We start from the raw sequence: 68,666 nt of genomic DNA on the forward strand, positions 1-68,666 counted from the left end.
TTTCTCCAGGGGTTTTAAACTTCATACGTATAGGGGGAATTCAGAGTTTTCCCCAATTCCCTTCCCTTGCCCAAACATCAGGATGAATGTATGTTTTGTCTGCAGTGATGAGCAGGTTTAATGAAGTGTAGAATCCTTCTGAGCCAACACATAATCCTATACCTAATTTTAATATTAAGTCACTTCCTAATAGATTAGTTCCTCCCTCTGGAATTAACAGAAATTCAACTTTAGCTGAGCAGTTTTTACATCTAATTTCTGTTTCTTCTAAAATTTTTACTGTGATTCCCTCTCCTTTTTCCCCTGAGACTACAAGTTGCTTTGAGGACCAGGTTATATTGTGGGGGAAGGTAACAAACAGAGGAGCAGGCTGCTGCTGAGTCTACTAAATAGGTCATAAGCTCAGATTTGGGTCCCACCTCTGAATTTATCAAGGGCTCTTGGTGGGATTCAAGGTAAAAGAGACAGAGCCCCTAACCCCTCATTCCTCCTCAAAGGTGATAAGTGGGACGACTATGAATAGCTCTCGAGCAGAGAGAAATAGCAGGGGTAATGGAGGAAGTGTGGACCCACTTTGGTTTGACACTACATATGGTTCCCATCTGGCCTCAGAGCCTTTACTTCTTGGCAAACTCAGGCCAATAAGCTCCCATCCCCGACCCTCAATGGCAGCTGGAAGAATGGCCTGAGAGAGAAGCGGGGATAGGTGGGCCACACTGGTATCACCCCCAGATCCCAACCATGGCCCCAGCCAACCCATGGAGGTGGGGCATGGCACGGCAGGTGCTGCACAGGAGCCCAAGCACAAGGGCACTTAGGAGAAGGAATATCAGCAGGAATCAGTCTGGACTGGGGGTGATTCTCCAGAAACTCCATTCCTTGGGGCTGAGCCACCAAGCCAGGTGATCAGGCCAGTGATGTTTCCCTTTGGGCTGGGTCAGGGAGCCAGACCTGGGAGGGAGACTCCTCTGGGGCCCAGGGGAGGCGAGTCAGAGCTGGCAGAGGCCTCTGGCTCCAGGATCCTCCAAGGAGGACACCTGAGTTGCTGGAAATTTCTAGGTCTGACCTCCTGCAAAGTCAAGGTCTGGGCTGAACACAAAGTGAGGCTGTGCCTTCTGGTGTCAGGACCAAGGAAATGCTGGGATCTGGGCAGTGCTAAAAGCAGAACCATGAGGGTGCAACAGCATGGACCCCTTTCTGCAACCCACCCATCCTTCTCTGCGGCACCTCACCTCCTCCAGGCAAGAGTCTGAACCTTAACCACAGCTCCCTCTCTCACACAGCTTCCTTGTTTGGTGAGAATCGCCTGTGGCCATGGCTCTGACTGACACAGACCTACAGCTACAGTTCTGCACGTCCCAACCTGAAACCCTCCCTTCTCCTGGCAGCAGGCCCAGCTGACCACCTCCTGCTGCAGCTCTACTCTGGATGCCTGCAGGTGAGTGATGTCCCCCTGGGATGGGGGCAAGATTCCTTCTCTAGCTTTGAACCCCAGCTGGCTGTGTGACCTTGTATAAGTCACTTTTATCTTGGGGTCTCAAGTTATTCACTGTGGAATGGGGAGCAGCCCAGAAATGGTAAATCCTTCATGAACTGGCTCTGCTCACCAGCTCCCTCCAACCATGTTTCCCACCACAAGCCCTCCCTGGCCATTTGTGCTCTGACTGCACTGAACTGCTTTCAGTTCCTGGCCATCTTATGGTCACTTGCTGCCAGGCCTTTGGTCACCACACTCCTTCTGCCAGGTGCATGCCTCACACATTCCCTGCACCTGCCCAACTCTAGCCTTTCCTTGAAGTTTCAGTGTGAGCATCTCTTCCTCCTGGGCGAGGCCCCCTCCTGAGCCCCCATGACCCCTGTGCATCCCTGTGGCACTGCACCAATTTCTCTGCAGCACTACTGTCCACGGCAGTAACAGCACCAGTACTGCCTCAGCTTCATTTTTCCATTTCATCCTTCAAGACACCACAAGCTTTATTATCAAGGAGTCTTGTGGCTCCTCCTTGAGTCTTCCCCCATACCATGAAGAGTTTAAGAACCCAGGGTCTTAGTCCAAATTTGGGGCAGGCTGGGTGCAGTGGCTCATGCCTATAATCCCACCACTTTGGCAGGCCAGGGTAGGTAGATCACTTGAGCCTAGGAGTTCCAGACTGGCTTGAGCCACACAATGAGACCCCATCTCTATTTCAGAAAGAAAAAAAAATTGGGGCAGCCATCTCCTTCCACACCCCAGTGGGAAGAGGACTAGGGCTTGGTCAGTCTGCTGCTGTCATTGCTGCTCACTGCCACAAGTTGTCACTGTTGAACACTGATGTGGTGCAGTCTGGCACTGATGGTGGTTGAGCTCTGTGGGTACAATGATGCCAAACCCCTACAGAGATGCACCATACCAGGACTCTGACATCATGGTTCTTAGTGCTGTGGTTCTGCAGTTCCCATACTCTGCCGCCACCTATTCTAGCATCTGGGAGTACCACACCAGAGCCATTTCTGGTGTCAATGTCATGGTGACAGAACTATGTCCTTGATCCCTCCCCAAGATCTCCCTCCACCACAGGTCAGGGAGCTTTTTTTTCCAGAATACAGAGCATCTGCCTGGGCTTCCTATCCCTGAACAGTTAGCCTGGCTTCCTTCAGTGACCTCAAGAAACTTTGCCAAACTTAGGGGAACTGTTCAAGGGATTCTCAGTTACCCATTTTTCCAGGGGTGAAATCTAGATTCCAAGACAACATTTCTGTCAGCTCTCACTCAAGGAAAGAGGAGGAGAATTTAAAAATACAGGTTGGATTTCTAGAAGAGCATCTTGCTATATGTCAGTTCCTTGTGGGCAACGACTACATCTGATTCACATCAGGGTCCCCAGAGCCCATCCAGGCCTGGCCCAGAGTTTCTTTTGGTGAGTGTTTGGAGGATGAATAAAGAGATGGCAGGAAGGCAAGAGGAGTGGCACCAGAGACCCTTGTCCTAGGTTTTCCACTCTGGGGCCCCAACTGTGGGGAACCCACTGTGTGTTTTATAAGAGAAATGATGATTCAAAGTACTGCCCCCCATCTCCCATTCCCCATCTCTCCTCAGGTCAGACTTGTCCTGGGCCAGGAGGAGCTGAGGCTGCAGACCCCAGCAGAAATGCTGCTGAGTGACTTCGTGCCCCACACTACGGTGCTGACTGTCTCAGAGGGCCGGTCCACATCGTCAGTCAATGTGTTTCTGAATGCCTCCTCTGCAGTCCTGGGAGCCCCCTAGAGGTCCCCTGTGGACTCTGTTGGGAGCACTGGGAGCCTTGGCCTGACCTACCTGAGGGGAACCAGCCATCCCCTGAGGAGTTGCTTCCATACAGCCACCCTCAATGGCTGCAGCCTCCTCCGGCCTCTGACCCCCAACGTGCGTGAGGGCTGTGCTGAAGAGTTTTCCGCCAGTGACAGCGTGGCCCTGGGCTTCTCTGTGTCCCACTCTCTGGCTGCCTTCCCTGTCTGGGGCACTCAGGATGAAGGAACCCTGGAGTTGACACTCACCACACAGAGCCGGCAGGCACCTTTGGCCTTCCAGGCAGAGGACCGGCATGGGGACTTCATCCATGTGGACATATTTGAGGGCCACCTGTGGGCCATGGTCGAGAAGGGCCAGGGTACTGCATTGCTCCTCAGCAGTGTGCCTGTGGCTGATGGGCAGCCCCACAAGGTCAGTGTCCACATCAACACTCACCAACTGGAAATCTCCATGGACCAGTACCCCCACGTGTACTTTGAACTGAGGAGCCCCCGGCTACCTGGAGCCACGTGGCAGTCTCCTTCTTGGGGGGCTTGTTGCAGAGGCCTCTTGTCACCTCCAGGAACACTGCCCAGGCCTGACCCGAGGGGCCACCAAGGCCTCCCTGCTGGGCTGGCTGCATGGAAGACTTCAGTGTCAATGGCCAGAGGCGGGGGCTGCAGGAAGCCTTGTTGACGCGCAGCATGGCGGCTGGCTACAGGATGGAGGAGGTGGAGGAGTATGAGGACGATGCTTATGGCCATTATGAAGCTTTCTCCACCCTGGCCCCTGAGGCTTGTCTGGCCACGGGGCTAGCTGAGCCATGTGCGCCCGGACCAGGGCTGCCTCCTGTCTTTGCCAATTTCACCCAGCTGCTATCAGCCCACTGGTGGTGGCTGAGGGTGGCACAGCCTGGCTTGAGTGGCGGCACGTGCAGCCCACACTGGCCCTGATGGAGGCTGAGGGGCACAAATCCCAGGTGCTGTTCAGCATGACCTGAGGAGCACATTACGGTAAGCTCAAGCTGGACATCCTGGGTGCCCAGGTATGAAAAATGTTTGCCCTCCTGGACGTGGTGAACCGCAAGGCCTGCTTCATCCACGATGGCCCTGAGGACACCTCTGACCAGCTGATGCTAGAGGTGTCAGTGACGGCTCGGGTGCCCATGCCCTCATGCGTACTGACCTCCTGGAGGCCACCCTTGAGGAGGCAGGCCCAAGCCTCCCAACCTTCCACTATGAGGTGGTTCAGGCTCCCAGGAACGGCAGCCTTCAATACAGGGCACGAGGCTGTCAGGCGGTCAGGGCTTCACCCAGGCTGGCCGGGTGACCTGCGGGGCCACGGCATGTGCCTCGGGGGCAGTCTAGGACACCTTCTGTTTCTGTGTCACAGCTCCACCATATTTCTCTCTGCTCTGTACCTTTTCCATCCATATTGGTGGTGACGCAGACGTGCCTGTCCTCACCAGTGTCCTCATGGTGCCTGAGGATGTCCTCTCTGCTGACCAGCTCTTTGTTAAGAGTCTCAACAGTGCCAGGTACCTCTGTGAGGTCATGGAGCGGCCCAGCCATGGGAGGTTGACTTGGCGTGGGACACAGGACAAGACCACTGTGGTGACATCCTTCACCAATGGAGACCTGTTGCATGATTGGCTGGTCTACGAGCATGATGACTCCAAGATCACAGAAGATGATATCCCATTTGTTGGTACCCGCCAGGATGAAGGCAGTGGTAACATGGCCTGGGAGGAGGTACGGGGTGTCTTCCTAGTGGCCATCTAGCCATCTAGAATGACCAAGACCCTATGCAGACCATCAGCCGCATCTTCCATATGGCCTGGGGTAGGTGGTGGCTACTCACTACAGACCATGTGGCCTTTAGCAGTGCTGATTCAGGCTTTGCTGATGCCCAGCTGGTGCTGACCCGCAAGGACCTCCTCTTTGGCAGTATCATGGCTGTGGATGAGCCCATGCAGCCCATCTACTGCTTCATCCAGGAGGGACCTCAGGAAGAGGTGAGTCCTGTTAGTGCACCCGGGCTGACCACAGCTGGATCCAGCTGCAGGTGTCTGATGGGCAGCACCAAACCATCACTCTGCTGGAAGTGCAGGCCTCGGAGCCCTACCTCTCTGTGGCCAGTGGTTCCGGCCTCATGATCCCTCAAGGAGGCCAGGGTACCATCAACATGGCCAAGCTCCACCTGGACGCCAACCTTGACATCCACAGTGGGGATGAGGTCCACTACCATGTCACAGATGGCCCTCGCTGAGGACAGTTGCTCTGGGCCACTCAGCCAGCCACAGCCCTCTCCCAGCAGGGCCTGCTGGTTGAGGCCGTTCTCAACGGCCACAATGGCAGCCTCAGGCCCCACAACACCCTGGCCTTCTCAATGATTGTGGGGCCAGTGCACATGGATGCCACCTTGCAAGTGACCGTTGCCCTAGAGGGCCCACTGGCCCCACTGAAGCTGGCCTGGTGCAAGAAGATGTACATCTTCCGGAGAGAGGCAGCTGAGATCAGAAGGGACCAGCTGGAGGTGAGGAGCTGGAGGTGGTGAGCAGGGGTGTGGACCAGGTAGAGGGCCTTCCTCCCAGCCTTCATGCCAGGTACACATGACTTGGGCTGTGGCTGTGGTGGTCCCAGGTTGCATGTGTGCACGTGCCTCAGATGTGCTCCCGTGTATGTTGTGTTCCCAAGAGTTTCTGAAAAGCCTGCTGTACACCCATCCTCCTGGGAGTTGTGTGTGCCTCTAGAGGTTGTGTCCACTCGTGTCCATGGCGTGGCTGAGCATGCAGATTCCTGCACCCCACCCAGGCCTGCAGAATCTCTGAAGTGGAGCCCGAGAATCTGCATTGCAGTCAGTTCCCTGGGAGGGCATCACGGGTCCTGAACTTTGGGGATGGCTGGCTGTGGAGACAGGCCACTGCACCTCAGACCCCCATGTATCCCGCTCTCTTCTCGGAGCCCAGACCAGGACTAGAAGGGTCTGTCAAGGGCTTCTGCCCACCCAGGAACCCCACAGAGCAGCCACGGGCCCTCCAGTGAGCTCACTGACATGCCCTGTAACCTCAGGCCAGTTCTTGCCTGCTCTCAGCCTTATTCTCCTACACTGCTCATTTCGGGGACCCTTCTGGTCTGCATGTCTGGAGCTTGGGGCCCACGGCAAGCCAGCAGATCTGGCATCAGGAAGGCCTCATGGGAGGAGGCCCTGTTTGGGCCGGGCTCTGAAGAGCACAGGCCATTGGGAGCAGAGAATGGGGAGTGGTATTCCAGGCAAAAGGAACATTCCGGGCAAAGGCACAGAACAGGAATGTGAGTTTGGGGGTGGTTTAGCCTCTTGTGGATGGCCCATCAGGTGAGGAAGCCCATGTGGCCTTTGGGGCATGAGCTCTGTAGGGCCTGTGTTGGAGGCACCTGTGCTTCTAGGAGGGGTAGGGTGGGGCGGCGCGCCCTCTGATGGTCCTGGGTGGTAATTGCAGGGAGTTGGGGAGGATGCTGCTGGTAAACCAGCCACAGGCCTGAACAGATCCTGAGCAGGGGGGCCTGTGTGTGTGCGTGTGCACACGCGCATGTGGACATGTGCGACTGCGTCAGTGTCTGATGAACTTGTGTGTCTGTGTCACTGAGTCTGGGGACATGTGATTATGCACCTCCCCGAGGGAGTGCATCTCAAGCTGTGTGACCAACCCCGTGTAACCGTGTGTGGGGTGGGTATAACATGTGTCCAGCAGCCGGGGCAACCCAGTGAAACCCCGTCTTGACACAAAAAATTTAAAAATTAGCCGGACATGGTGGCTGATGCCTGTGGTCCCAGCTACCTGGGAGGCTGAGGTGGGAGCCCTTGAGCCTAGGAGGTTGAGGCTGCAGGGAGCTGTGATCACATCACTGCACTCCAGCCTGGGTGACAGTGAGACCCTGTCTCAAAAAACAAAAAATGTGAACAGCTGCATGTCTGGCTGCTGTGTGTGTGAACCCACGTGTGTGTTTGTGTGACTAAATGAGCAGTGGTATCTGGGGAAAGAAGTGGAGCAAGATCAAGCTGTTCTGGCTGCTTAGGGCCACAGTGGGCCCCCTGAGACCCCTCTGAGACCCATCTGTGTTCCCTTGTGAGTCCTCGTGACCTCTGTTAACCAGGCAGCCCAGGAGGCAGTGCCGCCGGCAGACATGGTTTTCTCAGCGAAGAGCCCGCTGAGTGCTGGCACCTGGTGATGGTTTCGCGTGGTGTCTTGGCAGATGAGCCACCCAGCCTGGACCCCATGCAGAGCTGCTCCCAAGAGGTGGTGGACACAGACAGGATCCTGTACCTGGACTCCCGCCCTGACACCTGGAGCAATGCCTTCTTGCTGGATGTGGCCTTGGCCTGGGTGCTTCCCTCGAGGACATCGTGTGGAGCTGGAGGTGCTGCCTGCTGTCATCCGCACTGGGGGCACAAAACTTCAGCATCGCCGAGGGTAGCAGCTGTACCCTGGCCCCTCCACTGCTCCACGTCACCAGGCCCTACTTCCTCACTCTGCCGGGCCTTGGCCTGCAGGTGCTGGAGCCACCCTGGCATAGGGCCCTGCAGAAAGAGAACGGGCCTCAAGCCAGGACCCTCAGCACCTTCTGCTGGAGAGAGGTATGGCTTTGAGAGAGGCCCAGGGGCTGCAGCCCAGCTCTGGGGGCAAAGTTGAGGGAGCCCCGGGGACTCCCAGTGGGGGGTTATACACAGAGAGGAGATGGGGAATCACATTTCAGAAGCACCTATGCTTTAAATACTGCATCTCGGACTGGGCATGGTGGCTCATGCCTGTAATCCCAGCACTTTGGGAGGCCGAGGCGGGTGGATCACGAGGTTGGGAGATCAAGACCATCCTGGCTAACAGGGTGAAACCCTCTCTCTACTAAAAATACAAAAAATTAGCTGGGTGTGGTGGCAGGTACCTGTAGTTCCAGCTACTCAGGAGGCTGAGGCAGGAGAATTGCTTGAATGTGGGAGGCAGAGGTTGCAGTGAGCCGAGATCACACCACTGCACTCCAGCCTAGGCAACACAGTGAGACTCTGTCTCAAAAATAAAATAAAACAAAATAAAATAAATACTATATCTCCTTTATTCCTCACAACTCCTCTGGGAGCCAGAACTTATGATCCCCATTTTCCACCAATGGAACCTGAAGCCCTAAAAGAGTCAGTCTCCTCCTGCACCCAAAGGCAGGGCATGAAGGGTGCTGCTGGGGCTTGCTAGCCCTAGGCCTGCCCCTAGGAGGAAGAGCAGCTGATCCAGTACGTGCATGACAGGAGCGAGAGACCGGCAAATAGTTTTGTCCTGATGGCTAGTGCCTCTGAGATGGACCGCGAGAGCCATCCTGTGGCCTTCACTGTCACCATCCTGCCTGTCAATGACCAACCCTCCGACCTCACCACAAACTCAGGCCTGCAGGTGAGCGTATTGCTGGGATCATCCCCCATGTCTGCTTTGAGAAAGAGGCCAGCATCCCCTACTTCCCGGCACAGATCTCCCCCTCTCTGAGCCTCAGTTTCCTCCTCTGCAAAATGGGGCCACTACCGTGTGCCTCACGCAGTTGTTGGAGGGAGAGATGTGAGATTGTGCTGAAATAGAACACCGGTGGGAGGTTTTGTTATTGGACGTTTGCAATACGGTAGGCGGACTTCTGAGCAGCCATGGGTGGCTCTGCTGTTCCTTCTCCTGTGGCTTAGGACCAGAACACCTGATAGAATCACTTACCAGCTCTTAAGGGCAGGCATCAGGGCGGGACCGTTAAGCTTCCCACCTTCACCCCAGCAAGTGAAAGCCACAGCTTGACTCTCCAAACTCCTGCCCTTGTGCCATAGCGGAGCAGGGCCCCCATTTGACAGAGGTGGAAGTTGAGGCCCAGAGATGGGATGGAACTTCTCCATGGTTGCAGAAGTAGTTCTGGTGGAACAGAAAGGGCATGGCTTTACTAAGCCCACATGGCAGGGCCTTGAATGCCAACTTCTGGAGGGCGTCTTCCCCAGTCAGCAAGAGCCATTGAAGGTTCCACAAGAGGGCTGACTTGGGCTGTCTCTGACATGGGGCACTGGGGGGACTTGGTGGTCTAGGATGTGCCTGTAGGGGGTGGCCTCGTGGTGTGGAGGCCACAGAAGAGTGGGACACAGCGCCCTGGAACCACAGGGCGGGATGACTGTGTGGCAGCGTGGCCACCAGGTGGCATCCACCCGTGTTTGCTCTGGGAGCCCAGAGATGGGGCCCTGCTTCCCACACTATGGCCCCTCCTGCCAAGGTTTGGCCTGAGGACTCCCTGGGGCTGGGGGAGGAAGCCCAGGAATGCCAGAGGGCTGTTTTCCGGGCATGTGAGTCCCCCTGTAGCACTGCCCACAAGTAATTGACCCAGCAAGACTGGTACCAGGACCTCAGGAACAGGCGCCTGCTCTGCTTGCAAGTGGGAGGCCTGGAAAGGGGTCCCTTTTGCCCAACACGAGGAGGGCCCGTAACTGCTCTGGAAGCCCATCCCAGCACTGCTTCTGTGCTACGGGACAGCGTCAACCATCAGCCCCCAACTCTCTGCACCTCCCACCCCTCCCTCAGCTGGAAGGAGGGCCCATTTCTAAATCACCATTCCCACCTGTGCCCAGCCCCTGCCAGGCATACATGGAGGGTCTGAAAGGAGACCCCTGTCCCACGAGCGAGACTGATTAAGGAGCACCATTGGTCAGCATTCGGCTTTTCTGGGGGTGAGAACTTGGTGAGGGTAAGAACTGGGGCCTTCCTGGATAGGGGAGACACAATGGTCTTGAGGGACACTCAGGACTAGGGCAGATGGACAGCAGGGAGGCTGGGCCTGAGGGTGGCCTTCCCTGGGGTGATAGGGAAGGTGAATGTGGGGAGGGCCCTTTGTGTAGGGGAGTCAGAGCAGCACCAGCCTTGATGCCACCTGAGGACCTGAGCTGCAGCGGTGTTGGAGCTCTGGTGGCAGCCCAGGGCTGGGGAGGAAGGGGTGGGTGAGTGTGGCAGGGCAGAACCTTCACAGGCCTGTGTCCCCAGATGTGGGAGGGTGCCACTGTGCCCATCCCTACAGAGGCTCTGAGGAGCACAGACAGTTACTCTGGGCCCAAGGACATGGTCTACACCATTGAGCAGCCCAGCAACGGGCAGGTAGTCCTGTGGGCAGTGCCGGGCACAGAGCTGCACAGCTTCACGCTGGCCCAGCTGGACGGCAGGCTCATGCTGTTCTCACATAGAGGTGGGTGCCGAAGGCCAGGCCCCAGGCTCCTGCTGCCCACAGGGGTGCCCTGAGGTGAGGAGCCAGCTCAGGCCAGCTGGACCCAATGCCCGTCCCCAGGAGTCCTGGACGGAGGCATCCACTTTGGCCTCTCTGATGGCGAGCACACTTCCTCCAGACACTTCTTCTGAGTGACAGCCCAGAAGCAAGTGCTCCTCTTGCTGCAGGGCAGCCGGACACTGACTGTCTGCCCTGGTGGGTGTGCTGATTGTGGGCGTTCTTGGTTGCCAGGAGCCAGGGCAGAGCTGAGGGTGGCATGCCAGGCTCATGCTGTCTCTCTGCAGCCACAGGCCCGGGCCTGGATCTCAAAGGCTGACCCCTTTCTGGAAGGGTCTGTCCAGCCACTTAGCAGCCAGAGCCTCAGAGGCAGCTCCAGTCAGGCACCAATCCCCATCTCCTGCTCTATGGTGTGGTACTGGGCCCCCAACTGGGTGGGTTCTTCCATGCCCAGCATGACAGCACAGGGGAGGACCTGGTGAACTACGCTCAGGCAGAAGTAGGGGCCCCACTCTGCAGCCACCACTCAGATGCCCCCAGTCTCAGGTGGCCGCTGTGCTGTGGACATCATGTGGACACGGGCACCAGCTCCAGCATCGCTGGCAGCAGACACTCCCTGGCCTGCCATGATCCAGGCCCTGGTTCCTGCCCTCCAGGAACCACCAGGCTGGCAGGGCAAGTTCATGTTTCCAGAAGGAGGGAGAAGGATGCAGGAAGTCGGGGATACAGGGCCCTAGAGCAGGGCTGGGGTCTTGAGGTGTGGCTTCCACAAAGAAGCTACAGCTGGACCCGAGGGTCTGGTGAGGGGGCACCATGTGGGGGCACTAGTGACACCCCAGTAGCTGGTGAGGGGCAGTGCTTGGTGGAGGATCCAGCTGCTGGGCCTGTGGGCAGAGGTGTGAGCCTGGGGCTCAGATTAGCTGCCAGCCAGAGGCAGAGTCAATCCTAGGAGCAGATGAGCTGATGAAAGGCAGCTGAGTTGGCCAAGAGGGTGAAGCCGCTGTTCATCTGTCCTGGCGGCTTCAGAGAAGAACTAGAGCTGTCAGCCATGGGTAGCGGCAGACTCTGTGGTAACTCTGCCATCGGGGCCAGCCCAGTCATCGCTTAAATGAAAACATCTCCCCAAAGGCAGAGCAGGAGTTGTTCCATAGCAGGGCAGAGCGGGCCAGACTCTTGTGGGCCATCCTGGGCAGGCAGCACACCTGGTGCCCCCACCAGGAGGCTGCGTGGGCATCTGGAGCTAGCACGTGATCACAGTGAGTTCTGGGTAGGGAGCGGTCTTGTGGGGCGCAGAGCTGACTATCAGGAGCCACGGCATGTGGTACTGCCCCAAGTAGCTCCAGAGGGGTTCCCTGTCAGCCCTTGAAAATGGCATAGCCCACCCCTGTGCCCCTTTCCAAGTTCCCTTGTTTGGGCAAGGACCTCCTGAGCCTGGCACTCTCCCTCCTGAGAGGTGCAGATGGCATTCAGCAAGTGCAAAGCTGAGGTTTCTTGGGTCTGTCACATCAGCACCTCTCAGGCCTGGGTTCTGTATTTTCCTGGATCCGCACTTCTGCTGTGGTCCCCTCCCCACAATGAGATACTCATCAGGCTGTTGTCTACAGCTGCTGCTCTACCCTCAGTGCTGGAAGCTTTTGTCAAGAATGCCCAGGAATGAGGAAGGGACAGGGACCAGACCATCAGCAACCCTCTCACACCCTATAGTCCCATGTTACTCAGAGCTTCCCCGTGCCCCAGCAATAGGAAGGACTAGATTGAATAGGCACCAGGGGGCCAGGCTGGCAGTGCCACCCAGGAAAGCCAGGAAGAGGCTACAAGGGCTACCTGGCCCACTCAGGGAGGAGGGCAGGACTCGGTATTGTCTTGACAGAAGCCGTGTCCCACAACACTGAACTGGTCAGGGAAGGAGTCAAGTGTCCCCATTTTTCAGATAAGGAAACTGAAGCTCGTGGAGGGCAGGTAACTGTATTCAGAGCACATGGCCGGTAAGAGGCACAACTTCTGCCTGCCAGTCCAGGATTTCCTTAACCAGAGGACACTGCTTGCTCCCCAGAGCTCAGGACCCTGTGTTTTGTTTCACTCCCACCCACAGAGCTCCCGTATCCAGGCATCAGCTCCAACTCCCACTCCTGGAGGCGGAGGTGGGAGGATCACTTGAGCCCAGGAGTTCAAGACCAGCCTGGGCAGCATAGTGAGACTTTGTCTGTACACAAAACTTTTAAAAATAGCTGGGCTTGGTGTTGGCACGTGACTGTATTCCTAGCTACTTGAGAGGCTGACTTTGGAGGATCACTTAGAGCCCAGGAGGTTGAGGCTGCAGTGAGCAGTGATCACTGTACTCCAGCCTGGTGACAGTGCGAGACCCTATCACTGCCCCACTCCCCGCGCCAAAAAGCAAACAAACAAAACAGTAGATAGGTGTCCTGTTGGCATGATAGGTCCTGAGTCCCTTCTCAGATCTGTGACATTGGACAGGTGTCCTTGCTTCTGGACCTCGGTGTCACCACCTGAGTGAGAAAAGGCGGTGGGGAGGTGGATCTTTCAGTCGAAGCGGTGTAGAAGCCCGTCTGAAAAGCCATACGCCAAGGGGCTCCAAGTCCAGCGCACAGTCCCAGCAGGGCCCAGGAAGGCAGTCAGGGCGGCACAGGCATCAGGTTCCAACCTTCTTACCTGTTCGCCCACTCTCAGACCACGGAGTTCTCATCTCAGAGACACTGGCCAGTGTGCGCTCGTGTGAGGACCAGAACACACTGATGGAGGAGTTGGCAGAGCAGGCACAGCCGCGGCGCGAGGAGATGCTGCGCATGCACCACGTGCTGAAGGAGGAGCTCAGCATCATCCGCGACATCAACACAACCACCGTCAGCATGTCCAAGCGCCTGCCCGTGGACGACTCCTAGCTGCAGGTGTAGAGCATCCCGGACGAACGCAGGTACCAGGGCCAGCCCCCACGGTCCCAAAAAGTCCCCCAGCCCGGGCTGCTGGGAGGAGTGCCCGGGGGCAGTGGCGTACCCCCTCACAGGGGTGGCTCCCATCTGGAGTGAGTTGCGGAGCTTGCCAAGGAGAACTGGCTGCGGGGCAGGGTGGAGCTGGAATGTTGTCCCGCTGAGGGCGGGGCTTAAGCTCCGGGGACCGCCTCGGGGCGCGGCAGGGAGGAGCTTCCCTGCATGGGCGTGGTGGGCACCGGGCTGGGGCGGGGCCTCAGGGGGGCGGAGCCGCCCATTTCTCCTCTGCCTCGCTCCCTGTGGCCAGCAGGTCGCCTAAGTCCAGTCCCAGGATGCCCATCCCTGGCTATGTCCCCAGCCTGGCCTGGGTCGTGGGGCCTGGCTCCTGGGCTTCCTCCTACTGGGTCCGCCCTTGGGGAAGCATCCTCCGTACCCTCCAGGCCAGAGGCTTCCCCTGATCCCTTCAGCCCTACCCGCCAAGTGCTCTCGTGCCCCACCCGGGATCGCCAGGTGAGTAGGGGCTGAATGCGGATTGGGACTGGAATCCAGAGCATTGGACCTGGCCGCCAGAACTGGCCGTTTCCATCCAAGGCAGTGGGACCGTGGACGCCTGAGCCACATGTGGCGGAGGGCTGGCGGAGCCTGCCCCCCAGGGAGCGCTGAGTCCCGGAGTTGGTCGTTTTTGAGGAGGGGGCTGAGGGGCTCGTCCCACCTGCTGCCTTCTTTCCAGCACTTGCGTAGCACTTCCCTCTATTTTCACTCTGGGCAGTCGCCCACACGTTGCATTCCTCTTCCTATCTTCTCCTTGTCCTCCATCCTCCATTCCGTCCAACTCCTCTCCCAGCCCCTGGGGAGCCTACCTCAGGTCTGAGAGTCTGAACCCCGAGATGCTCTGGGTGTGTGGATTTCCTTCATCTACCCTGATGTCCCCACTTCCAAGTCCTGACTCCTTTGAGCCATCCCAGGGGGTGTCTGGCCCCTGTGCCACAGGAGCAGAGGCCAGGCTGTGACTGTGTGACCAACGAGGTGTGTGATGTGTGTATGGGTGAGCACACGAGTGTGAGAGTGTGAGAATGGCACCCAGGCCTGGGCTAGGACAGAAGCAGCTGGGGAAGGAGCCTGGGGGCCACAGGCAATCTGATATTTTCTCCACACCCTGCCCCCCACTCTGCCCTGGACCCTGTCTAAACTAATGGGGTAGTGGCAGCTGCAGGGGCAGGGATGAGAGTGACCGAATCCTAGTTCACTCCCAAAGATTTCTAAGGAAGAGCGTTCTACTGCAACCTTTGGCTTGGTCTTGTTGACCCATGACCCTCTTTCAAGGACATTCACTCTGATTTCCAGTGTGCCCTGTTTCCACTGGCCACGTTCTCTAAGGAAGAACAATAGCATCTGTTTTTGTGTCCAAATGGCTGGAGAGTGGGGCTGTGGGTCCAATGCCCATATACAAAAACAAAGTAGGGATTGAGGCTTGCCCTATGACGTGCTGATGATCAAGTTACATGGGTAAAGGCAAGCAGCAGAGTATTGGGCAAGAGCACTGGACTGGGAGTCCAGAGATGCTTCTTCACCCTGGGGCTTTAGGCAAGTCCCTTTCCCTCCCAGAGCCTCAGTATCCCTTCTGTCAAATGACGATGTTACCGTTTGGGAAAGGCTGTCCCCATGCTGTCCCCTGTCCCTCTCACCCCTCACCCCTCACCCCTCATCCCTGCGCGCCCCGTGCGCACCCATTTCGGCTGGTGCATCGAGTCCAGAGCATGCACGCGCTTCCGGCTGCCCCCTCCTCTCCTTGACCCAGCACTGCTGGACCCATGTGGTCCGTTCCTCACACTCACGGACTGGAGGCTCTGGGCAGCACAACCAGCAACTCCGGTGTGTGTTGAGGAGGGGCGGGGCACAAAACCACCAACTCGTGTGTGTGTGTGTGTGTGTGTGTGTGTGTCTGTCTGTCTGTCTGTCTGTCTGTCTCCCAAGGGAACAGCAGTGCTGAGTTCAGCTTGAGTATTAACTCATGGACTGTCAGCAAAATATAGTCACCAAAAGACTATGGGCTGTTTTGTCTTTTGCAGTGACGTCATGTTGCTCACCTTTTATGTTTTTCAGAATTCATTAGTTTCTGTTTGTTCTCAGTTAATATCCAGCTCAATAGATTGTGTAAGTAGAATACTCCCAAACTGAAAGTCACCTACATAAAATATAGTGAAAAATATGTCACCCACTTAAAGTATAGTTGAAAACATGTACTCATTAGTTTTGTGTAGCCAACACGGGGTACTGGGTAAGGGCACAGGATCCCAGGACTAGACTTCGTGGGTTCAAGTTCCGATTTAGCCACTTGCTGGCTTTGAAATGCTTGACAACTTTAAGCCTCAATTTGTTAATTTTTTTTTAACTTAATCCCAAATGTGATAGTAAGTCTCAGTTTCTTGATCTGAAAAACAGAAATTATTCAATGAGAGTCTATGTGAAAACTTTATAGTTTTTACAGCCACTATCTGGCTCAGGAAAGTCCTCAGCTTTAGGGGTTAAAGTTTTAAAGGCCACTTTAAAGTTTTTAAAGCCACTGCCTGGCTCAGGAAAGCCCTCAGCTTTAGCCATTATTAGCACATTATTGTTGTGCTGGCTACACATGCATTAATGAGGCAGGAAAATGCTTAAGGATAACAACCCAGATTATCTCATCAGACCGAGACAGATGCGTATGCATGCATGCTCATGTTTTAGCTCAGAGCCATTTGTCTAAAAGCCTCTTGAACTCAGAGGCCCAGGCAGTATCAACTTTGCTTTGCAGTGGAGCCATCAGTTTTGTTAATCAGTGAAATTGACATAACGCTCTTTTTTTCTTTTTTTCTTTTAAGCACCAACCATGTGCCTAGAGCTAACTGTGTCAAGAAGAGCATGCTTCAGGTGGCTGCAGTGAGCAGTTCAACTTGTGGAGGAATGAGAATTATAATGTTGAGACAAGAAACACAAAACCCAGGGTAAGGTAGGAATCACTGAAAGTCAGGCAAAGGAACTGGCATCCAGTGATGAGTCAGGCTTTGCCAGCCTCTGGCCCTACAGATGGCTCTTTGGAGAGGAAAAAATTAAGTCAGACCCGAGGGCACAGATCCTAAGGGAATGCCGGCAGCTCTGGGCTGTCTGTGAGAGTCCAGATTTGCTGCTTCATCCTGGGGCTTTAGGCAAGTCCCCTTTCCTCCCAGAGCTTCAGTATCCCTTCTATCAAATGATGATGTTCTGCCTTTCTCCTAGGATGGCTGTGGAGATCCAGGGAGGCAGTGGCCATAGGGATGCTATGTTAACTGCAGATGCAGCCGTAGGAGCACTTTGCTAACTGCCAACGTGAGTTCAGACTCTTCAGGCTATTTGGCACCCAGGTCTATGGTGAGGTGTGACATGTGAGATGTAAGGTTTGATGCCTGCTCCGACTCCAGTCTTGCTAACACACGCTAAACATTTGACAAATCATGACCCTGCCTTGGGGAAAAGGGCAGTCTGGGAGAGCTTCTTCAAGGCAGGCTGGCTTCAATGCAGTCCGGGGCATGACTGAGATAGGCTTATGTGGTGAGGAATTGGAGGATAACTGGGTAAAAAGCTGCCATGGGCAGAGGTGTAGTGTGGGTCGCATCGAGGATAGCCCCTGGCCAAAGCAGGGAACAGAGAATGAGGAAGAGCTCTGTGGGGAAGGTGGGGCGTAGGGTGGAGAACCTTCAAAGTCTGAAGAGTGTGACTTGTTGGGGTTCAATGCTGTAGGCAGTAGGGAGCCATGGAAGGCTCTTAGGTGGAGAAATGACAGCTGGACATTGGTGAGCAAGCCCTGTCTCCATGAGCAGCGTGGGTGGTCCTCTGAGCACACCAGGCACGAGTGTGCAGGGAGCTGGTGGAAATGCTTCTGTGTGCGGGCGAGCATCTGTGTTGTGACTCTGCCCACGCATGTGCTTCAGTGTGCCGAGTGGCTGCATGTCCCAGATCCTTGTGGCATAGGCCGGCCAATGAGGGTGCTGAGTGGGGAAGGCAGCGTATGCGTGTTTTTTGTGGGCATGTGTGTTAGTGTGTGCATGCAGGCAGTGGGGCCTCACAGCATGTGTGTGCACACTCCAGCGTGTGCGTGTGTGTCCCCCACCCTCAGGCTGCCCCACCATGCATGTGACCTGCCATGTGATTTGATGCTGTCTTTCAGAATCACTATCGGTGTTCCCTGAGGAGTGTCAGCCTTGGTAGGTACAGTGCCACTGCTCAAGGCCTCCATGGCTGAGCCTGGGGGCTCTTAGAACAGGCTCCATGCCCAAGCTGGCAGATGTGGAGCCATCAGAAGGACACAGAGCTCGTGGTTTATGGTGTAGGGGCTGGGAGCTTGGAGCGGGTTGTGTGTGGGGCTGGAATCTGAGGCGGTCAGAGGCCTAGGCACATCATCCTGGGCACGCTGTCCCTGTCATGCAGTCTGGGTCATGCTGCCAGGGCAGGTATCCAGCTCCCAGCCTGGGAGTGCTGAGAGCCAAATCCACTGCAGATTAAGGGTGATAGTTAGGGTCCCACATCCTCCAACTGTCAGCAATCCAGTGGTGATCGAGGATAAAAGCCTGAGAGTCCCATACACACGGTCATCCCACAACACACTTCACAGACCAGGCAAGGACACACAGCCCCGTTCCCTCCCTCCCAGGTACCATCATAGCTGCTCGTGTGGACTGAAGGCAGGGTCCCTGGCCCCCGCTGAAGCACTACCGCCGACCAGCAGGCTCACTCACCTTGGCCTGTTGCTCCTAGGGGTCTCCTGTGCTATTCAGCCAAGGAGACCACAGTGCCTGCTGGCCCAGCCAAATCCTGCCTAGCGAGCCCACCTGCCTGTCCTGCCACGAACTCTCCCTCTTCTGCTTTTCCCATCATAAAGGGCCCAGCCTCACCTATGCAACCTGCAGCCCCATGCCTAGCAGTTGAGGCTCCCCTTTTGGACTTATAACTGTATGGCCGGTGGCATCTGGCTACCTGCCCTCCCAGCCTTCCCCAGGGTCCTTCAGAGGACCCTGAGCTTTCTGCCCACCCAGAGGGACCTCTGGTGCTCACTCCAGCCAGCCATCCCCTTATAGCTTCACTATTTTGTTTCAAGCAGTGTTCCTTCTCTATGAGGAGTGGTGGCTGTTGGGTGGCGCTCCCCAAGCAAGAGGTGGCCCTGGGCCAGTGGGTTGGAAGACGGTGACCAGGGAAGAGGGAAGTCCTGGGGGCTGGCATTGGTCTGAACTGTGGGTGGACTGCCTGGGTGCTATGAGAGAGGTCAGCGTGTGTGGGGTGTGGAGGGCCGCCGCAGCCCCCGGGCACTTCCTATGAAGCTCTGGCTTCTCCCTCCATCTTCCTCCCCTTTCCCTTCCAGCCTCTCTTTTCCAGGAACCTTGCCATGCCCACACTTACACTCTCCCCTTCCCGGCCCTCTCGCAGCTGCTACGGTGCACCCATGCTCTGTACTTGCCTCACCAGCTCTGGCTTTTCTCTAACCTGTTTTCTCTCTGCGTTCTCTCCAATGCCAGCTGATTGGGTCAGGCAAGTCCATCCCGTCCTGAGAGCTCCAGGTCCCCCTTCGACCTCTGAACAGATCCCTCCTCTTCTCAGAGATTTCCCCTTTCCAAGGCTGCCTGGGCGGGTTTCCTGTGACTTGACAGTGGCTCCCGCAGCCCCAAAGCCAGCCCCCTTCATCTGTGACTTAGTCTGTTGTAGTGGTGAGCTGCCACATCCAGCTGTGACCGTTGCTGAAAACTTGTGCCCCCTCTGTGGTATGCCCCTGCCGTGTTCTATAAATAGTTATAAATACACACACACACACACACACACACACACACACACACACACACACACACGTGGCCGACTGCCTCACCTCTAGCACTGGGAATCAGTCCTCGTGCTGTCCTTGCGGAGACTTGTGGCCCAACAAGAGGAAGCTGTCTCCTGACATTGCCCCTCGAAAGGGCACCACCTCCAGGGAGCCTCCCTGTCATGCCCGGCCTGTGGACAGCCAGCCCCCGCCATCCTTCCCGCCTTCTGGGCAATCATGGGGGTGCTGTGTGGGCAGCTCTGTGGACTGACAGTCTTCCAGTCCTGCTGTCCCTCGGCTGAGAATCCAACCCATTTCTGGATGACAGGGAATGTGTCCTCTGCTGGCTCTGTTCTCTGTGGAGCTCAGGGGAGGGAAAAGTCCAAGCCATTTTTAGGATGCTTTTGGGAGCGGTGAAAAGGTCACACCCCTTCCAAGGGACACTTTTCCTAGAAAGTTCCTGGAGCTTAGCTGGTTCTTATCCTGTGATGCCGGCTCTGGCCACTAGGGGGCAGGGCCGTGAACTCAGCCTGGAGGGAGCCTGCGGGGCAGCCTGCACTCTGGAGGGACAGACAGGCCACCCGGTGCAGACAGGAGAGGGAGGCAGGGGGACGGAATGGAAGACACCTGGGGTGGGTGAAAGTCAGTGCCCTCGGGTGCTGGTGTTGTCTTCCCGGCCACAGCTAGATCAGTCTTCTGAACCTGTTGGACGTCAGGGCTGCACTGTGCCCATTAGGCACCATGGTAGTCCCCGTGAAATCTACCAGGTGTCACCAGGCAGCATCCAGACAACAGGCCTGGAAGATTCCCAACAGCCCCACTGGGCATGCTCAGACCCTTTGGGGCTCCTCTTTCAATGGGACAAACTGCAGGACCCACTGAGGGAAACGGGAACATACCAGGCTGAGCAGTATAGCTAAATCCATTTATTCCCAAATAAAAAGCAAAGAAAACAGGAGTCCCATCACCAAGGAGCCATGACTCCATCCCCGCCTCCTTCCTCGCTCCTATGCTAGCAATAAATAAGTTTCCCAGCTGCAAATAACTATCAGAACCTCTTCTTCATACACCAGCTGCAACCTCCGCTAGGTACGATACATACAGAATGTTAGATACAGAATGTACATGGGGGAAGGGCGGGTCACCCCTCACAGCCCGTGCCCTCGCTTGGTCTACAGTTAGCTCCACTGTCCCGCCTCAGATGCCTCTCTGAGTAAGATGATGGGAGCACCCCGAGAGAAAAGTTGCCTCAGTGAGAGTGAGGAGGCCATCGCACCTCCTTCAAACAAACCAATTCCATCAATCTCTGGCTGTTAAATAACAAACATCATCATCCAGAAATGTAAGGACTCAGCCTTGGTCCAGGTGGTAAAGGGTCTGTTTTTCTCTCTTCATTAGACAGGGGTCTGGTGTTGCTACCTAATGGTAAAAAGTGACTGGGAAGGCGTTGTAGGGACATGGTGGGGGTGGAGACTCCAGACCCACTTCCCCAGGCTTATGCTGACAGGGGCCTGCTTTTATTTATTTTTATCCCATGACTTTTTCCCATAACTTCTTCCTCATAACTTTTTAAAAAAACTTTTCAGGCAACTTTTTTTTTTACTTTTTTTGAACTTTTTGCCACAATTTTTCTACCATATTTTTTATCCCATAACTTTTCCATCCCACAACTTTTAATTCCTGTAACTTTTTTAGTTTATGTTCTTTTAATAAACACACTTACATAGTTACATTTTTGTGAGAATAAAAACCGATTATCTCATGACAAGCGTGCCCAACATTTGCATGGTCTCAATACCTTTAATACTATAGTTTTCAAGACACACAAAATTTTAAGGCAAAAACAGCACCTTGCAACAATTTCATAATTTATTACATTATAGTAGCATCACAGAAGTCAATAATGCCACTTTAGACAAAAGTCAGTATTTCCATTATACATTCTGTTTACCAGAAATCATAAGTTGGTAAAAGTCATTCTAAGAAAACTTGGCAAATAAAGCTTTGGACTGGAATTGGCATTTCTTTCTCTACTTTTCCTTCCCCTAGATTCTTGGTTTTACACTACAGTGTTCATATTTTAAAATATTTTAACTTATTTCAAGATATTATTATAGCAGTTATGTTTTTGAATAGTTATTTGAAAGTGACTGTAAGATAAAGTTTTAGAGAAAGTATTATGGATAGGGCTGATTTACATTTTCATGTTTTATAAAACTCAGCTTTGGTTTTAGAACTGATTTTTTTCATTTCAGGGAAACCTATCAGGTTTAATCAAATAGTTTAAAAATAATTATGATATATTGCAGTCTTTAAATTGATATTTTGATTCTTTACTTCCTACAGAAATTCACATTTATTCAGTTTGAACTCACATTTTAAAATTCTGTTTCTGCTGAACTCTAACCTTCTAATGTTGTGTTCTAAGCAAATTGAAAGCTGCCTTATACTGAATGAGGAAGAGAACAAATACTTGGCTGAATGAGGTATTGCAAACGACTGCATGCACTTTGAAGAAAGACTAAAGTTATTGTCATAGAATTTCCATTCTTTTTAGCTTTTTCTTAAACATATGACAAAATTCCTACACAAAGAGTGGTATTTCAGTTAATATAGCACTTTTATTTTTCAGACTGACATTCAGCTTAAATATGCCGGTATGTGATTTAATCCAGAGGTCCCTGATGAACACATTATTGTCAGATAGATTACAGATGCTAAACACTATCTGAAGGTCATTCCTAGTCATTTATATGTGTCAGGTAAAAGTGAAGTGATTTGAACTGTCGAAATACAGAGTGAACATGAGGGAAAGACCCACTCTCCTTTAACTTTCTACAAATAAATTTAAGTTAGAAACACAAATAAACATGAGTGGCTCTAACATTCAAATGAAGTAAATGAATTGTGTAGGAGATTAACCCCTAAACTTTTTTTGTTTTTAAATTTCTTGACCAGCTCTTAGATGATGGTGATGTTTATCTCCCTGATCTCAGCACGGTGAAAAGAATGGCATGCAGGGGTTGCTGCGCAAGCCTCGGTGCTCCTGGAGAGTCCTGCGTTAGAGGAAGCAGCTGCACGATCTGCTGTGCCGTGGGGTTGTGGTGGGGAGAACCCTCCCTGGCCTCTCCTGGTGCAGGCTCCACGCTGTCAGTGAGGCTCAGCCACGAAGATCTTCAGACAGAGGGAGGAGGGGATCTGAGGTCAGTGCGAGCCTCCCCTGCTCCTGCCCGTCCACCCCGCCTGAGCGCTCTACCCACCACCCTGCTTGTCAGCACGCCCAAGCTCCTGGGGGATTGGGGCTCCTAGAGCGGGCTGATCAGCAGGGCTCTGGGCAGTGGTCAGGAATTTGTCGTGCCCCTCATTGTGGTCGCCCACAAGCCACAACACCTGTCCCTGCAGCTCCAGCAGGTTCACCTGGAGGGAGGGGTGCTTAGCTGTCATGCTGGTGCTGGCGCCCAAGTTCACCCCCACCCCCACCCCCGCAGAGATGGCCCCATGCAGGGCTCGGAGGGTCTCCCTACACACAGACTCACCCCCAGTCCCTGGGGTCCTCTGAGATGAATCCACTGGGTGAGCCAGGGGCTGGCAGCACACCCTTTGCTATTCCTGGGCACTGGCTCCAGCGTCGTTGAAAAATGCCACCTGAAGGCAAGAGGTGAGTATTCTTGTAGGGACATACACAGAACAACCGGGGCAGGGAGGCGGAGCGCAGCCACTTCCCTTGGGGCTCAGAGTGTGCACCTGTTGGTCACAGTGAAATGGTGTTTGACCACTGGCTCCCGGAAGGAGTGAAAGTCCACAGAAATCAGAAGGCAGGGAAACCAAGAACATAAGGGGATCTGGGAGGGACCAGCGAGGAAGGTGACAAAGTAGGGGCAGGGAAAGTCAGGCTCACCTGACCTCCCGGCTCTCCCGGTCCTCTGGGATGCCCTGCATGGGCCGAGGTGCCTCCTCCTCCTCACTGTCCAGATGTCCTCCTCCATCTCTTCTAGGGGGTGGCCAGAGGGGTCCTCAGACAACCCAACAAGGGAAGTGGGGGTCCACCTCTGCCCCCACCCTCACTGTGTAGCCCTGAGCCAGCCCATTCCCAGAGGGGAATGAGCTGTTCTGTATTATTACTTTTAAGAACCAAGATCTTGCTATACTGCCCAGGCACAGTCCCACTACCGATTGGTGCCGGAGTCCTGACCTGGTCCCTTTCTGACCTGGGCCAGTTCTCCCGTCTTTAGGCAACCCGATGGCCTCCTGCTCCCAGGAGGTCACCATATTGATACCGAACTTAGCGCGGACACCCGGTCGGCATAATGACCAGCTGTGTTAAAGGTGTCTTCCAACTCCTCAATCCTATGCTGCTAACAGTCCCCCTTTCCTCCTGGGGCTCTCGCCTCTTCCTCCGCGTGGTCTCCCGTACCTTCCCCAGGGAGAGCCATGAGGCTCAACCTGGCTTTAGCTGCTGTTTCTGCTGGCTGGTAGCTTCCAGGTGCTCCTAAGAGGCCAGGAAAGAGGGTGAGAAAGCACAGAGGTTGCCAGGTTGTCCCTCTCGAGGCCCTGTCCTCAGCAACTCCCTCCCCGGGGTCTCCTGCAACTTTTGGCGGGCCATCTTAGCTACCACTCTGCCTTGAGCTTCCTGCTGCTGCAGCTGGTCCAGGAGCTGGGTCTGCAGCAGTAACTGCCTGTGCAGCACCTCCTCCTCAGAGGTCAGCTGCTGCTAAGCGACCACATACTGCTGCAGCTGACACAGGTACTGGTCTCCCTGCTGCTGCAGACTCTGAGCCTCTTGGCTCTTCAGCTCCACCTGCAGGAAGATCCTGGGCATGAGGTCGTTTACTAGCTGGCTTCCAGATTCCTGGCCCGTTAATAGGGTAGCAAGGGCACTGTGGTGCTCTGTGGCCTGCCCAGGCTCCTGGTCCCTTGCTCCAGGCCTCAGAGAGTGCCTCTCTTGCCTGGAACCCAATGCATCCTTCCCCAGCGTCAAATCTCACACGCTTTTCCTTATCATTTAAACTGTAGACCACAGACTAGTGGAAAACAGGGGGAGCCAACCAGCATCTGCTAAGTGTACTACATGCCTAATGTTTCCACGTATTATCTCATTTAATCCTCAGCACCTCTGCAAGGAAAACGCTAACTTCCTTTTGAAGTTAAAGAAACAGAGACTTTGCTGGGCGCGGTGGCTCAAGCCTGTAATCCCAGCACTTTGGGAGGCCGAGATGGGCGGATCACAAGGTCAGGAGATCGAGACCATCCTGGCTAATACGGTGAAACCCCGTCTCTACTGAAAAATACAAAAAACTAGCCGGGCGAGTTGGCGGGCGCCTGTAGTCCCAGCTACTCGGGAGGCTGAGGTAGGAGAATGGCGTGAACCCGGGAGGCGGAGCTTGCAGTGAGCTGAGATCCAGCCACTGCACTCCAGTCTGGGCGACAGAGTGAGACTGCATCTCAAAAAAAAAAAAAAAAGAAAAACTTAGAAATGCAGAGTAGTTGAATGATAACCAGTAGAACCAAGTCCAGAAAACAGTTTGAGTCTAAGGAGTCTTTTTGGTTTCTGCGTTTTGTTTTGTTTTGAGACAGTGTCACTCTGTGTCCCAGGCTGGAGTCCAGTGGTGCGATCTCAGCTCACTGCAACCTCTACCTCCCAGGCTCAAATGATTCTCGTATCTCAGGCTCCTGAGTAGCTGGGATGACAGGCATGTACCACCAGGCCTAGGTAATTGGTTTTTTTTTGAAATTTTAGTAGAGATGAGGTTTTGCCATGTCAACCAGGCTGGTCTCAAACTCCTGACCTCAAGTGATTCTCCTGCCTCAGCCTCCCAAAGTGGTGGGACTACAGGCGTCAGCCACCACACCCGACATAAGGAGCCTCTTATACCACTGTCTCTTCCCCTGTGACTGGGGGACTCCATGCCTCTAGCTGGGATGATGATATCCAGACCTGGGGGGAGCCCAGGGCTCCCCACCTCTAAAAGTCAGAGGGAAAGATGCAAGAAACAGCAATAGGACTGCCCTGGAGAGTGCTGGGGTCACCTGCCCCCAGGTTGCAGCTGCCTCTGGCCTGGCGCCTCCCTTCCCCAGAGGCTGGTGCCCGCCTCCCAGCCCTTCTTGGATGGGTCAGAGGTTACCGTGTCTTTCAGCTCGCCCAGCGTCTTCAGCTCCTTTACTTGAGGCTCCAACTGCAGTGCGCTCTTGTTCTCATTGTTCTGGACAGAGAGAAGCAATCATTGGCCACCCGCTATAGCTGGAGACCCCAGAACTTGGTGTCTGCCTGCCATGGCACCGGGAAGGGTGGAGGCAGGTTAGAAAAATCATCCCTTCTCTCCCACAGCCATCAGAGCAGGGCTCTGGCTCACAGGTGCCTTTAGAAGTACCATTTCATGTGAGGACTACAATGCCCCATTTTACAGGTGGGGAAACAAAGGCCTGGAGGGCTAGGGAAGAGGGCAGGCTCCCCAGGTGGGGCAACCCACCGGCTCCTCGAAGCTACTGTGTGGCTCTGCCTGCTGCTCGTAGAGGGCTTCCCACCCCAGCTCCAGCATCCTCTCCAGCTCCCGCAGTGTCTCCTGCTCCCACAGCCTCTGATCCTGCTCCCGCAGCCTCTCCTGTTCCAGCAGCTCCTCCACTTGGTCCAGCAGCTGCTCCTCCTCCAGCAGCCTCTTCTGCTCCTCCTGTTGCCTGTCCCGTTCCAAAAGCTTCTCCACCTGCTCCAGCAGCCTCTCCTGCTCCCACAGTCTCTCATCCTGCTCCCGCAACCTCTCCTGTTCCAACAGTTCCTCCACCTGGTCCAGCAGCCTCCCCTGGTCCAGCAGCCTCTCCTGTTCCTCCTGCCACCTCTCCTGTTCCAATAGCTTCTCCACCTGCTCCAACAGCCTCTCCTGCTCTGGAAGCCTCTCCTCCTCCCGCAGCCTCTCATCATGTTCCTGCAGCCTCTTCTCTTCCAGTAGCTTCTCTACCTGGTTCAGCAGCCTCTCATGCTCTAGCGGCTTCTCCTCCTCCTCCTCCCATCTCTCCTGTTCCAACAGCTTTTTCACCTCCTCCAGCAGCCTCTCCTGCTCTGGCAGCCACTCCTGCTCCCGTATCCTCTCATCCTGCTCATGTATCCTCTTCTGCTCGTGTATCCTCTCCTCCTGCTCATGTATCCTCTCCTCCTGCTCACGTATCCTCTCCTCCTGCTCACGTAGCCTCTCCTCCTGTCTCCTGTTCAGGAGACTCAACATCCGATTGTTTTCCACCTCGGCCTGGAGCTGTCTTCCCACACTCTCCAGCTCCTTCCTTAGGTGTTTGGTCTCATCTTGTAGCTGCTCCACCTCAGAGGGCCCTCCTGGGGAATCTGGGGCCCGGGGTTCAGCTGAGAAAGGAAGCAGACAATCAGGGTCTCTGGATTCTCAAAAAATAAATAAATAAATAAATAAATAAATAAATAAATAAATCCTCCCATTGGTGCAGAGCTCCTCCTCTCAGGCTTCCCAAAATTGGCCTCCCTGCTAAGGATTCCTCGCACCCAGATGGTAGCCAATCTTCCAAGCCACTTTCAATGGAGAGCACTGTGGGTGGCTGACAATGGGCACTCCTCCCTCTTTGCTGATGGGGACACCAAGGCTCAAGCAGATGACAAGGCTTGCAGTCTCCTGGCACAGACCTCTCTCCCTCTGCCTCAAAGCCCTTCCATCCACCCACCTCCCTGGGGCATTCTAAGCCACCCCCACAGCCCTCTGATGCCGGTCCTGCTCCCAGGTCACGCCAGCCCCATCTTACCCCTCTGGTGTTTGAGTTTGAACAAGCTCCTCCCAAGCTTCTGTACCCGATGTATCTCACGCTTCTTCTCCTCCTTCAATGTGTGAACCTGCCCAAAGCACAGGGCGAAAGGGCCCTGGTGATAGCGGCTGAACCTCTAGAGACAGAGTTTGAGAAAGGCCCCCCCGTTCTGCCAGCTTGTGATTTAGAAAGGTGCGTTCATTCAACAAACATGTGCTGAGCACCTACAGGCCAGGTGTGGTTCTTCACAGCGGAGATAGAAGACAGAAAAGGACAGACAGCAGCCCTTGGCCCTGAGGTTTCCATTCTAGGGGCCTTTAAATCTCGGACTCCCAGAGCGAACAGAGACCTTTGACACTCTCTACCTCATCCAGAAACACGAGCCCAAGGAGGAGAGAAGGCTTGTCCAGACTCAAAAAGCAAATTAGGGACTGAGTCAGGGCAGAAATACAAGCCCCTGACAAACAGCCAAGCTAGTGCTTCCCTGAGAGGCAGCAACCCCAGGGCATGTGTGGCAAGGAGTCGAGCAGGGGTGTCTGGAGAAGAGAGAGTCAGCAGAGAGAGCAGTGCAGAAGAGCCATGCTGCACGGTCTGTGCTCTGGGGTCCATCCAGGTGAGGCCTGGGTGCGCCAGCTCCCCATTTACCCTTGGCACCAGAGGCCCCTAGACCCTTTCTTCAGGGCCTCAAGGGGAAACGAGTCCAGGTTTGGCAGCGTGGAATCAGAGGATGCCACTGGACTCTTTCCAGTGAATGGATGTTTTCACTGGGTTGACTGATTATTGCGGAGCTTTGAGTCCGGGGCTCCTGCTAGTTCTTGGTACTGGCTCTGAGGTGCATGAAGGGAGGAGGAGTTGGAGGATTGCGGGGAGGGGTAGAGAGAATATTCATTAGGGCTGGGGAGGGGGATTGTGTTGGCTGTCTCAGCTGGGAGAGGGGCAACCAGCCCCTGCTGTGGGAGGAGGTTGGAGGGCTGGCCTGCAGGGTCACTGAACCTCGGCCCAGGGCCTCTTACCTGCAGATCTTTCAGGTTAGTAGATGACACAGGGCCCTCCCCGTAGACACCTGTTGCTGACTGCAAGAGATGAGAGTGCACATGGAGATGTTCTGTCCCCCTCAGTGCCTAAGCCCTCTGACTTCCTTTCTTCCCATCAACTGACAAAAGTTTCTTTTCTGCCTATCTTGGACCAGTTGTCCCATAACTCCTTTGTGCCAACTTCTCTCATGGTTTTTATCACCCCACCATCCCACCCTGGGGCGCTTTCAGTGACTCCTAAAGGGACAGCCTGATGGCAAGTGACTCTTCTCATTGGCCTGGCTTCCCCTTGAGACTGGGAGTGAGAAAACTCAAACAGCAATGACCATTTCGTGGGTGTCCTGGGTGTTTACAGCAGGCCATGTACTAAGGAGTCTCAGAAAAACAACAATAACAAATCTCATTTAAACTTCACAAATAGATGTTTAAAAATCCCATCTCTATCATATAGATTTGAAAAGAGAGACCCGAAGACCTCAAGCAACTTGCCCTAAATCATATCTTAATGAATCCCTAATCAATCATTAGCAGATGGAGAGGCAGGATTCAAACCCAGAATTCTTAACCAGTGCCCAACAGTCCATCCACAATCTTAACAGTTTTCCTCTACTGCCCCTTAGGCCCCCTGTCCCCAGGAGCCTGGCCAGCCAAGACTCACATCCCCAGATGAGCGGTAACCACCAGAAGCCGCGGTGTCAGGGCTACTGCCATTGATTTTCTTTTTCCTGTTAGCTTCTGCTGGAACGCCAGGGCTCTTCCTCTGCCAATATTCTTTTAACTGTGGGAAAGAGGAGCAGTGACACTCATGAGAACTATCAGCCCCTACAGCCACACCCTCCTTCACAGTTTTGACAAAATACTCTTCTACACCATCTGATTTAATGCCACCACCAACTGTACAAGGTGTTGTCACAATCCTTTAGTGAGGGATTGATATCATGGCTAGAAAAGAAAACAAAGAAACGAAATAGTTAATACTGGAACTTAAGCTCTGTCTTCTGACTCCAAGCTCTGGGGTTTTGCCATGAATCAGCAGCTGCCAGGCACCAAAACCAGGGGCGGAGTTAGAACAGTAAACATGAAGGAGGCAGGAACTGTATGCCGCGTGGCTTGGAGTCATACATCCTCACATGTCCGTTAGTGTGAAGAAGTGCACCAGTACCTCTCACACTTTCATATCAATGTGTCCTCACGGCAGAAGGCAGCTTTCCTGTTAAATCTGGGAATTTTTCAGAAAGAGGACCACCCAAGCCTGATTTCAGAGAGAAGTCTGGTATATGCTTAGAAACCTATGTGACTGTCATCCCTAAGGACATTAGTGTTTGATCTGAAGAGAATCAAGGGAAACTGATGCTTCAGAAAGATGTCCCACATTCATCCTGTGGCACTCAAAGTACCCCAGGTTGAGATGATATGAGGAAGAGTCAAGCTATCTAGTTCAGCTTCCCAAGATCTATTCCACTGAAGATGAGCAAATCTCACTTCAGAGACCACTGACTGAAGGGCGGTCTGGTCCCAGAACCGTGGAGAACTCAGAAAAGAATGCTAAAGTCTCTCTGCAAAGTAGAAGCCTGGGAGAAAACCAAACCAAGCCCATTCTCCCATGGCCACCCAGAGATGCTGTCATGGTTTTGAGCACACAGGGGAAGTGCTGTCAAGGTTTTTCCCACTGTCAGTGTCTCTGTGAAGGGAGTAAGGCGGCCTGAAACCTCTTGTTCCTGGGTCCCATAGTCCCCATTCCCCTTCCAACTGGAAATTTGTGCTGTGACCGGAGGATCCGGAAATGGGGTGAGAAAATTTAGGAGACTGGGTTGTAAGATCAACGGCTGGTCTTGCAGCAGTAATGGCAGTTCCTAGGAGGACTGTGACATCACTACATTCCATTCCTCCCAGGGGAGAGGACCACATCAGCGTGATGCCCGAGTCGCCACTCCATGATGGGGGAGGGAAACACAGGGTTCGGACCCAGGTCCTTGGAGACACCAGCCGAAGGAGCCCAGGGAGGTGGAGCTTGGGGCAGCAGGAAGGGAGGGCAGAGTCCGCAGTAGGGAGCCCCGGGAATCACCAGCCAAAAGTCACCCAAGGATGACTGGCAACGGTGGGGCCTGGGACTGGGGTACCCAGGTCCTGGGAGACGCAAGCCCAAAGAGCCCAGGAAGGTCAGGCTTGGGGCAGCAGGAGGTGAGGGCCGAGTATGGAGCGGGGTGCACACGGTGTCACCCGCCCAAAGTCACCCTGGGGTAAAGATCGGCAAGGGCAGGGATTGGGCTGCTTGCTGAAGGGGTGGGGCTGACTGACACGAATTTGGTGGGGGGGAGCCCAGAGTCACTGGTGTTGGGGGTCCCATTCCGGTATGCCTGAGGAATAGTATGGGCTCTGGCAATCGTCTTGTCATCGGAGAGGATCTGTGGTTGGGTTGGGGGTTATGACCTGGTGCATTTTACCTTTTTCTTGGCTGTGGTGAATTTTCCCTGTCGTGTGTTTTCTGACATCATGGGGTGTGGAGGGAGGCGGGGTTGGGGTCACATCAGCGAAATCCCAGTGAGCACGGCTGAATGCTTCCAGTCACCTACCAGGCCGCCGTGCAACTGAGCCAGAGGAGGCGTAACCAGGGCCCCACTAGAATTCAGAAGAGGGGCGTGGCCTTAATGCTGCAAGCCCATTGGTCAGTGAGAAAGATGAAAGGGAAAGGAAGCGTGGCCAGGCGGCAGGGTGTCCAGAGGGACCTGTGGCATCACAAGGAAAGCTGCCCATTCAACCGCTCTCCCCGCTCTACTCAGAAGGAGGGGAGGGGCCGCCCACTCTGGGAGAGGCAAGGGTCTGGCTTTTGCTTTAAAAGCTTTAAAACTGTAAAAAATAAACTTAAAAATGTATACATGTGTATACTTTATATATATGTGTGTCTGTGTGTGTGTATCTATGCGTTCCTCCAGAGCTGTCTTCATTATCCAGCTTCTATGCAAAGTCTATGATTTTGGACTATATTTTTCATCTTCATATGGAGTGTAAGAATTACCAGTATCACCTTAACTGAGATACAGATCCTATAAAAATGGAAAATTCATAGCATGCTTGATGATTAAAGAAGTAGACTATAGTATCCAACATTCCAATAAGACAAAATAATCACAGTGATTTCTCTTTTTTGGAAGAACATTTCTCTTATTCTCCTACATTACGAAGATTTTTTTTTTTAATGATAAACATGTCTAATATCTTTAAAAACACAACGCTTTTGGGCCGGGTGCAGTGGTTCACACCTGTAATGCCATCACTGTGGGAGGCCGAGGTGGGTGGATCGCCTGAGGTCAGGAGTTCAAGACAAATATGGCCAACATGATGAAACCCTGTCTGTACTAAAAATACAAAAACTAGCCAGGCGTGGTGGTGGGTGCCTGTAATCCCAGCTATTTGGTCGGCTGAGGCAGGAGAATTACCTGAACCCAGGAGACTGAGGTTGCAGTGAGCCAAGCTCACGCCCCTGCACTTCAGCCTGGGCAACAGAGCAAGACTCCATCTCAAAAGAAATAAAATAAAACACAAAATAAGTAAGAACACAAAGCTTTCAATTTAATAAGCACTTAAAACTCTCTACTTGTTTAAGAGAAATACAAGTCCCAGTATTCTAGATCACCTGACCTCTCTAAGCCTTGCAAATGAAACTGAATTTCTCACTTGATACTTGGCTATGATTTGCAATCATGAAAACCGAGAATTATGTCACTGTGTACTGCTTGTTACCTGAATTCCACACTAGGCTGGGATCAAGGGTTGAATCTTTCATGATTTTCTCCAAAACCTGTGTGCTTCTTATCCCAGACCAAACTAAGTTTTTTTCTAGAATTCTACAGTTTACAGTTAATAGACAAGAGTGGTTTTCAAAATGTAGTCTATGGACTAACAGCACCAGCAGCACCTGAGATCTTTTTATAAGTGCACATTCTCAGGTCCCACCCTGGGCCTGGTGAATCGGAAACTCTGGAGTAGTGCTCAGCAGTCTGTGCTGCAGTAGTCCCTCCAGGTGTTCAAGAACCTCTGGCATACGGCAGGCAGAAAAATATGTTTCCTTCTGTAGGTCCAAGCCAAGGATACCATATGTTCTGCCTTGTTATACAACAATGACATGCAATTAAAAGACATAAATCTCCTTCCTACTCCCACCCTCCATCCAACATGTTTTATTTTTATGAGTTCAATTAGAAAACAAGTGGCAATCAGAGATTTAGTCTAAAATATATATTTACAAGTGTCAGTTCTCATCCAGCCTGATCTCATACAAAACTATTTACGTCCTCTTACACCTCAAGTTTGAAAAATGTATCCTCACAATGTGAGACTCAGGCACACTAGCAGTTCTATCATAAAACACCAAGTAGATTGGAATGTCCAACCTTACTAGAGAAGAAAAGTGGAATCACTGGTTATATTTCCAAATTGCATTCAACAGGAAATTTGAGTTTTTTTCACCTTCATACTTCCAATTTAATAGAATTAAACCAGAATACGCCATTCTTTCAAAGCCTCTAGCCAGGCAATGTTTTACTGTATTATTTCTTGCTTTCCATGGATATAAAGCAGATTCCTGGTAGGCACATTTTGTATACCTGCAAAGATGCAGGACTAAACAGTTCCATCTGTTCATCATTGAAACAAAAGTCCTGTAAACCTCGGATGGTGAGCGCAATACTTCATCATTAGCCTCAAAGCCTCAAATATGAAAAGATACCAAGAACACCACTAGCAATCAAAACTAAACTCTCGACTAGGAGCAGTAGTTCATGCCTGTAATCCCAGCACTTTGGCAAACTAAGGTGGGAGGATTACTTGAAGTCAGGAGTTCAAGATTAACCTGGGCAGCATAGCGAATTCACGTCTCCACAAAAAATTTTAAAAATTAGCTGGGCCTGGTGGCACACAGCTGTAGTCCTAGCTACTTTGCAGGCTGAGGTGGGAAAATTGCTTGGGCGCAGGAGTTCGAGGCTGCAGTAGCTATGATTATGGCACTGCACTCCAGCCTGGGTGACAGAGCGAAACTTAGATAATTACATTTTCTCCTGCTCCTGTTTACACTGAAATCCCTCAGTTAAAAGGCTTTCAAATTTGGCAGGATAAAAATTAAGTGAAAAGTGACTTTGGAGCTTGGCTAGTGAAAGAAAGAAAGAAATGAAAGATAGAAAAAAAGAAGGGAGGAAGGAAGGAAGGAGGAAGGGAGGGAGGGAGGGAGAGAGGGAACAAAGAAAGAGAAAGAAAGGAAAGGATGAAAGAGAGAGAGAGAGAGAGAAAGAAAGAAAGAGAGAAAGACAGAGGAAAGAATAGGAAAGAAAGAAAGAAAGAGAAAGAAGGAAAGAAAGGAAGGAAGGGAGAGAAAGAGGGAAAAAGGGAGGAAAAAGCAAAGTAAGAATGGCAAGGAAGGAAGAAGGAGAAAGAAAGAATGCAGAAAGAAAGAAGGAAAAGAAAGGAGAGGAAAGGAAAGGGAATGGAAATAAAGGAAGAAAAAATGAAATGACAAATTACTTAATGGGAGAAAGTTTTTGTAACCTCAATGACAGATAAAAGGTTTGTATCCTCAGTCTATAAAGAAATCTTTAAAATTATTAAGAAAAGAAAAACAAATGAATTTCAACTAATAATGGGCAATGGAGAAACTGGCACTTCTCACAAGAATAAAAATGGCCAATGGCATATAGAAAGATTCAAAAGCACTAGAAATCAAAAAATTGTCATGAAAACAGTGAGATTTTCTGTATAAAGGCAGGAAAGATGATAAATGGAAGGGGCAACCTGGAGCTCTGTCCTTGTTAGTGGGAGTATAACCTGGGTCACTTTTCCTGGAGGATAATTTGAAAATTTCAATGAAAAACCCTAAAAATTATTTTCCTCCAGAAATTCTACTTCTGTGAATTCAGTCCAAAAATGCTTGCTCGAGTCCATTAAAATGTATATATAAGAAAATTCGGCCAGGCGCAGTGGCTCAAGCCTGTAATCCCAGCACTTTGGGAGGCCGAGATGGGCGGATCACAAGGTTAGGAGATCGAGACCATCCTGGCTAACACGGTGAAACCCCGTCTCTACTAAAAAATACAAAAAGCTAGCTGGGCGAGGTGGCGGGCGACTGTAATCCCAGCTACTCGGGAGGCTGAAGCAGGAGAATGGCATAAACCTGAGAGGCGGAGCTTGCAGTGAGCTGAGATCCGGCTAGTGCACTCCAGACTGGGCGACAGAGTGAGACTCCGTCTCAAAAAAAAAAAAAAAAAAAAAAAAAATTCACCTCTGGGGTGGCAATGGTTAACTTAATATACACCCAGCTATTAAAAATGATGATGCCAGGATATATTTACTGCCACAGAAATATACTCAAAATATACTGACAAAAGACTATATATTATGATTCTACTTTTTAAAAGATTTATATGCATAAAAACATATAAAAAGCAACAAACCAGAATGCTCTGAGTGACAAATTAAAGATTTTTCCTAATATTTGTCATGCAAATTATTACAAAAAGAATGATTTCCTTTATAATCAGGGAGAATTGTTATTTGCATGCATTTGTATTTAAATCTCTTTTCTTTTTCTTATTTTTTTCTCCTGTACATATCCCATGTAGGCTGGAATCCCTGCCTCTTGAGGTAAATCAGCCCATTGTTGGGAAGTGCACTACATAAAGCTGCCCCATCCTCCTTTACTTTAAGAGATCTGGAGACATTTTTGTTTCAAATTGTTTTATTGTTCTCAGGTTATTTTTTTTATGTATGAAATTGAGGAAAAGACAAAGGAAAGGCTGACTCCCTACCCTCCTGGGGCTACTCTTCCAATTTTTGCTGCTATTGTTATGTATTAATATTCACTGGGTACCAAAAAGATGGGCAGCCCCTTAGATCCTTTGTTCTTATCTCTTTGTCATAATCCTACTTCATTCCTCATTCCTTCATTCACTTATTTTTAAAAGGGTCATGTGTACAAATACATAGTTCAGAAAATTTTAAATATATCTATAAAAGTATGTGGCAAAATCCCATTCACAGTCTTATTCTCCTTCCACAGCCACTTTTAATTGGTTTCTTATATGTCATTTCAGAATTTATCTTTGCAAATGCACATTTATATTCTTATTTTACTCTTTTCTAGCAACACAAACAGTAGCATACAATACATACTATACCATTCTTTGTTCCTTTTTAAAAACACACACAATATATGTGTTCTTCTGCATGAGTACATAGGTCTTTCTCATTCTTCTTTACAACTGCACAGTATTCATTGTTTGGATGTACCACAGTTTACTTAACCAGTTTCCTGTTGGTGGACACTGAAGTCATCCGTATCATACTATTACAAACAATGCCAAGCATAACCACCCACACACACCAAGTTCATTTCTGAATCTGCCTTTGATGAAGCCTCTATTTGAATCACCATAAGGTCATATGGCTGAAAAGTTAGCCCCTTTTTTAGTTTTCACTATATACAGCAGTATGTAGCCAAAGACTCCCTTGGGCAAAGCAAATGTGCTCTTTGGGGATTTACTTCATAACAATAAATGGATAAACAGCACACCAAGAAGAAACATTTCTATTTAACCATGCACGTGTATGTATATAATACATACTTATGCATAGAAAGCGTACAATAAATCCATCAAAGCATTAAGCATTGTCTCAGTATGGTGGATCTATGGAGTGCTTCGTAGACAGCCTTCCTTGCCTATCACTCTTTCTAGTTTCAAAACAGTGAATATGTACTATTTTTGCAATATAAAATTTCAAAAAATGTTAAATTAAGCCGGATACATTCCTTCAGTCTGTCCGACATTTGTATGGTGCTCCAGAGTGCTCAAATATCACTTCATTTAAAAAAATTTATTTTTTTTTTCAAGTAGAGAGACAGGCAGGGTCTTCCTCTGTTGACCAGGCTGGCCTTGACCTCCTAGATCCTCCTGGATCCTCCCACTTCCACCTCCTAAAGTGCCAGTATTACAAGTGGGAGCCATCACACTCGGCTGGCTTCATTTGAGAAATCTTTCCCCAGCACTCCATATATTACGAATAATTCCTTTCTTCTTGTTTAGATAGCATCTTAGTCATATCTCTGTTACCTCACTTGTCACATGATAATCAGTTGCTCACCCATCCATCTCCCTTGATTGCTCATAAGCTCCTCGAGAAGAGTCTGATTTTCAGCACCTTGAAAAGTGTGCAACACGTACATGCTTCATAAGCAGAGAAGGAAATATCACTACAGTGTAATTATTCCCAGAATTCAATGCCCGTATTTGTAAATTGTTCCAGATAATCTGCCAACAACCTGAGAATGTTATGTTTTTTCCCTAAAACTTCCATCTATTACTGAGTGTCTACAGTCATAGTTAACTCAATTGCGATGTGACCTCTGGTCAAGCCCATTCATAGCTTTTATTTTAGGTGATATTTTTTGTTTGTTTGTTTGTTTGTTTTGAGATGGAGTCTTGCTCTGTTGCCCAGGTTGGAGTTCAGTGGCATGATCTCGGCTCACTGCAAGCTCCGCCTCCCAGTTTATGCCATTCTTCTGCCTCAGCCTCTCCAGTAGCTGGGACTACAGGCATCCACCACCACAGTCAGCTAATTTTTTTTTTTTTTTTGGTATTTTTAGTAGAGACAGGGTTTCACCATGTTAGCCAGGATGGTCTTGATCTCCTGACCTCATTATCCGCCTGCCTCAGCCTGCCAAAGTGCTGGAATTACAGGCATGAGTCACCACTCTCGGTCTATTTTAGATGATTTTTAATTTTAATTTTTGATTTTGAAAGTTTCCTTTTTGTTTTTTAATCTAGCAGTGTTTGGTAAACTTCAACATTTCTGTATCCCTGTGTCTTTGCACCTACTGGTCTCTGCTTGGAATAATATCTCAAGGTTTTATTCACCTGGAAAAATTTCTACTCACCCTTAAAGAATCATCTTAAATAGGCTGGGCGTGGTGGCTCATGCCTGTAATCCCAGCACTTTGGGAGGCCAAGGTGGGCACAACACTGAGGTCAATAGTTTGAGACTAGCCTGGCCAACATGGTGAAACCTCGTCTTTACTAAAAATACAAAAAATAGCTGGGTATGGTGGCTGATGCCTGTAATCCCAGCTACTCAGTAGACTGAGGCAGAAGAATCGCTTGAACCTCAGAGGCAGAAGTTGCAGGGAGCTGAGATCACACCATTGCACTCCATCTTGGGTGACAGAGTGAGACTTCATCTCAAAAAAAAAAAAAAAAAAAAAAAGCTTAAATAATACCTTCTCTGAGAAGCCTTTATATCTTCCTATTCTTTCAGTAAGAGTTAACAATTCCTCAACTCTTGAAACATTTGTGCCTCTATTACTGTGTATCAGTCACTGAACTGAGTGCCTAGCATAGAAATATGAAACTGTAGACCCTGCCCTCACAGAGCTCATGGTCCAATATGGAAAACAGCCATAAGAACAAATAACCACACTATCTTCCTTGCAACCCACCAGGGCCTAACACATCACATCACTACTTTTGAAATTAGGAAACAGGCTCAGAAGTCCAAGAGCTTGACCAATGTAACTCAGCTGTTAGGTAGCAGAACCAGGTTGGTATGATTCTTCTTCAATATCCTGTCAGTTACATAGGTAAGTGGCCTCAAAATCAACAAAAGACAAGTAGAGGTTGACATGCATCAATGGAGAGAGGCTCAAAAGGATGACTTTATACACAACAAGAGAACAGAAATGTTCTGGAAGTATGTCTGTGGATGTGAAGTAGGAGGGGGCACACCAGGTTTCACCTCGGTCAAGTGAATCTGTAATTCCAACCTGAGCCTCACCCCTGAGCTCCAGACTTAGCCATCTGTCTTTCTTACTCTAATATAAAATACACAGGGCAGGACTTAATCTCTAGCTTGTTCACCACAAAGTAAAGCAGAGTCTGGTATATAGTAAGTACTTAATAAATAAATAAACTATCAAAGAAGCTAAAGAAACATTCCACACTCTTGCGGGAAGGGATTACCATGAAACAGACCCTAGCAGTCGCTTACAAATACAGTTGACCCTCACTATTTGTGGATCCCACATTTGCAAATTTGCTTACTTGCTAAAATGTCTTTGTAATCCCCAAATTAATACCTGTGGAGCTTTCAAGGTGATTCCTGGATGTAGTGAAAACTGTCACTCCTTGCACATGTCCCAAGCTAAGGTCAAATAAGGTGACCCTCGGTCTTCTTGTTTCAGCTCTCATACAAAGATGACCCGAGGACAGAGACAGTAGAGGGCAGTGCAGTGTGGTGCAAGAAGCTGTGGCTCTGGGGCCAACTGGATGGGGTCTGAATCTTGTCTCTGGCACCTGTTAGTGGAGCAGCCTCAGGCAAATCACTTAACACTTCTGTACTTCCCTTATTCTTTTGGAAAGAAAAAATTCAATCTACCAGGATGAGTTGTTTTTAGGAATTAAGATTATAACCTATGTGAGATATTTATGTATGTACGCATTTACCCTGGAAACAAGGGCTCAGTATTTGACTAATTCAGTGTTCCAGGTAACTTTATAGAATATCACTACTGCAAATAATAAGAATTGACTGTAATTATTTATAAAGAAAGAACAGGGATGTAGACAAGACAATTATTTGGATGAGCTACAGGCAGCCTTTAAGAAGCATTTGAAGAAACAGAACTTCACCAGACAGATAAGGTGTGGGAAAGGTTTGCAAAGAGAGAGAATGGTGCCTACAGAGAGAGGTCCAGATGGTGGAAAAAAACAGGTAAGTTCAGGAACTGGAACTTGGGAAGTCTAGAGCAGTAGAAGATGAGGTCAGAACATGGTGCCCCAGCGCTTCTCTGCACCTTGTATACACCTTGTACTGCAGAACCTCATTCTCTGCGTTGAATTCTTGGTTTCTAGTTCTCTCTTCCATTAAACTGTAAGCCCCCAGGGTCAAGGTCTCTAAGAAGAAATCACAGCTACAGTCCTCTAAATTTGCAAACAAGTTATTATTAAACACAGATACACCCAAAAAGACTGTACAAAAATAACATTGGATTTTAACTGCAGTCATAACAATTTACAACTGGTATAGACTTGCAATTTGTCCAGGATTTTTCTCTGATAACTGCTGTAACTCTGTCATAAACCCTTTTCATTGTTTTAGACAATGAAATGTCACCCAGACATTTGTTAGAATGTCTGGGAAAAAACATTCTAAAAGAGCAAGAAAGATCTTGGTCTTTTTAGTGTAAATGATTGATGGGTTGATTGACTGAGATGGGGTCTCATTATATAGCCCAGGCTGGTCTGAAACTCCTAGGTTCAAGCAATCCTCCTGCCCCAGCCTCCCAAGTGGCTGGAATTACAGGCACATGCCACTATGCTGGGCTCTAGTGTGATGTATTAACGTTAGGCTTAAACATATGGTCCATTAGACAAGGCTGCCACCTCACAGTAAAGATTTCTTTTAATTCACTCTAATAGACTTATTTCTCCATATGCAAGATAGAATTTTACCATAGTAAAAATCAAGGAAGCATATTGATATACAAATATGTTACAAACAGGATAAGGAAAGCAATATAATTTTCTCCACAAAAGCCTGCAAAACCCTGGCCAAAACACAGTAAACAGGATGCTAAACTCACAGCTTACATTTCTCCACTGAGACCTAGGAAAAACAATTCTAGTTTTTGTACAGTCACAAACTAAGCACTGTGAGAATTTACAAGTTTTGGTAAACTTGTATATTCTCCCCACACCCATACACAAGTAGCCAAAGGAGCCTATCAGTCTTACCTCAACACTTCAATCTCCTCCAACCTCCAAAATAAAACCCTTATTGTCCAATATCTGAATTTATATTTTCAAACATCTAAAATCTTAATCAAAACTAAGAGCAGTGCATTAACTTTTCCCCCATGAAATTCCTGGTATAATTTTACTTAGACACAACAAAAGTTGTACTATTATCTAAAAACATATGGATAGAGCCAACATTACTAGAAACCAAACGAATATACTATGAAGGTGAAAAGAGAATAGGGAGTGTTGTTTTTAAATGGATTCAGTGCTGTTATTCTCCACTCATAGACTGGGTGTGATCAAATCACACCATGCTGTACAGCTAAGTATGTCCTATATTTTATGACAAAGTAGGGTAACAAATTATTTATTGACGACCTGTTGGGTACACAGAGGCATGCTAGAAGCTGTAAAAGACTTGATTCTTGCCCTCAAGAAACTTTCTAGGTTGTACACAGCCTGACAGAAGGTAGTCAAAAGCAAATACTTCAAGCACTATCCATCACAACTACCTTAGGTATTTACTTTACCCTTCTACAAGTCTCTGACTATTTCCAGGCCCCCTTTTCTATCTCCGATGGACTCTATGGCTCAACATTATTTATAGCCACAGGCTTTCATGGACTTCACATTATTATTGAATCTACATTTCTCTCTATCTGCCTCCCCTGCCAATTAAAATTCCAACCACTACCTTGGCTTTGCATCCAACCACCACCTTGGCTTTGAAGCCGCTGCCTGATATTGATTGACACTTCGTAGATGTAATATGACTATACTTCTATGTGCCTCTATCTACTGATGAGGATCCTACTCTTTAGTATAAATAGTGCCATTGACTTCCAATCAATTACTTTTGATAATATCCAAAATATCAGATAATATCTGATAATACTCCCCAAACAAATAATGTTCTCTATAATAATAATGAGTGATGTTCTCTCAAATATATGTACAATCAAATGTGAAATGGAGGAAATGGGGAGGACCTTAGACTCAGAGACTATATTCAGGCCTTTGTAGTGGCATTTATTTGACATAATTATGCATTTAAAAAGCAAGTTAAATTGTCATTAGATCAGTCTGAAATTTTATAGAGGCTTTGGTTGGTGAGGAACATATTTTATACATAATAATTTTCCCATGAGAATGCTTTTGATTAATGTTATCTGTTAAAGATTTGAGTTCACAATATTTCCACTGTTAATAGTATACGTCTTTGTAGAGCTGATCTGGAGAAGTTGAGGACCACATGCTAATTGCTATTTGATGTTATTCTAGTAGGACAATTGATTGGCTTTGGGTTGAGGGGAGTTGGAATTTGAAGGCAGGTCTGACTCTAGAGATATTGCCTCTGAATTTTGGCAAGTCTGTTGATTGTGCCTTTGGAAGTGACTTTAAATGCTTATGGAAGGCCGGGCACGGTGGCTCATGCCTGTAATCCTAGCACTTTGGGGGACTGAGGTGGCTGGATCATTTGAGGTCAAGAGTTTGAGACCAGCCTACATGGTAAAACTTTGTCTCTACTAAAACTACAAAAAATTAGCCAGTCATGGTGGCACACACCTGTAGTCCCAGCTCCTCAGGAGGCTGAGGCAGGAGAATCACCTGAACCTGGGATGTGGAGGTTGCAGGGAGCCAAGATGATCCCACTGCATTCCAGCCTGGGTGACAGAACAAGACTCCATCTCAAATAAATAAATAAATAACATTAAATAAATAAATAAATAAATAAATGGAGTATATGTTATAACTCTTCTGCACATTTCCAACAGAATAATAGTAACATCACAGAACATCCTTGGGGCATTGTTTCTATGTTTGGGGTTATTAATAGTTACTAAGTTAAAAATGTAGTAAATATATGTAATAGAGGTAACAAATTAATAAATAAATTTGGGAAATGCTTGGTAAATTCAACAGGACTTCTCAGAACAGTGAATTTATATGGCCATAATTGTGTATTTTTTTTTTTCAAGGAGCTTTCACAAGACTTTGTAGTACACCAGTTTGGGAACTGTTGGTGTAGGAATCAGGGTAATTGGGATTTGGACTATTCCAGATAGAAATTGTCACTATGTTCAAGGAACTGTTCTTAGTCTTTGCATATATCAGAATTACCTATAGCAAATTAAGAAGCAAAAATATAAGAATGGGGCCTTGGCTCAGGCCTAACAAATCAGAATATCTGAAAAATTTGGATGTGGATAAGCTTCCGAACTACTCAATTACAATAGGCCTTCTCACCCCTTGCTAAATGACTTGTTAATCCTAGTTGAGTATGCTTCTGTTTTGTTTTCTTGGACCTGGTCCAGAGACTAGACTGTTGCTATAATTAAGTTCAATGTTATCATTCTTCCCACACTATCTATATCCCAATTTTCAGATTCTATTTCATCAGTGGGACAAATTTATAGGTCAGTATAGGAGAAGTTTTTAACATTAATGGAAAAGAGATTGTATCATATTGATGTTGTCCTTCTAATCTGGCAGCCTTGAATTTAATTTAGAAAATGCCTCTATTTCTAATTGTACCTTAGTTTTGATATATTTTACTATTAAGGATCACATACATAATTTTCCTCTTTTTCTTGATTTCCTTGTCAACTAATACATTTTTGAAAGCTTCTGGTTAACTTCTAATTACAGGTAAGTGTTGTTTTCCATTTGCTTAACAAGCTTATTGAGGTTTTTTTCTTTTTGAGCCCGAGTCTCGCTCTGTTGCCCAGGCTGGAGTGGGATGACATGATCCTGGCTCACCGTGACTTCCACCTCCCTGGTTCAAATGATTTTCATGCCTCAGCCTCCTCAGAAGCTGGGATTACAGGTGCCTGCTACCACGCCCAGCTAATTTTTTCTATTTTTAGTAGAGATGGGGTTTCACCATGTTGCCTAGGCTGGTCTCAAACTCCTGACCTCAGGTGATCCACTCAACTCAGCCTCCCAAAGTGCTGGGATTACAAGCATGAGCCACTATGCCTGGCCACTTCTACCATTTTTTACAGGATAGTTTTTTGAACTTCTAAGAACTCTTTAAAATAGTAAACCTCTGCCATAATGCTGTTAAAAACCTAAGATATAAAATGTGTAGTAACATGCTTTCTTAACATTAATGAAAAAGTGTTTTTTAATCAGTCCATATTTTCACACAAAGGACAAAACCAAAAGATTTAGAAAAAACTGTATATAGAAAGTACATATACCCCGAAGCTTCCAAGTGATTGTGAAGGAGTCACTTCCAAACCCTACTGCCCACCACCCAAAACATGAGGAGAAAATAAGAATGTTGGCCTTTTCTATTCTAATTATCAGTAGCATAGTACTCAAAGCCCAGTTTAAAGAAATGTTTCTGCAGAGGCTTTACTGTACTGGGGATTTAGCCCTTTCTATTCTTCTAACTCACTGATTTCTACTTTATGTCTTTAATAATTTCCCCATTCTGCTTTCCATCAGGTTTTTTGATTGTCCTTTCTAAGAATGAGTTAGAGGCTTCATTCATTTTCATTATTTTCTTAATGACATAAGGATTTTAAGGCAATGAACATTCCTCTGAGCTCTCCTCTAGTCTCTAATCAGTAACGATTGCATTATTGCTATTCTCTGTATATTTGGCAGTTTTAATTTCAAATCCTTCTTGATCCAAGGGTTACTTGCATGAATTTAAAAATTCCACAAATCAGCATTTGTTTTCTGGTTTTGTTACTAACTTATAGATTTAACTAAGATCAAAGAATGCCATCTGTACTTTTTCTACTTTTCAGTATTTGGGGTGTTCTTCATTGAAAAAGATTAACTTCTTGAATGTTCCAGAAAGGAAGTGGGAGGGAGAGAGAGAGAGGAATAGATAGAAGTTTCGTATTTTAACTATGGTTCAATCCTAAGCATTCTAAAACTGCATTGAGTTTTTCAAACCATGAATTACAAGGGTGTTTAATTTCCAAATTCATGTAGCTTTTTGTTAATCTCTTTATTATTGCCTTCTAACATTAATTGCTTCATATTTAAATTATAAATTATATGGTGTGGATGGTACCAATAGTTTTTAAATCTTCTGACTTGCTTTATAAATATATAATTAATATTTCTCCAACAGTCCACATATGCTTGATAATAATATAGAATATCTAATTATTGGGTACAAAGGTCTACATTTGCCCATTACACCATGTTCATTCAGTGGTTATTCAAATCTACATGTGGGCATTCTGTGTAACTTACTTATGGTAAGCAGGGTATGGTGAAATCTCCAAATACAATGGCAGACTTGTCAGTTTCTCCCTGTGGTTTTATCAGTTTTTCTTCTGTATTTTGAGGCTATTTTGACAGGTACATAAAATATGAAAATTGCTACATCCTCCTAATTAACAGTCATTTAGCATCAAGTCCTTACTAACACTTTCTGTTCTAAAATCCTTTTTTGTTTGATACTGAAGCTCCATCACTTGTTTTTGATTAATGTATACTGGCATATCTTTATCACTCTCTCTCCTTTATAAAATCTTTCAATCTTCTCATATCCTCATATTTTAAATATGATGGATTAAAACAGCTGGATAGTGTTTTATTAGTTCCATCTGTCTAACTGGTAAATTTAGTCCATTTACATTTGTTGTGACTGATTGATGTGGACTTCCTTCTATCACCTTTAGAACTTCTATTTCTCTCACTTTCTACTATAATTTTAATATCTCCTCCTGGGATTCCACTAAGACATATTTTAGACCTCATTCTGATCTCCCTCCCTGCACAACCCCACCAACTTCTGTCCTGTTATCTATCCTCATGTCTCTCTGTGTAACATACTGACTTACTTTTGGGAGGTAATTGTCTAACCAATTAATTCTTTCTTCTGATGTCTAATCCATCCACTGAGTTTATTTCAACAATTACATTTTTTATTTCTTTATTTCATTTCATTTTGAGACGGAGTCTCAGTCTGTCACCCAGGCTGGACTGCAGGGGCATGTACCTGTAGCCTTGGCCTCCTGCACTCAAGTGATCCCCACACCTCAGCCTCCTGACTAGCTAGAACTATAGGCACATGCCCCATATCCAGCTTTTTTTTTTTTTGGTGGTGGTGGGGTATTTTTTATAGAAATGAGTTCTCACCATGTTGCCCAGGCTTGTCTCCAACTCCTGGGCTCATACCATCCTCCCACCTCAGCCTCCCAAAGAGTGCTGGGATTACAGGTTACTCAGCTATATATTTTATTTTATTTTATTTCTGTAAGTTCTATTTCATCCATTTTCTTTTCAGGTCCTCCTCATCATTCCTGGTGGTCTTACTGGTTGCTCAATTTTATGAGTCCATCTTTCTTCTATATTAGGTTTCACATGTAACTATTTTCTCACCATTCTAATATTTGAAGTCTGTGTTCTGTATCTGATAATTCCAAAACCTACAGTCTTTGGGAAACATATTATTCATTGTTTCTGACAATTCTCAAATATGTTGGGTTGAGACTACTTGAATGCTATGATTTGACTGAATTCATAATTGCCTGTTTTTAATCTTCGGGAATCCTACAGGCTTAAGTTAGAGATGCTTTCCTACAAAAAGTATCTGTGTCTGCTTCTGATGAGAGCTGTGGATACAACTAACATGAGACCACTTTACCACCATGCATAATCCTGACATGCTCTTGGATTCTCTTGGAGAATCTCAGGATTACACAAGGTTCTCAAATTTGGCTCCCCAACCTTGCTCATTTATACACAGAAGACTAGACTGTTTAGTACAGGTGGTGACTCACTTCCTGCTACCCTGGAAAAAACAAAGCAGATCTCTCATCGGAATGTGATCACAGACTAGGAAATTCTGAAGGTGAATAGCTGGAGGCTGTGGGCAGCAGGGAAAGATGGGTGTCTTTCCTGACCATAGAAATAGGTCAGAAGCTGCCTAAAGGCCATGTGCTGCAGCATTTCACTATTTAGTTCAACTACCATTCCCCCCATAAGAGTGTGAGTGGAAGCTTCTTAGAACACCATGTTGCCTTTAAACAAAATCATATTTTTGCTAAAAAGTCATGGTCATGGTAAAAAGAAAACCTCTGCCTTTGGAAGGCTTTCTCTGTAATGTCCTAGAATTAAGGTTACAGCCTGCATTTCATGTTAACTAAACAGAAAACCAGCCTGACCAACATCCTTCTGCCCCATGGCTTGCTCTCAGCTCTTCTTGGTAGGGCCTAGGGCAGTCAGGCTGTCTCATTCCAATCCTTGCTCTGCCACCTGTGACCTTGGACAAGTTACCTGCCTTCAGTTGCCTCATCCATAAAATGCAGATATTAATAATACCCTCTTTTTAAGTTATTAAGAGGATTGAAAGAGCTAGTGAAAAGTAAAAAATAAAAAGACTTGGTAAGCATAGGCACAGAGGGAAAAAAAAGTAAAAATAAATAAATAAAAGACTAGTGTCTAGCACATAAAAGTTCATCAGGAATTAATTCTATAACATGAACTTTGCAAAACTTCAAAGTACATATAACTTTTACTAGGGTATACATACCAATAATAAATTTACAACTGTAGACATATTTGTCTACAGTAAATATAACAAAGACTAAACAGATACTAAATCATTAAGTGATTATTAGTCAGTGTCTTTAATTTTCTTATACTTCTATATTTTCTATAGATCATCTTTGTAACAAAGAGAAAACAAATCAAATGAAAATGAAACGAATTCTCTCAGAAAGAATTAAGACAGGAAGTAGGCTCACAAAGTAACATAAAATGTATCTTATGGTTTATGTAAAATTCTTAATAGAAGTACCTTCTTTGGTCCAAGCTGCACTTTGGCTTTGTCTTTGACTCGGGTGGCATTTATTTGCATGATGACTAATTCTATGGAGTAGGCACTGCTTCAGCCCTACAGGAAGAACAAAACATCTCTAGAACACCGCAGCATTCCTGATTCCCACTTGAGAAGCCCTAACAAAATGGCATATAACTTAACAGCAGCAGACCAGTGTTACAAAGTCTGGAGTCAAAGGGAAACAGTAAAATTGGAACATTTCCAGAATCTCACAAAAAACAGCAAACCAATGTTCTAAGTGCCCAACATGAGCAAATTAGAACCTTAAATAAAGGTCACTCTTAATGCCTATCCTAGCATAGATTCAGCACCAAGTACAATGTCATTTTACTGGTTTACCTTTTTTATTTTATTTATTTATTTATTTATTTTGAGACGGAGTCTCACTCAGTTGCCCAGGCTGGAGTGCAGTGGTACCATCTCAGCTCACTGCAAGCTCTGTCTCCCAGGTTCATGCCACTCTCCTGCCTCAGCCTCCCAAGTACGGGGGGCTGCCTAAAAGTGGTTGACTCTACTACTGGGACTACAGGAGTCTGCCATCACGCCCAGCTAATTTTTTTTCTATTTTTTTAGTAGAGACGCGGTTTCACCGTGTTAGCCAGGATGGTCTCGATCTCCTGACCTCGTGATCCATCCACCTTGGCCTCCCAAAGTGCTGGGATACCTTTTTCATTCTTGAAAGTAGGAGCTATGAAGAAAAAACAACAGCAACAACAAAAAACCCACTAAAATGTCTTTAAGAGAACCTTCTACTTACCATCTAACTTACATAATCAAAACACTCTATTGCATGTGAAAACTGAGTATTATAAGAAAATAATCACCTGTTTTGTGAGAGGTTCCATACATAATGCTCCTTCACCCAATATATACCTTAAAAAGAAAAAAGGAAACATATAAAATTATCTCGAGAATTATTCCTGCTTAAACAATTTCTATGTGCCATTATTAAGAAAGTACACACAAAGTAAAGATAAGAAGAGAATATGCAAGCATGAACATACTTGTTAAGGATATAGGACTACGGATAATTTAAAAATTCTAATGGTATTACTCTCATGTAATTGCTCTGAAATTCTAGTTAATTGCTTGAAATGGCTCCTAGAACAGAATACTTTGAAATTTTGATGATGTCAAAAACTAAGAACTTGGCCCTAAATAATCCAAAGAATAAGGGCAGAAGAACCCGTTTCCTTCAATGATATTTGAGTATTCTTTACGACGGAAACTTTCTCTCCCATCCTGTGATGGCCAAGGGTTTTTCCTCTGACAATGGCACTGACCTTACCCTATCCAAAATATGAACATCTGCATGGTTTCATGGTTCAAATTATTTTTATCCATTCTGTTGTGAGAATCAAATGGTTCACAGCATGTGGCTCCTCTGTGGGACTCCTCAAGTCCTTTCTAAGCCTGAAGACTGTTCTCTGAACCAAAGACAACTTCTGGGGATGTACCAAATCTCCCATTAGAAAATTATTGGCCAGGCGTGGTGGCTCAAGCCTGTAATCCCAGCACTTTGGGAGGCCGAGACGGGTGGATCACAAGGTCAGGAGATCAAGACCATCCTGGCTAACAAGGTGAAACCCCGTTTCTACTAAAAAGTACAAAAAACTAGCCAGGCGAGATGGCGGGCACCTGTAGTCCCAGCTACTTGGGAGGCTGAGGCAGAAGAATGGAGTGAACCCGGGAGGTGGAGCTTGCAGTGAGCTGAGATTGTGCCACTGCACTGTAGCCTGGGTGACAGAGCGAGACTCTATCTCAAAAAAAGAAAAAAAAAGAAAGAAAGAAAATTATTTAGATCAAGATGTTTTAACCTTTTAACTCTTTCTCAAACAAAATCATTTCATTTCTCCTTTAATGTTATTTTAAATTTCAAAATACACAGATAGCATGCCTAAAATAAAATCAAAGGAAAGATAGTTTTAGAACAAAAACTGTGGTAATTTTGAAAACACAAAAGCTAAGACACTGATTGGATCTACGTGGACACCAAGTCCACCACAAACTGTTCTCTCCTCTGGGGCTCTGGCCACACCTTTCCCTTGCCTAAGATTCCTTTTGCTTCCTACCCTTCCAAATGCTGTATTTCCCCCCAGAAGACTTGCCAAGACCACTCTAGCCTGCACATCTTCCATTTCAGCTAACCAAAGGCATCCTTGCATTGACAAACCAAATTGTTTTGCAGAGAAGGCATCTAAAAACTTCTACTGTAGACCATTCAGCTTAATAATTGTTATCATGACATTATTCAATAACAAAATGAGGGAAAGAAGTCCTCTTTAACTCCTTTGCCCTGGAGAATCCAAGCAAGTGGCTTTCCCACTTGCTTTGACCAAACCCTGGGACCTTTCAAAGTGAAAGTTTAATGGAAAGGAAAGAAAATCTAAAAGAAAAACTCTCCAAAAAACTAAACTCAGGCAAAGAATCATGGGATTAAAAATTTTTATTCTTTGTGTATTTGATTTCTGAAACATAGAAATTGATCTCTCACTCCTTAAATCTGCCACTGGGCTAAGAGGATATTTCACATAATGTGTACTCATTGATTTAACAGAATTAGAACATCCAGGTACTCACTGAAATTTTGATTCCACAACTGCTCAAAGTCTATTCATTAGTTAATGAGTTAACACAACACTTAATTTTCAAATTTTGGAAATGCTGATGGTAGACAGGAACTTGTTTTGGCAAAAGGAAGCATATGGTAGACATTGTTACCCATTATCCAACCATCACCACCTTTCCTTTAAAGTACCCCACTCTTCCTTTAAAGTTGCAGAGTCTCAGATAGTGGGAAGAAAAGAAGATTTTGCATTTTCAGGTCAAAAGAAAGTACATTTGTACAACCACATAATAGCTATGCAAATGTTTGTTGAAATCTAAACAGAAGACAGAAGTAGTTCTAGTACCTTCACAAAAAGTAAGATAAGTAAACTTTTCCTTAATACATACTTCCAGCAGCATCGACACCTAAAAGTGGTTGACTCTACTACTGTATTAAATTACATTCATTTTGTCAATATGTGTTCCAAATTCTTACTGCTCTTTGTCTCCAAAGGGATCCTACTGAATATTGAGACAGTTCAAGAATACTAGGGGAAAAAATTTGAATAATTGAAGCAAGGGTCATCTAAGGATAATATGTCACATATACAGACACAGTAATATTTTCAACTTAAAAAAAAATCAGTTGTCAAAGTTGCACAGCAAGCACTCTCCTAAGCTTAGCCTCTTCAGGCATTTGCTTTATAATCACTTTAAAGAAAAGTCAGTCACAAAATGCCACATTTTGTATGATTCTATTTATATGAAATGTCCAGGATAGGCAAATCTACAGAGACAGAAATTAGATCAGACATTGCCAGGATCAATGGTGGGGGAAATGTGTATAGGGAGTGACTGCTAATGGGTACAGGGTTTCTTTCTGGAGAGAAGAAAAGGTTCTGAAATTAGGTAGTGGTAATGGCTGCATAACTCTGAATATGCTAAAAAAAACTACTGAAATGTACACTTAAAAGGGTGTGACTTATATAAAAACTGTATCACAATCATTTCAAAAATGTTTGGGTATGTCAAGAAATAAAGAAATAGGATCATAGCTCAAAGATATGGGATATAAAATAAATGGAACAAAACTGCTCAATAATCTATCTAGAATCACACAACGGTTAAGCTTTACCCTGACTAAAATTGCAAGCTTGGTGTTTTGTTGGTATTTCACATTTTTTACTTCTTCCTAAGTCAGCCAATAACTCCTCCTCCTCACTTAATAGTTGACTATGAAGACCAAGCCATTTTGATTCTGCCTCCAATGAGCTTTCACATGTCATTCCTCCTTCCACTCCCAGGACTACCAAACCAACATAGGTTCTCCTCACTTCACTCTAAGATGACGGCGTGGCCCTCAACCACTGTCACACTCTTCTAGGCTCTGTGAGCACAGTGTGTCTCATATTCTCTTCCGCTGTCACCAGATTTATTCTAAAACAGTTTCTTTACTGTTACTCCCCTGTTTCTCAGCCAGTTACATAGCAAGATGAATATCCGGGGTAATAGTTTACTTACTAGAAAAAAAAATCTGTCACCAATTCACAGAAATGTTTCAGTACAAAACATTACATCGGCAATATTTCCTACAACTCTTCTACATGAATCCTACCCTCCTTGTGTTATAGCTCAAACTGGTCTCATGTACTCTGAATCTCTCATTCTCTTTCCTAGATACCTGATTGTGTTTACTTTTCACCTATGTAAATAATCTTCCTGCAACCTCCACCAACTGACCAAACCCCACTCACATTTCACTGCCCAACTGAGATCCCACCTACTTCATGAAGAGCAACTCTTTGCAGCTTTAAACCTCAGAGAAATTAAGTCCATGCTTAGCTTTTCTTTTTCTTTTTTGTTCAGATGGAGTTTATCTTTGCCACCAAGGCTGGAGTGCAGTGGTGCAATCTCAGCTTACTGCAACCTCTGCCCCCCGAGTTCAAGCGATTCTCCTGCCTCAGCCTCCTGAGTAGCTGAGACTACCAGTACGCACCACCACATCTGGCAATTTTTTTGTATTTTTGGTAGAGATGAGGTTTCACCATCTTGGTAAGCCTGGTCTGGAACTCCTGACCTCAAGTGATCCATCCCCCTCAGCCTCCCAAAGTGCTGAGATTACAGGTGTGTGCCACCATGCCTGACCTATGGGTAGCATATGATAATCAATAGGGTACTTAGAGTTAGTACTTTTAATCTCCTCTTATATAACTGGCATTTGGTATAATGAAAAACACTTTATTAGGAATCAAGATTTATTTGGGTAGGTCACAAGCTGACTTATTATTCAAATTATTTATCCAAATAATGAGGACCATAACACACTGTTGCAAAAAAGAATCACTGAAGAAACTATGTGAGAGATTTTAAAACTGAAAATGGCATGACTCATAACTTCATGTATTTGTCTCAATTCTAGGTGGTATACGAAGATCATACACTTACATTCTTGGCATTCTTACAACAAAATGTTGAAAAGCTATACTAGTCCATTGTATAATCACATTTTCAAATGTTTTCATACATTTATCCTGAATTTGCAGATTTTTATCCAAATCTTTTCCTTGATCATTTTTTTTTTCCTCAAGTAAGATTCTGAACAAAAAAATGACCCATTTTCCTTTCCTGTGCTTATGGGAATATTGAGGCAACATACACAATTTTATAAACCAGTGCATAAAACTAAAGCACAATGCTAATGTCTTTTCTCCCCAATCAGTAAGGGCTTCATTAAAAAGCCCTTACATTTTAACATTCAACTATGAAAAACAAAAGAACTATGGCTTGGTGGCTAGTAAAAGGCTGGTATGGTGAGTAAGAGACACAAAGGTTAAACATTTGCTATTTTTCAGTCTTGTGTTTATTTTGTATACGTAAGTATTTGGCTGGGTTACCTAACACTGAACTTCCAAAACTGACCATGAGGTTTTATGCCAAGAGAAGTACTTTTTATAGCAATTTTACTGCTGAAACCAAAACAGCCCAGAGAAGATTTAAAGGTAACAAAATAAAACAGTACACAATTCTAAACAACTCTGCTTCACACCCAACCGGGGACTTACACTCACCTAATAGTATATTTGTGATCAATTTTGTAACAAGCTGTCAAAAGGAGACCTCTAACATCTGCTCATGAAGGAATCACTTCAGCATGTCCTGCTGTGCAGCAGAAAACAGATGGGAATCACTCAGAACTCCAGATTTCCAACAGAGCAGCATTTCCCAGAGAGTAAGCCAGAGGGCATCGTCCTCTGAGATGCTGTCAGGAGCACTAATTAACAAATTTGGGAAAAACAGAAAATGGCATTAAGGCTTCCAAGAAGTCCTTTGGTAAAAGACACTTTGAACCTGGCTTCCCCAAATCCTTGCAATCCCCACAAAACAAATATCTATGAACATACCACTATATTAGCACTCACAGAACACTTGGGGAGATATGGCAAAGATTAGGCTGCAGGCCTCAGGTAAGTAAACTCTTAAAACACAATATTGAAAAAAATAGAAATCTAAAAATTAAAACAGAAAAACAAAAGCAAAAGATAAATAAATAAATAAAAAATTTTAACAAACAATATTAGGCTGGGCAAAGTGGCTCAGACCCATAGTCTTAATACTTTTTGAGTCTGAGTGGGGTGGATCGCTTTAGCCTAGGAGTTCAAGACCAACACGAGCAACATGGTGAAACCCTGTCTCTATCAAAAATACAAAAATTAGCTTGGCCTGGTGGCATACACCTGTGGTTCCAGCTACTCAGGAGGCTGAGGTGGGAGGATGATTTGAGCCTGGGAGGCAGAGGTTGCAGTGAGCTGTGATTGCACCACTCACTCCAGCCTGGGGCAACAGAGCAAGACTCTGTCTCAATAAAATTAATTAATTAAATAATAAAACCAATATTCATTTACTGTGTGGGGAAACTCAAAATGAGCTTGGCACATCCATACATAATACTAAGGTTTTTTTGTTTTTTGTTTTTATTCTTTATTTATTTTTTATTATTATACTTTGAGTTCTAGGGTACATGTGCATAACGTGCAGGTTTGTTACATATGTATACTTGTGCCATGTTGGTGTGCTGCAACCATCAACTCGTCAGCACTCATCAACTCGTCATTTACATCAGATATAACTCCCAATGTAATCCCTCCCCCCTCCCCCCTCCCCATGATAGGCCCCAGTGTGTGATGTTCCCCTTCCCGAGTCCAAGTGATCTCATTGTTCAGTTCCCACCTATGAGTGAGAACATGCGGTGTTTGGTTTTCTGTTCTTGTGATAGTTTGCTAAGAATGATGGTTTCCAGCTGCATCCATGTCCCTACAAAGGACACAAACTCATCCTTTTTGATGGCTGCATAGTATTTCCATATGAACTTATATCATAAGTTTCCATATGAACTTATATATCATAGTTCCATATGAACTTTAAAGCAATTTTTTCCAATTCTGTGAAGAAACTCATTGGTAGCTTGATGGGGATGGCATTGAATCTATAAATTACCTTGGGCAGTATGGCCATTTTCACAATATTGATTCTTCCTATCCATGAGCATGGTATGTTCTTCCATTTGTTTGTGTCCTCTTTTATTTCACTGAGCAGTGGTTTGTAGTTCTCCTTGAAGAGGTCCTTTACATCCCTTGTAAGTTGGATTCCTAGGTATTTTATTCTCTTTGAAGCAATTGTGAATGGAAGTTCATTCACGATTTGGCTCTCTGTTTGTCTGTTACTGGTGTATAAGAATGCTTGTGATTTTTGCACATTGATTTTGTATCCTGAGACTTTGCTGAAGTTGCTTATCAGCTTAAGGAGATTTTGGGCTGAGACAATGGGGTTTTCTAAATATACAATCATGTCATCTGCAAAGAGGGACAATTTGACTTCTTCTTTTCCTTTTTTTTTTTTTTTTGAGACGGAGTCTCGCTCAGTCACCCAGGCTGGAGTGCAGTGGCCGGATCTCAGCTCACTGCAAGCTCCGCCTCCCGGGTTTACGCCATTCTCCTGCCTCAGCCTCCCAAGTAGCTGGGACTACAGGCGCCGCCACCTCGCCCGGCTAGTTTTTTGTATTTTTTTTTTTTAGTAGAGACGGGGTTTCACCGTGTTAGCCAGGATGGTCTTGATCTCCTGACCTCGTGATCCGCCCGTCTCAGCCTCCCAAAGTGCTGGGATTACAGGCTTGAGCCACCGCGCCCGGCGACTTCTTCTTTTCCTAACTGAATACCCTTGATTTCTTTCTCTTGCCTGATTGCCCTAGCCAGAACTTCCAACACTATGTTGAATAGGAGTGGTGAGAGAAGGCATCCCTGTCTTGTGCCAGTTTTCAAAGGGAATTTTTCCAGTTTTTGCCCATTCAGTATGATATTGGCTGTGGGTTTGTCATAAATAGCTCTTATTATTTTGAGGTACGTTCCATCAATACCGAATTTATTGAGCGTTTTTAGCATGAAGGCTGTTGAATTTTGTCAAAAGCCTTTTCTGCATCTCTTGATTTTTTTTTTTTTAACCCACAGTTTTTTTTCTCTTTTACTGGTGGATATCATGTCCAGATAAGTATTCTGTAGTACCAACACCACAGTTAATATGTATTTTGATTATACAGAATAATGATTCTTAACAGGATCTTAGCCCCCAAAACACATACATAAGCATGTACATCAAATACAAGTAAAAATAACTGTAGCAACAAAGCTCTTCTGGAGAGAGTTCTGAAGTCTGAAGTAGTCACTCATATTTTTACCCTAAATGCAACTATTACTATCTCAACCATAGAAATGATCAAAGTAAGGGCTGGAGATATTTAGATTTTAATCACCGTAATGTGGATTATGTCACATAATGGAATTAGTCAGCTGAGTGTTTGAAAATCCTCATTATTTTAAATTCCTCATACTTTCAGGGTCTACAAAACATTTCACAACTAACCTAGCAAACCGTGATCTTTTCCCCAGTTCTGTAAGACTTCCAATCACAAAAAACAAGCAATACAAATTTCAGTAAAACTGCATGACAATTACCATTTGATTCTACTACACTGCAACTATCACCTCCACAGCCAGCTCCACAGGTCCATGAGACTTCCCATGATTATTCCTAGAAGTACCAATTAGGATCACAGGCATGTGGGGACCACTCTGTAATCGTAACATTCTCTAAACCTTCAGTCACAATTTATGTTTGAAAAACCTTTGGTTTTTATGATTAAAATGTGTATATATGTGTGTGTGTGTATGTGTAAATATATATGTGTGTGTGTGTATACACATATATCACTAAAATCTCTACCTATCAACAACATAATGATTTATAACCAACGGTTTCAGATGTGGGCCCCAGAACAACAGTATCAGCTTCACCTGGGAACTTCTTAAAAATGTAAATGCTCAGGCAACACCACAGACCTATTGAATCAGAAACCCTGGGACTAGCTCTCCAAATGATTCTGGTGCACACTGTATTAAAAAAAATGTAGGCCAGGCACAGCTGCTCATGCCTGTCATCCCAGCACTTTGGGAGGGCAAGGTGGGAGGATCGCTTGAACCCAGGAGTTCAAGAACAGCCAGAGCAACATAGTGATACTTAATCCTATAAAAAAGTTTTTTTAAACTAAAAAAAAAAAAAAAAAAAAAAAAAAAATTTAAAGTAATCACTTAAACGTATGCTCCTGAAAGAACAGTTAACACCACTCAAACAAATGGAGGATCAAATGGAAAGTTAGCCTAAAAAGCAAATAAGCAAGTTTAATTAATTTGAAGAACATCCTTAATGCTATATACTCTTTGGAAGATTTTCAAAGAATCTATAAAAGAATATGTACATTTATTATCAGATAATGGGTGAAAGCCATAAAGGTAAAATTAGTAGGAACAGAAATGAAAACCAAAGCAAATAAAAATGAAGTGAAAATCAGGCCCAAACAGAACAGTGTTATGGTAAACTTATGGAACATATGAAGGGGTTCCACTTCAATAGAACTATATAAAGGAACCATTCCAACGATGACAGTCTAGGTAACTTAGATCAATCTTCCCACTGAGAATAGAAAAGTGGACAAAATGTAATGATTACAGGGGCTGAGAAAAGGGAATACCAGAGAACAGTCTTCTTTTTTCCCCCTTGGGTTTTCTTCCAATGACAGCAGAGAAGAAGAGGTTAATAAACTGAGCTAGAACTCACAGCCTCACAGAGCTCACAGGGAGATAAACATTGGAGCTCAGCATCCACCGAGGAGAGGCCCTGCTAACTCTCCCACTCCTCAGGTTGGGGACCTGAAGAACAAACTGCAAATTGCCCTGACAGGGAATGATGGCCAGCTTTAATCATCTCAATCCCTGATTGGATGAGACAATCCTGGGTCGCTAATTTCCAAGCCCCTGGCAGGGGCAAATGTAAATCCTCTCTGGAGAAGAATATCATCCAAGGCTTCAAATTAGCTCCACATTATATATTTCATATATAATGTCTATCACTAAAAATAAAAAGCCACATGAGACTTAAGAATGACATAACAGAAAATAAGAGAAGCAAACAACAGACACAAAACCACAAGGGATCGAGATAACAGAGTGACCAGACACACTTCAAAATAACTCTGCTGAACATGAGCAAGGAAAGACAGGACAAGACTGAAAACCTGGCAGAGAAATGAATTATGAAAATCAACCATAGGAAATTCTGCAATTTAGAACTACCAAAACTGAAAGTAATAACTTAATGGATAAGTTTAACCACAGCAGTAACCTAGCAGAAGACAGATTCAGTAAACTGAAAAAAGGTCAGAAAGACAAAAAGGCAGAAAATTGAGAAAATAAAAGACAATATGTTGAAAAGTTTATCACATACGTAGAGTCCTGGAAGAAAAAAAGAATGGGACAGAAGTAAGAGCTGAAGATATGGTTGCGGAGAGTTTTCAAAAACTGATCAAAGACTTCACAAGATTGAAGCACCATAAACACTTCAAGAGAAACAATGGAAGCTACCATAAGAGAATGATATCTTCAAGGTGCCGAAAGAAGGAAACTGCCAATCTAGAAACTTACACTCAGTGAAGATATTCTTCAATAATGAAATAAAAAGTAAGGATTTTCTCCATCTGCAGACTCACACTAAAGGAAATACTAAAGGATATTTTCAGACAGGAGAAAGAGGATCCTCTACATCAAAACCTGGGGACTCTATTCCATAAACTCTGTACCCTGGAACTCAGGAATCAAGATTTTACAGAAATAAAAAGCGTTCTTCAGGGAGGGGAAAATAAAGATTGAGGGTGACTGGTAAAATGAAGTTTGAGTTACCTTAGTATATGTTAACTCTGAACCAGACTCTCAGGCTCTACAAGGATCTCATGAAGTTATCTGATTTCCCATTTAACATCTCAGCCTTCTAAGTTATTCATAAGGATGAAGAATATTCTATTTATCAAAGACTACATCACCAGGTCTAAATAGTTACAAGTCACTTCCTTACATTGAGTTGAAAATCACCCCTTTGTAATTTGACTTATTAGTTCTAGTTTTATGCCCTGTCTTCACCAAAAACAAATAAAAATAAAAACTAATGCTTCCATATACATACTTTTTCAAATAGTTGAAGACAAGCTATCATGAACCTGAACCCTCATGCTTTCATCTCCAAATCCACAATTTCACCAGCTATCCTAGGACATGGAAAAGAATCTCTTCCCAATCCTGGCTATTATTCTCTAAATGAACCTATCCTTGTCTAAGTAGACCCTTCTTAAAGTACTACCTAGGAATTCAAGTCAGTAACTCTGATGTTGCCTGTAACATCAGAAAATGACTTCCTTAAAAGTACAGCAAGTTGGATTTGCCAAGTTGCTGACCAGGTTGCATTCCCTCCTGCCCTCACTCCCATCTTTGTGTTATGCTTTATCTCAAGTTTCATTTTGCTTATTATTCATGACTCTCAACATGTCACAGTGGACATCAGAGGCCATACATATATTTTGTTCTGGCTCTTTCCTGCAAATCTTTCTGAGTCATACCTGCTATTCTCCAAACACTGTGAATCCCGATACTAATAACTTGGCAATTCAGTTTAAGGTCCTCTTCAGAAGGTCAGTTAGCTCAAGGCAATCACCTTCTTCCAAGGCCTCTTAAGAAATACTCCAACCCCAGAAAAGGCCCTTCTTTCTGGCATCAGGAGCCATGGGCCACAAACACAAATCCAGTAGAATTTCAGCCATTTACCTCCCAGATCATCCCCTCCCTAAAGTTCTAACTAGAGCAGGAAAAAATAATGAAAACACCACCTGCAGTCACAAATCCTCCAGTTTCTTGGCCAATATTTCATATTCCTTTCAAGATACCTCCCAAAGAGGACATGACAAGGGAGGGGCACACAGAGTGCTACAGGTACTGATAAGGTTCTATTTCTTTATTCTTTTTTCTCTTTTTGAGATGGAGTTTTGCTCTTGTCACCCAGGTTGGAGTACAATGGTGCGATCTCGGCTCACTGCAACCTCTGCCTCCTAGGTTCAAGTGATTCTCCCACCTCAGCCTCCCAAGTAGCTGGGATTAGAGACACTGGCCATCACACCCGGCTTATTTTTGTATTTTTAGTAGAGGTGGGGTTTCACCATGTTGACCAGGCTGGTCTCAAACTCCTGTCCTCAAGCGATCCACCTGCCTCGGCCTCCCAAAGTGCTGGAATTACAGGAGTGAGCCACCACGCCCAGCCAAAGGTTCTATTTCTTAAGTTTGGTGTTGGGCATATGTTCATATGATTTAATGTTTTTTAAAAAAATTATATCTTCCTTTTTGTGTGTATGTCTGTTTTTTGTTGTAGGCCTGCGTGCTTCATTCGTTTACCCATATGAATCCATAGAGAAGTAACCATTAGCAACTTCAGTCAATATATACTAGACTCATACTTTAGGAAGACAACCCAGTTGACAACCACAACAGTTTCTATGCTAACAAAAGTCAGAGAAAATACTGACATTAGGGTCATTTCAAGACAGTTTAATCATAAGACATATTCCCAAGCAAAAATACACACACAGAAAATCTAAGTCAGAAGCTTTCAGAAAACCACTACCATCCTTAGAGTAAGTACAACAAAGTATTCTTTTATGTCTTTGTTTTTTTCATCAAAATACTTCATATAGCCATAGATTTTAAACCATTACATCTAGATTCCATATTAGATCATTAACATTTTTTCTAGATTCCATTGTTATTGTTTTGTAACCTTCATTTTTAGTATCTTAAAAATACTTTATTAATATAACACATTCAGAAAAGTACACAAAATATACTTTAAGGTAGACCTTAACAAGTTATTCTAAATTATTTGCCCATTTAACCACCAGCCTGCTTCAGAAAGATATTAGAGCCAGGATCCAAGAAGCCCACAGACGTACCTTTCAGTTCACACCTCCCTACCTCCCACCTTAGGAGTCCTCCCTAAGATGGACTCCTTAACGTACTCTGTGTGTAATCACCTCTTTTTTCTTGACAGTTTTACTGCCCAAGTATGAATCCATAAATAAGTGTTTCTCAGTTCTCTTTTCAATTATGTTCTATGGCCCTTTGGGGGGCAGCAGACCATGGTAATAGGTAAGATTTTCTTTCACTCTAAGGACCAATTTTCACTCCACTGCAGGCGATATTGCCTCCACTAAGAATGTGTGCCCTAACCAACATGAGTTTTGCCTATTTTTGAACTCTATATAGAGGGAATTGTACAAAATACGTTTTGGGGGTCTGGTCTCTTTTGCTTAATATAATGTTCAAGATTCGCCCATCTCGTCCCACATAGCTGTAAGCCATTTTATGAATACCACAATTCTCCATTTTACTGGAATGAACATTTGGGTTATTTTCTGTTTGGGGCTATTACAAACAATGCTGCTCTGAACATTCCTGTGTCTCCCGGCACCTACGTACTCGTTCTTGTGGAGTATATATCCACGAGATTCCTGAACCATAGGGTATGAGTATCTTCCACTTTACCAAACTGTTTTCCAAACACTTGTACAAATATACACCCATTAGAAGGATATAGAGTCTCACAACAATTTTCTTACCTTAAAAGGTAAGCAAAATGTCTCCTATCCCTTGTTTTTCTTTTAAGATCTGAAGATCACTGTGCAAGGACTATCAGGGTCAACCTTGAGAATTACAAAACAAAAAAACAATTCAAATAAAAAGATTATTATTATTTTTACTAAGTCAAAAATGAACCAATCTGAAAGCTAAAATAGAGCACCCAGGGTAAGTTCCAGAAAGAGGAGATCTTAAGCTTCTCTATATCCCCAGGAAGAATAGAGGCCACTATAGCTTCCAGCTCCTTCAGGATAAGTATCCCAAAGAGATCATAATAGCCTAAATCTAATCTAATAAGGGGGTTCAGAGTTTGTAGTCATTCTAAAGGAAAAAAGTCACATGTATAATAATGTTCTCAAGAATTCAAAAAAAGTTTGCTATGCTTTCCTAAACTTGTGTTATTAGCCAGTGTGTTTAAGGAGAAAAATTTGCCATGGACAGAACTGTCAAAAGCTTTTTTTTTTTTTTTTGAGACAGAGTCTCGCTCTGTCGCCCCCAGTGGCGCGATCTTGGCTCACCGCAAGCTTCGCTTCCCAGGTTCACGCCATTCTCCCGCCTCAGCCTCCGGAGTAGCTGGGACTACAGGCGACTGCCACCACGCCCGGCTAATTTCTTTTTTTTGTATTTTTAGTAGAGACGGGGTTTCACCGTGTTAGCCAGGATGGTCTCGATCTCCTGACTTCGTGACTCGCCCGCCTCAGCCTCCCAAAGTGCTGGGATTACAGGCATGAGCCACCGCGCCCGGCCAAGAACTGTCAAAAGTTAAATCACTAAAGAATCAGTATTTTTCTACAACTGTCCTATATATACATATCCAATATGTATCCCAACCCCTACTCCCCTCTTTTTTTTTGTTTTATGAGACAGCTGGAATATAATAGTGCCACCCAGGCTGGAATATAATAGTGCAATCACAGTTCATTGCAGCCTTGACTTCTCCTAGCTCAAAAGATCTTCCTGCCTCAGCCTCCCACCACCCCTCATAGCTGGGACTACAGGTGTATTCTATCTATATATTTCAAAAGTAATAACATAACTACCTCTACAATAAGAGTTGAATGTTGCTTTCAAACTTAGGGGAAAAAAGTCACAAAAATCAACTTGGCAATCATTCCCTGTATAATGAAATGTATTACTTTTATTTACTTATCAAGCCATATTGCTCGAGCTTTTTGCCAGAAGATAAAAATCATGTAAATGTTCACTCTATCAGGAAGATGACAAAAAAAATTCCAATGGGCTTATAAAAACAATTTCTTTAAATCCAAAAACAAGCAAACTTATCCTATCTTACCTCCTACATCTTTTGGAACTTGATTGTGTTTGAGTTTCACAAAATAAAGCTAATAAACATTTCCATTTCTGTCCAGTTTTAAGAAATGATATTTATAATCTGACAACAGAAAAGAACAAAGAACAATAAGAGCAGGGATTTAGAGATCCTTACCTGTCTTATAACTCTGTGATCTATATATGTCCCTGAGCTCTTCCGTAAGTCTATCTGAAGCTTACACTGACCCAGACACTGCAGCCTGAAACACAAAAGCCACTGTTTACCAGGGTCTACTGAGCCAACTAATTTAAAAATTTAAGGTATTTCAACCTACTCTAAAAGATTACAGTAGCCAGGCAGGGGGCTCACACCTGTAATCCCAGCACTTTGGGAGGCCGAGGCGGGTAGATCACGTGAGGCCAAGAGTTTGAAACCAGCCTGGCCGTCAGGATGAAACCCCATCTATACTAAAAAAATACGAAAGTTGGCGAGGTGTGGATGCACGTGCCTGTAGTCCCAGCTACTAGGGAAGCTGAGGCAAGAGAATCACTTGAACCCAGAAGGTGGAGGTAATACTGAGCTGAGATGGTGCCACTGCACTCTGGCCTGGGCCACAGAGCAAGACTCCATCTCAAAAGAAAAAAGAAAAAGATTACAATAAAATTAGATCATCACTTAACAATTTCAGAAGTAAAAAAAGGCAAGGCACTGTGGCTCATGCCTGTAATCCCAGCATCTTGGGAGGCTGAGGTGTGCAGATCACAAGATCAGGAGTTCAAGACCAGCCTGGCCAACATAGTGAAACCCAGTCTCTACTAAAAATACAAAAATTAGCTGAGTGTGGTGGTGCATGCCTGTAGTCCCAGCTACTCAGGAGGCTGAGGCAGGAGAATTGCTTTTACCTGGGAGGCAGAGGTTGCAGTGAGCCAAGACCATGCCATTGCACTCCAGCCTGGGTAACAGAGTGAAACTCCATCTAAAAAAAAAGAAAAAGTCCCATTAAATGAAGCATTATGAAGTTTGAAGATAATATAAAACTAGACACAAATCTGGTCCATTTCCTTTTTCTTATCACCTGAAAAACTCTAGCCAACATGTTCAGACCACCATGGACTCCACGATAGCATAGAATTCAGTATGAGTCTATTCCAAACCCCAGAAATTTTTGAAAATACTAGAAGACACTCAAGGTGACACATTATTAACTCAAATAGGCTTCCATTCATAAGACGACAAGCAAGAATATTACACAGATGGTCTAGTTCACACATTAAGACACTGGGAACCATGTGTGCTTACATGCAACAGGTTTCAGTTTTTCAGTGCAGGGACTTCTCTAAAGATGAAAAATATCGATATCATATCCTAAGACTATATAGAAATGGAACTACTTTTTGGTCATGTGAAACCAAAGGTTTTAAAGACTGTACTAGACTTTGAAGGAGAAAAAAAATCAAGTTTATAAAAATATTACTTCTTAGCTATGTAACCATGAACTCATTTCATATCTATAAAATATGAGAAGCTTTTCTTATCTCTAAAATATGAAGAGCACCTATTTCACACAGTGGCTATGATGAATAAATGAAAAGATCTATAAAGTATAAAGTATTTAGCATAGTATCGGTCATGCAAAAGTGTTCAATAATTTATCCTTGTTTTGAAGATAACTCAAACTGGAATTGATCACAAGACACAGAAAGAACAGTAACATTAATTCAAATGCTACAATCTCAGTTTTTTAAATAATCAAGATATGGGGCATTGGCTAAATTTCTTTGCCATATGAAAAATTACCAATTAAATTAACATATAAACAAGATTGAAGGAGGGAGAGTTATCTATCTGATTTCAACATTTGGCATCTACTTGCTTAACAATTCATTCCCTGCTTTGGAGAACCTGTGCCCAAGACAAAGTAACTGGTCCTCGGATATTGTGGAGCTGGTAAATAGCTCTAGTACAAGGCAGGAAGCAGTAAGTGTTCAGACAATTATTTGATATTTCCCTACTCTGTCTAGGCATTTTTTGTATATACATACATCATTTTAATTTATTTTTCATAGCAACCATCCAAAAGATATGTACTGTCTAACCATATTTTAGAGTTGAGCAAAGTGAAACCATACGTGTGTCTGTCTCCAAACTCAGTGTTTCTTTCCCATCCTGCCGCTTCACCTAAAAGAGATTTTAAGTCAAAAGAGAAACATTACTTTTGGTTTGGTCAGAGCAGGATGGACCAAAGTCAGCTTCATGAAGGAGAAATAATTTGAGTTGTGTTTTGTAGGAGAGAATGAATTTGAATGTACAGATGCCACAGAAGGAAGGTCAGCAGAGAAAACAGCATAGACAGGTGGAAAGGGGCATATACAGGGATCAGCAGGTGGTTCAGGATGTGAAGAGCAGATGAACAGGATAAAAAGTAGCTATTCATAGATGAGAAAGATAACCCTGGGCAGCAAAGCATATGAGCGTGGCTGGGCATGGTGGCTCATGTCTGTAATCCCAGCACTTGGGCAGGCCAAGGTAAGAGGACTGCTTGAATTCAGGTGTTCAAGACCAGCATGGTCAACATAGTGAGACCTCATCTCTACTAAAAATCAAAAAGTGGTGTGGTGGCACATGTCTATAGTCTGAGACACTTGGGAGGCTGAGGCAGGAGGACCACTGGAGGCAGGAGGACCACTGGAGCCTGGGAGATAAAGGCTACAGTGAACTATGACTGTGCCACCGCACCCTGGCCCAGGTGAGAGAGCAAGACCCTGTCTCAAAACCAATAAACAAATGACTGAATCCACCACTAAAGCAGGAATGGAGGAGGAGAGCAGCTGAGATCGGCATGTTCATGAATTGCCTGGTGTTAACTATAATTACTTGACCAAAAAGTCCAGGCTCCAGATATTTATACGCAATTACACATTTAAATGGTCTTACTTTTCAGTCTTCCTAATTCTCTCTAATATTGCCCAATTTTTGTTTTCAGTTCCTTCATCCTCCAACATTTTCCCACTAATAGGCTCTTCTTTCATCTCATAATGATCTAAGTCTTCTATATCCTGCAAAAAGAAGAAAAATATTAGCTTATTCAACCTATTTTCTTCAGCAGTTTCTTATGCCAAAATTCTTGACTCAATGGGGGACAAGAAACAGAATATATCTATCCTATGGGGAGAGAGATAAAGCCCTTACATTCCATTCAAGAGGTTCCCACCTTTTATATCCTGTATTTTATTTAAAAGTTAGACTCTGGGTAAAGCAGATTTAAAAGCTTTACAAAGTCACAACTATTATGAAATAAGACATCATTTATTTATTTACTTTTTATTTAATTTATTTTTTTTTTAATATAGAGTCTCACTCTGTCATGTTGGGCACCGGCCTATAGTCCCAGCTACTCAGGAGGATTGCTTGAACCCAGGAGTTCAAGGTTACATGACCACTCCATCCTGAGTGACATAAGACTCTGTCCCAAAAAACAAACAAAAACAAGCTTACAACACTACTTCTTTAGTTCTGAAGCCCTCTAAAGTATATTTTAGATTAATAAATTCCAAACCAAGAAAATGAAAGCCTAAATTAATTATAAGACCCCAAACAGAAAAAAATCTTTTATAACAATCAAGACCATGGAATTCACATACATTCTATTTGGTCAATGCAGAGATATAGATCTTTGTTCCGAAGTTTAAATTTAAATGCAAAGCTTCAGAGCCTGAAAACATCTAAAATTATACCCATGACTGACAGCTGGCCTAAGCTCAATGTCTTTGGAATTTGCTCTACTAAATATGCTACTGTTGGAATGTATTCCCTCCAAAATTCATCTGTTGATGTTGTCAATGTGATGATATTAACAGGTAGGACTTTTAAGAGGTCATTAGGCCAAGAGGGCTCCTTCCTCATTCATGGGATTAAGGCCCTTATGAATGAGGCCTCACACATTGGACTAACTTGCTCTCCTGCCCTTCTGCCTGCTAACATGTGAGGATGAAACAAGAAGGCCCTGAGACACCAAATGTTGATATTTTCATCTTGGATTTCCCAGACTCCAGAACTGTCAGAAAATAAATGACTGTTCTTTATAAATTACTCACTCTCTGTTATTCTGTTACAACACTATAAAACAGACTAAGACAAATTTCTTTGATGATTTTTCAATGAGACAGTTTCACTACCTCCAGCAAGTAGTCCCTAAAATATTCTCAAATTCTCCTTTTATGCAAACATAAAATTTTTAAAACTCAGTAGTTTCTCTTCCAAAAAATAACCACATACAGGTTAAGTACTGATTAGTATTAAATATAATTTTAGTGCTAAAAGTTAAGAGCTTTTGTTTTCCAGAAAACCAAATCCAAGAATTCACATAAAACAATTTGCTCAAAGGCATATCATGAGTTAGAGGTAAACCCAGAATTTATAAATTACATTCCATTCCAAATACGATGTGCTTTCAATTATTCCACATTAGTAGTTACTTATAAAGGAGATTAGAGAATTACTCAAATGTTCGAAACTGAAGATATTTATGATTTTTTTTTTTTTTTGAGACAGAGTTTCACCTTTGTCACCCAGACTGGAGTGCAGTGGCACACTCTTGGCTCACTGCAACCTCCACCTCCCGGGTTCAAGCGAGAAGAAGGAAAAAGACAAAGACTCATCCTCCAAATTGGACTTTTATTTAAACCAGGGTTTGTCACCCTCAGCAATATTGGTATATTGGGCCAGACAATTCTTTGTGGAGGCTTCTCCTGGTGTGTTGTGGGACATTTAATAACATCCCCTCTACCCACGGAATGCCAATAAGACCTCCCGACCATGGCCAGTTGTGACCACAAAAATGTCTCCAGATATTTCCAAATGTCCCATGGGAGGCAAAATATTCCTGTAGGCAAAAGTTACTGTGTAAACTAGATCTACATCCTAGGTCTTAGAAAAAAGATGTAAAGCTTCCCAAGTTAGCCCTGCACACCCTTGATACTGAAATGAAATAAGAGCCTTAAAGGAAACAAACAAAACCTTAATCTTCTTTAATACAGAAGTAAAAACGCAAAAATAAAATATTACTATAGCCGTTCTAACAGTTTTTTTATAGGAATGTGATGATGATTCAAAATCAGGAAAATTTCATCAGGTAATTCACAAATTATATTTCTCCATAGAATTGTAGGCACAATCAGGAAAAACAAGGTAGCTCTATATGCATTAAGTCCGTGTGCTATTCAGTGAAAAACACAAGTTGCAGAAGTCTTACAGAAAAAACTGAACACTGAACACATATTTCCACCATCTGCTCTTTGTCCTAAGGCTCCACTAGAAATACAGTGAAGAAGAAACATATAAACACACAATTACAAAAAAAGAAATAGAATTACCAACAGAAGAGAATTCACCTTCATTAGACAATGACAGTAAATGGAAAATGGTTAATTAATGGAGCAAAGCAAACAAAAGTGGAGGTTCCAGCCATCATTTATGATTGCACCGGGAGATAAGATAGAGGGGTAGAGGATAACAATTAGGAATCGGCATACATTCCCCCTAAAAGCTATCAGTTGCCAAGTCTTGGCCATGAAGAACTCCCAATTGATTTTCTGTTTTTATTTTTTATTTGTATTTTATTTATTTATTTATTTATTTATTTATTTATTTATTGAGGCAGAGTCTTGCTCTTTCACCTAGGCTGGAATGCAGGAATGCAGTGGAATGATCACAGCTCACTTCAGCCTCAACATCCTGGGCTCAAGAGATCCTCCTGCCTCAGCCTCCCAAGTAGCTGGGCCTACAGGTGGGTGTCACCACACCTGGCTATTTTTTAAATTTATTTTCATAAAGATGGGGTCTCATGATGTTGCCTAAATTAGTCTTGAGTTCCTGGGCTCAAGTGATCCTCCCACATCAGTCTCCCAAAGCACTGAGATTGTAGGTGTGAGCCACCACACCCAGCGTCCCAGTCTTTTAGTACTTCTCTCATATATGAATAAACAAAAAGGGGAATTTAAAAAAAAAGAGAATACAGGCCAGCACAGTGGTTCATGACTTTAATCCCAGCAATTTGGGAGGCTGACTTGGGCAGAGCCCCTGAGATCAGGAATTCGAAACCAGCCTGACCAACATGGAGAAACAAATACAAAAATTAGCCGGGCTTGGTGGCACATGCCTATAATCTCAGCTACTTACGAGGCTGAGGCAGGAGAATCACTTGAACCCAGGAGCTAAAGATTGCGGCGAGCCAAGATCATGCCATTGCACTCCAGGCTGGGAAACAAGAGTGAAACTCCATCTCAAAAAAAAAAAAAAAAAAAAAGACTACAAATGATAAACAACATAGAATAGATATTTAAGGAAAGGCCTTAAAAAGTAAAATAAGACCAAAGTAAACTAAGAAAAAAATTTATTAAAGAACAAAGAGACGCTAGGGAGCAGGCAAAAGAGTATCAAAATCACTTTGTAAAGACACTTCTGAATGTATTAGATGAATAAAACAAAATAGAATATGAATAAGGAATAATCAGAGAAGAAAAAGTTCTTAGAACTCAGGGTTCGTCTTGGGAGTTGGTCCCCAATGAGCCACACCTCCTGTCACCATGTCCTTGAACAGGCCCATCCCACAGTGAATCTGGGTTGGCCCCAAGACTCACTTTAACCTAGAGAATTTGGTAGAAATGACACTGGACCTGCTCCAGGTCTAAGCCTTCAGAACACCTGGCAGCTCCGCTTCTGTGCTTCTGGAAGCCAAAAATAACAATTGGCTATCCTCTTGGAGAAAGACAAGCCACATGAAGAGGCCCGAGAGGATGAGACGCTATGCAGAGAGGAAGGCCACATGAAGAAACACCAAGACAGCAGACCTGTGGGTGAAGAAGCCATCTCAGACATTCCACTGCAGCTGAGCATCCAGATGACCAGTCCCTGACACCATCTAACTGCACAGTGAGAGATGCCAAATGAGACCAGCAGAAAAACTGTCCAGTTAGCCCCAGTTAACCCATACGGTAGTGACAGATAGACAAATGTGTGATTTTATGCCATTAAGTGTTGGGAAAATTAGTTAAGCAACAATAAATAACCAAAACAAAACTTAAATTTATGACTATACAAATAAAATTTCCTAAAAGTCAAAAGATAAGAAAAATATTCCAGAACTTAAAATTTAAAAAAGAA

General features: G+C 45.6%; 1 long non-coding RNA gene and 2 pseudogenes across 6 annotated transcripts; 1 reads left to right on the plus strand and 2 right to left on the minus strand.

Moving 5' to 3' along the window:
• Nucleotides 1–515: 515 nt before the first annotated feature.
• On the plus strand, nt 516–8,870 carry LOC135971704 (chondroitin sulfate proteoglycan 4-like; annotated as a pseudogene).
• A 12,232-nt stretch (nt 8,871–21,102) lies between these two features.
• LOC102125898 (uncharacterized) lies at nt 21,103–26,594 on the minus strand (annotated as a pseudogene). 4 transcript variants are annotated; one of them, XR_010588229.2, is made up of 6 exons: nt 25,719–26,594; nt 25,374–25,451; nt 23,666–23,740; nt 23,150–23,242; nt 22,788–22,896; nt 21,309–22,425 (listed from the first exon to the last, which is right to left on the minus strand). The product of XR_010588229.2 is annotated as an uncharacterized protein, transcript variant X2 (transcript). The 4 variants fall into 4 exon arrangements; XR_012415299.1 differs by lacking the exon at nt 23,666–23,740 and having other exon boundaries at nt 21,103–22,425; XR_010588230.2 differs by lacking the exons at nt 21,309–22,425; nt 22,788–22,896 and having other exon boundaries at nt 23,173–23,239.
• Nucleotides 26,595–46,586: 19,992 nt separating this feature from the next.
• LOC102135722 (uncharacterized) lies at nt 46,587–52,446 on the minus strand. Of its 2 annotated transcripts, none has more exons than XR_012415300.1 (3): nt 52,244–52,446; nt 47,453–47,501; nt 46,587–46,682 (listed from the first exon to the last, which is right to left on the minus strand). It is a non-coding gene; the product is annotated as an uncharacterized lncRNA (long non-coding RNA). The 2 variants fall into 2 exon arrangements; XR_010588235.2 differs by lacking the exon at nt 46,587–46,682 and adding an exon at nt 46,969–47,316.
• Between the last annotated feature and the right edge of the window lie 16,220 nt (nt 52,447–68,666).

This window comes from Macaca fascicularis, chromosome 7, assembly GCF_037993035.2.
Source record: "Macaca fascicularis isolate 582-1 chromosome 7, T2T-MFA8v1.1".
Classification (NCBI taxonomy): Eukaryota; Metazoa; Chordata; class Mammalia; order Primates; family Cercopithecidae; genus Macaca; species Macaca fascicularis.